The 72,089-nt window shown below is 44.5% G+C and overlaps 1 protein-coding gene across 1 annotated transcript; it reads right to left on the bottom strand.

Annotated features, from left to right (window-relative positions):
* Positions 1 to 13,232: 13,232 nt before the first annotated feature.
* On the bottom strand, positions 13,233 to 38,573 carry EEF1E1 (eukaryotic translation elongation factor 1 epsilon 1). Its single transcript, XM_088471773.1, has 4 exons — positions 38,408 to 38,573; positions 29,555 to 29,755; positions 16,851 to 16,946; positions 13,233 to 13,786 (listed from the first exon to the last, which is right to left on the bottom strand). Exons 1-4 carry the CDS (start codon positions 38,492 to 38,494, stop codon positions 13,646 to 13,648), a joined length of 525 nt encoding a protein of 174 aa, XP_088327899.1. The 5' UTR covers positions 38,495 to 38,573; the 3' UTR covers positions 13,233 to 13,645.
* Positions 38,574 to 72,089: the final 33,516 nt, after the last annotated feature.

Below are 72,089 nucleotides of genomic sequence, written 5' to 3'. Positions count from 1 at the left end.
TGTGTAGGTGTGTACACTGTCCCGATTCAGGAGCGTTAGCCGATAAATGGTTTATAACGCTCCTTCAATGGCCGGGATCGGGTGGTCGAATCTCATGTGCTGTGTAATATTTATCGGGTCGACCACCCGATCCCATAAAGGCACGTACACACTGTGCTATGTATGCACAGTATGTACGTGGCTCACAGGCAGCTGACGGGGTCCCGTTGGGGACATATTGCACGTCTGATCAGGAGAGTTTTACCCGATCACCCGCTGATTGTACAGGTGTGTACCCAGCTTAAGCAAGTGCCCGTGTTTATCTTTCCTACAGAAAAACAACTTTATCCATTCTTTCTCACTAAAATATATAACAATAATTACTGTATTTTCATAACATTATTTCATTTTGTTTTTTTAAATAAGCATATAGAAGTGTCTAATGATCAATCAGTAATATTGAGGCCAATTTTTAAAACTAGTGTACGGGAAAAATAATAATTACTTTTTTTTTTTTTTTTTTTGAAGTGAAGGTCATATTCTCTTTCAGACATAAGCATAAACCCGGGGCACAGCGAGTCCTATTTATGTCTGAAAGGGTCTGACATGGGTCAGTGCCCAAGCTTATGTCTGAAAGGCATTACCCAGGTCTAAATGAACCGAGTCATGCCTAAAAGGACCTGATTCCCCCAATCAGTAGTGCTTAGAGATTACATCTCCAAGTGTCCGCTGTTAGACAGAAGACCAGGGTAATTGGACCACCTGGGAATAACCCAGGTCCACGGGCGCCGAGAGTGGGGGGAGTGGGTACAAATTACCCGGGCCCATGCTTGCTGCAGGGGCCCGGGTCTGCTCCCCCTCCCTCTTAAGTCACAGCAGCCAGAGCAGTCTCCTATGCCTATGGGGGAGCGATCATGCTGATTGCGCCCCCATTGGCTGTGCATCGGGCTGAGCGGCACAAAGCACCCCCTCCCCAGCACACAGCACTGTAAAAAGTATTTTTTTTCTAACGGGGCGTGGTCACGCCGCCTGCGATTAGGTCTCGACCCCTGTCACCTGGGCCCGGCGCGGCTCTCATCGGCCATGCCCAGGTCCATCACCCAGGTGTGAAAGGGGGTAAGCACTGAAACCCCGGTTTCAACCCATATTGAAGGGTCTGAGCAGGGTTAAAGCTGCGTTTTTTTTCTGAAAGGGCTATATGTTGATATTTGTTGGTTTGATCACTGACCCATGGACTGATGCAACTCTCCAAAAGCACCTTTTTGTGTTTGGGCCCCAGCTTTGAAAAAAGCTCAATATAACCTGTTAAACTTAAGTGCCAATTTGAATGGAGTCTGGTTCACATATATATACGTAACAGAAATGTTGCACATTCATGAAAATCCACTGGCAGGCTTGACTGAACTGATAACATCTCGTACATACCTCTGTATTATTAAACATGAGCAAAACTTATGTTCTCAGCTTGTAGTATTTGTTTTACAAGTGGGCTGTGGATGTGAGCAAAATGACAAAAACAGTTCTTAAATGAACACATAGCAGGCAATTCAATTGCAGGTAATGTGCTGCTGAAGGTCACCGTGATGTTCGGCTGCGCACATTTCTGTCTATCACGTTAGCTCTACATTGCTAATTTTCCTGTGCACCTTTATGGGGTATGAGAAAAAACTAGCGATGTTGCTGGACCGTGCAATGTGCCATTCTGGAAGGGAATATTGTTGCTGTGCCACTGATTGAATCGGCTCCATAAAGTCTTACAAGGTAAAACTACTCTAAAATAAAAAAAAAACAAAAAACAAACCTCAATGTAATTAATTGTCATATGCTGCAGATAATGCCAAAATGGTGTACTTCCTCTTGTAACAGGTCTTTCAGGCGGGTTAGGTACAGGATGCTGGCGGTCAGGATCCCGGAAGTTAGAATTCCAACACTGGCATACCAACTGGGTCATAATACCTACAGATGAGGTAAGTACTGTATATTGCCCTTCCCCTACCCGTTACTCCCCGCCACAGCCTAAACCTAACCCTCGGGGGCTTGGCCTGGAGTAGTTAGAAGGGTGTGTGTAGCTGGCTCTCCTGCCTATATCCTGTAAAAATCCTGTTATTTACGGCTTATTCCTTTCCAAGCTGACAGCTGTGGTGGGGTACCTTCTCCTACATGCCGGGGTCTCGGAGGTGGAATCATGCTGGGTGCCTATGGTGATATATCCCCGGTGTTTTCGGAGGTCGGGCTCTCTGCTTGTAGCATGTGCTGTCCCTGATTCCGGCTCTGGAGGCTGTATCGTGTATTGTACTTACCGTACCTGAGGTCTCTGTCCTGCTTCCCGGCCGCATCGTTTGTGCTCCTGTTGCGAATCCCTGACGTCCATCTCATCTTCGGATCCCATCCGTCTATTGTGACGTTCGGGGAGTGCTGATTGCCGCCATCTTGGTTCTCCTCGGCTGGTGTGCGGATCCTTCTGCTGTTCTGTGCTCCTTACACAGTGTATTGGACTCTCTCTACTTGGTTGTCATCGCTGATGCTGTGCTGCTCCATTGTGTTTTTGATCCAGCGGTCATCTTGTCTGGTGCTTTCTCCACAGTTGCTGCCTCCTGTTCATCTGTGGGTGTGCTCTGGTGGTGTGCTAGTCGTCCCAATCTTGCAGCTGGTTACCTTCCGGCCTGGTATTTCATTATCCCTGCTGTACAGGACTCCCAGCATTTTGAAGGTTGGTAGCCTTTATACCACGCTCCATTAATTGCACCTATCATCCTGTTATTATTCCTGCTGGAAATTAGTAAAGATGGCTGCCTCTCTGTTACCACAACTTCTCCAGGCTACTAATATTAATACCTCTACTCAGAGGCCTCTTAATAAGTTGGATGACATGATGGATGGACGTCAGTGTTCTGTAGCGGCTGTCTGCACACCTTCTATGATGGAACACTCTCTGGATTTATCCTGTTCTATGGCAGTGGTCACTTCTGGATTGATTACCCTTTTAGCTCCTGAGTACCAAGACTCTGTCCTACTTTACCTGAAGATCAGTCCAATTGGGTTGAAGCTACTGAATTCAGTCAGGAATTTTTTGCTCTATCCTACACGTCCTCAGGATTTCTAGTTAATGTCCTACGAGTATTTTTTTATTTTTTTTTGGTGAGCCGGGGACGGGTCTGTTCATATATTATCGCAGGAAGCTGAGACTTGGCCAGACTAGTACATTTCATATTTTTGAAATCCATTGCTCTGCATTATTGTTTAGTCATTTTCTCTGAGAAATTGTATGTTTTTTTGTTAGTTTGATACCAAATATTTTATTTGAAAGGAACGCCATTTTCTGTTTATAAGGTGGGAGAGCTGGGCTATCCTAGCTTAGGGTTATTAGTATATTACCTCTATTAGCTATTCTTTTTTTTCCTCACTATCCTTCAATAAGGGGGGGCAGGGGGAGATGTTAATGGTAGTTTAGTGTAGTTAGTGTGAATGGGGGGTATTTAGCGATCCAAGTATGCCTGAGTTGGGGTTAGGTTATACAGGGTGGGGGGGTCAAGGGGAGTGGTTTTATTTATTTTATTATTTAGGGATAGAAGTTTTATTTTGATATTTGGGTAGATGTGGATGTTTTATTGTATTGATATGTAATTTTTATATCTAAGCTCCTGTAGTTGCGGCAGATTGGGAGTATCACTTATTTATGAGTACTGTACTTTTCTTATCTCAGGATTTATGTGCTCGAATGGCGCCTTCAAGTCCTTTTTGTTTTTAATATATATAATGAGTACCCAATATATCCTGTTATTTCTGTACCATAATATACTTTTATGTACAATACTATATATTTGCACACTGTATGCTATATTTGTTTTCCATATTTAATTCTGCTCAATTGTTATATATGCTGATTTTTTTTGTTCTGTATAGTATATTTCTGTATTGATATATATGATCTGTATTGAAATTTTTTTGCTAATAAAAAATGTCAATAAAAATGAGTGCCTAACCCTCCCCTTAACCAAAAAACTTACTGTCGGGATGCTGGCACCGGATTCTGACCCGTGTTGCTATTCCGGTGCCGACATCCCGACAGCTGGGATTAGAACTACATCTCTTTCAGGCAACTACAGCTTTCATCAGCATTAAGCATAAAGAGTTTGTATCCATACATTAGTTCCCTATTATTGAAAAATATGATATTAATATGAACAAATATGCAAACTGATGATCAATCACTTTGTAATATACAAAAAAAAGAATCAGCGTTTGCCCGAGTACATGAGCATATGCCATCATTGTGCATTTACCTTTCATGGTATGTTTAACAGTTTTTGACACTTTTTTGTTGCTTGACCCGAGAGATTCACTGTGCCACGTGCTATTAGTTATTTACTATGCACTGCACGGTTGTATTTCAGCCTTTGTTACTGAACCATGTCATTTTCCCACAGGCTGCTACCAATGGTAATCCACTGCAGCACAACTTCTTGTAATTGGCAAAGATCCAAGTGAAATGCTTGCAACGGGCAGGGAGACCCAAACCTGTTGAGGCATCTTTGTCCAGGCAACAGGAGATTAACCTGACAGTTACTACAATAAATAAATGTGGGAGGAGAGATACACAACTTGTGTGAGTAAAATAAGTCCATGGGCTGCATTTGTGAAGGGAGATCAGGGCTGCTTTAGTCATGATAGCGAGAAGTTGTTGGGATGTTATGCTGATCTTGGTCAAAGCCAGCCCCAGGCTGCTGTGTTTGGAATGGTGCCTTTTCCGATTATCCGTATGGCTACAGTGCTTGATGCTCAACCTGGACAGACAGGCCTGGCAGGCAGAAACTGCTCAGGCAGATGATGTCAGGGAATCTAGTGCAAGTCCAAGAAGACAGATGACACCCAGCAGGAGCAGCAAGCCAAGTCTGTGGAATCCACAGTACAGCTGGCTAGCCCCAGGGGGGTGTCTTTTTGAAGTGGAAGAGACATCACCAATGAGCTGTCAAATTAGTTCATAGGGCTGGAAATGCTGCAGAGATTGAGTCCCTCCTATGAAGAAGAGCATGTTTAATAGATAAAGATTATACTAAATAGCTATGGTGTACAGAAAACGGAAAATCCTGACAATAAAATCTGCTAAAAATATATGTTGCCCCTTAATCTTTATTTTTTTTATTATTTTTTTATCATGCATGGAGAGAGACAGACACACCAAGCCTTTAGGACAGTAAGCAACAAGTAATGCTTTCATAACCATCCTTAATCTAATCTGCTATATGCTTTTGTACAACCCTAGAGCTTGACTTTAATTGCAATAGGTTGGTATAATAAATCCAACTTGTGAGATCAGAATTAGAAGTTACCTGTCTGTCCAAAGGCTCAGTGCCATACACAGATATATAGTCACATAATCACATCATCGCTTGTGCTATAAAACTCACATTCTGCCTGAAGAAAGGTGTAATTCAGTTTTAATAAATCAACAACATTAATAATGGCAAATATAAAGGAATGTTCCCCTGTAGTTGTCAGCTTTAGAATTTAGAGCTATATAATAGAGAGCAGTCAGACGGTCTAATAGCAAAAGCTGTGAAAAATAGTCATAGGGAAAAAAGTTAAACCACAACCTGCTACACAAGTTAGAATGTGTATGTACTTAACAGACAAAAGCACAGATAAATATTTAAGTGGCTAGATAATAGAAATTGGTCTGTATTACTAAAGCGACCTCTCAAAGCTAACTTTACATATGGAAAAGAGGCAATAAAACTTCAAAAAGTTCATAAAAAAATGCTGTTATGCTATATTACTATAGGTGTAAGTAATGCGATTTCTGCTTGTTATAGATAATTGGTAAGTGGAACGATATTAGACAATACAGAATTAACAGTATTTTTATCTAGCTGGTAGTAACAATGGTAGAACAGTGCCATTTTAGCCTCATTATCAAGAAAAGTTTACCATATTTAATGTGTGTGAAAATTAACACATGGGATATATAAATTCCTATATGGATTCTGGATAGATTTTAGAAGTTTCCTTAATGTTGGGCATACACTCTACAATTATCTGTCAAATCTGTTTGGTGGGAAGGAAAATCTGGACTGTTTCCTAGCATTTGGGAGCAAATTTCTAATGTCATTTGCTCCCATACATTACCAGGTTTTCATTCCAACCAGCCAGATTGGACACATATCTGACAGATAATAGTGTATGCCCAGCATTAGATGTTATCTTCTGCATTTGGCATATGCCTCAAACATGAACAAAATATTTGAAAGACAAAAAAATCCAAGTCTATGTACCACCTGTTGCAAAACGGAGGCGGTGTGAAAGATGTCCCACAAGTCAATAGCCAATGAACTTTTGCAAAAAAAAAAAAAAGTAGGTTGTATGACTTTAATTTCATATTGACGCGTATGTTGTACACTAAATATTCCTGCAATTGCGTGCTAGGACCCTCACATAACTGCATGGTCAGAAAACACTGATCTTCACTACTGATCGCACTCTGTATACATTCATAAGTGTGCAGATCATAACATCACACTAGTCCGCTGTGGTGAACATTGTGATGGTTGACTGGCACAATTGAAAATAAGATAAATATTTTAAAAAAGAAAGCAAAAAGATATATTTAGGAGGTGTGCACCCCAAAAAAAGGAAGATAAAAAGGTAATCTTTATTAGTTAATTTAAAATTTGGGGAACTAGCACTATCTTAACATGGTTTGCGTATGAGCGGAGTCAAACAGAATGTAAATTAAATTTACAATATATATAAAAATATAGAAAGCAATGAGAAACAGTTAAAAGAAGAAAGTGAGAAAATTGTGTAGATGGTAGTGATAATGTGTACTCTGTGGGTAAAGTGAGGTGAAAATATACAATACAAGTGATAACAGATTTTTATTTTTTTTTTAAAAATCACCACGGCCCATTGAATGTCCATACAGTTATATCCGAAAAAAGTAATTCACTGAGGCGTCCCTTAGAACTGGGAATGTTGGGAGCGTAGTAATACTCGCTATTCGTATAGAGATAGGTGGATCAATAGTACACCTGTGAGCTTAGACAGGGATCTAATTTCCCTAGTTATACCTAAGCATTGAACTGGTGATGAGAGTCCCTGTATAGTGGCACAGTGAAATACAATAGGGCTGTCTCTGCTGTCAACGCTGGTCTCTAGCTACCCCCTGATGAAATGCACCCGGCGAAACGCGTATCAGTCACCGCTCAGAGGGGGGCTTCTGTGCACATGAAAGACCTCTACACCACAGACCCTATCCCAACTAGGAATAATTTCTCTATCACCTCAGGTACCTATTCTGCATTCAGCTGTCCTCTCATCGGCTGCGGCTCTCGGATATCTCCCGGCACTGCATTGCATCAAGGGGAAGATTAATTTTATTTATACCAAATTCTGTTCCTACTATATACATGTTGCAGCAGAAATTGAGATTTGCCAGACCAGGTGATGTTTTTCCGGTCTTCAGCTGTCCAGTTTTCTGAGCCGGTGTCCACTGCAGTCTCAGTTTCCTGTTCTTATCTGACAAGAGTGAAACTTGTCAGATAAGAACGAGTGAGGCACAATCTATTGGGCGGTCTGTACACACTGCACGATCTGGTGTACAACTGTCTGATATATCGCTCCCTCGCCGCAGCCGGGGGTATGTTGTCAGCCGCCAAATGTTTTGAACTGCTATGCATACACAGATCAAAAGATGCAACCGACGCTCATAAATACGACAGTGCGTACACGCAATGTGGGAGATAATATGAGATATGGTAAGAACTTACCTTTGTTATCTCTATTTCTACGAAGTCCATAGGGTTCCACAGGATACCTTGGGGGTATAGGTGTGACGTCAGTCATCGGGCACCATAGAGTTAAGCTTTCAGCCTCCCAGGATGCACTAGGGTCCCCCTCCTATACCCTGCCTCCGAGCCAAGGCACCTCAGTTAGTTACCAAGCCATAGGCCGGATGAGGAGAAGGAAGAGAGAGAAAGAAGATCTGGATACACACAAGAATCACACTCTCACCAGAGGGAGACGGAAAAACTGGTGACCAGAACAAAGCCCATCTGCAGCACAGGTGCGACAGGGCGGGAGTCCTGTGGAACCCTATGGACTTCGTAGACCGCCATCGCCATGACCGCCATCACCTTGGTGAACACACGCTGTGCTGTCGCCAGGCCAAAAGGCAACGCCCGAAACTGAAAGTGGTCGCTGCGGATTGCAAACCTGAGGAACTGTTGATGGCGCAAAAGAATAGGGACATGTAGGTAAGCGTCCTGTATGTCCAATGACACCATGTAGTCCCCAGGTTCCAGCGCCAGAATGATGGACCGTAGGGTCTCCATCCGAAACTTCGGCACCCGCAAAGACTTGTTGAGAGCTTTGAGGTTGAGAATCGGACGATACGACCCATTGGGTTTCTGCACCAAAAAGAGATTGGAATAGAAACCCTGGCCCCTCTGGGAGAATGGAACAGGCACTATAACTCCAGCCTGGAGCATAGTGTGCAAGACCTTCCGCAGCTCCGTGGCCTTGTTCCGGTCTGATGGTAGACCCGTGGTGAAAAATCGAGCCGGGGGTCTGCGCCGGAAAGAGAGGGCGTACCCGTGGGAGATCACCTCGAGAACCCAAGTGTCTGTCGTGGTGACCAACCAACACCGGGCGAACTGCAGCAGGCAGCCTCCCACTTTGGGATCCCCCAAAGGGAGGCCCGGACGTCAGGCCGCAGGCTTGTCATCTGGCTTAGGGGCCGGACGTCTAGTACTCCATGCCTGCTTCCGGGGCTTGGCCGATTTCTTGGGACCAGCCTGTCGGGGAAAAGACTGTGGTTTGGGCCTGCCCTGGGCCCTATAAGACCGAAAGGACGATGGTCCTGAACCAGAAGGAACAGCGGCCGACGGGAGACATGCCGATTTGGCAGCCGCCAGCGTGGCCACAATCTTGTCCAGATCTGGACCGAAGAGAACTTCTCCGTTAAAGAGCAACGCCTCCAAACCCTTTTTGGAATCAGCGTCCACCTTCCAGGATCGCAACCACAAGGTGCGACGAGCAGCCACCGCTGCTGAAGAAATTCAAGACACCAGGGTACTAATGTCTAAGGCCGCCTCGTTGATATAAGTGGCCGAATCACGGAGATTACCAATCAACTCCGCCTGTTCAGCCGGAATCGAAGGACGCCTCCAACGAATCCGCCCAGCGCTCCATAGCTCTGGCAAAACAGCAAATGGCCATAGCCGCGCTGCCCCCCCCCCCGCAAGGGAATAAGCGGACTTCAGGCAGATCTCCACCTTGCGGTCCGTAGCATCCTTAAGGGAGGACATGGATGGCATTGGTAATGTGGCACTACGGACAAGACGTGTCACATGAGAATCCACCTGTGGAGGGGATTCCCACTTAGCAAAATAATTATCCGCGAACGGATAAGCCACCGCCAGGCGCCTCTGCGGCTGGTATCGCTTGCCAGGCTGTTTCCACGCCTCCTCTAAATGGTCCACCAACTGACCCGAAAGAGGAAAGACTGTGGCGTCACCCTTCACATCCTTAAAAAAGGCATACTTGGATTTAGCCGAAGGGGGAACTTCATCCTCAATCACCAAGGCTGTGCGGACTGCCCGAATAAGTCCAGGAATATACAACTTGGACCTAGCGTCTGCGTCCTTAGTATGGAGAGGTTCCTGATCGTAAGGATCCAGAATCTCCCCATCATCAGACGTCCCTTCGTCATCCTCATAAGGAGCCGACAGAGACGCCACTGGCCGTTTATGTGGCCGCATCACAGCCTCCCCCTGCAACACATCCGACAAGTGCTGTACAGAACTCGTCAGGGAGTTAACCCACGCCGGCTCCTGAGAAACCGGGAGAGGGGAAATAGGGAGACTGCGGGGTACCACCAATTGTCTTGGGAAACCCTGCATGGGTGACGACACCACTGATTGCTGGGACAAACCCATCTGCGTAAACGCGGGCTGCGGAGCTAACTGGCCCACTAAGGTTGTAAGCGCCTGAGCGAAACAAGCCCAGGGCGGCTCCTGTACCGGTGCTGTAACCGTAATAGGCCGCGCCATTGACAAACACTGCCGGCAGAGGCCCTCCGCGCTACCCTCCCCCTCCACTAAAGGTACTTTACACGTAGTACACTGTAGCAGGAGAGGAAAGTCACTTTCAGACATGCTGGTACAAAGTATGTGACCCCTCTCACCAATTGTTTTTAAAAAGGCGAGAGACCACCCTGCAGCACCGCACCGCAAGGGCTTTAGCAGAAAGAACAGGGACAGTAATAAGGCTGACAGTCAGAAATGGAAAGTACAGGCAGCAGCGCTAGCACAGTCACATACAATGCAAAGAAACTCAATTCCTGCACTAACCAGCGCTGATAAATCAACTACACAGACACAGAGTCTGGTAGGACACAGCGCTGCATACACAGACCTGACCACAGCGGAGGAGAGGTATGCGGGGGGACCCAGACCACGATGCCTCCGTCCAGACTTCCAGCAGCGTTCACCATGCGTTCTTGAAGATGGCCGCCGAGGAGCAGAGAGGAGGCTGGCCTGGGGAAGGAGTGCTGCCACAGGGCCAGTCGGCGTGTTGCAGAGAGGGCTGTGTGCAGCGGGGGAGGCGCCGGCTGTGAGACAGGGAAGGCGCGCTCCCCTGGCATGCATTTAACCCCCGGGACGCCGCAGCGCTACCGCTCTGCTGCGGTTCGCTGTCCCAGGGGGGTAGTGGAAGCGCAGGTTATATACCTGGCTCCACGCTGCAGCCAGTCCCCAGGGAGCCCCCTGCCTGGGGACTCTGGACCATGTAACAGCGGGGACCCACCGCGGGACCCCACTGCTTACCTTGCTGTCCCCCTTGATTCCGGCCATGGTCCGGAACATCTGGGGCCACCGCTAGCTGTGACCCCAGATGCTCACCAGCATCCCCGGATCGGTACCGGCAGGGGTGTAGGGAAGAAAGCATGGACGTCAGGACTGACTGTCCATGCTGTACATCCAGATGTGCAGCCACAGCTGCATGCAGAAAACTTCAGGGGCTCTTCTTAGCCCCCACTCCAACAGGTGCACCCGACTCCGGCCGGGCACCAAACTAAACTGAGGTGCCTTGGCTCGGGGGCGGGGTATAGGAGGGGGACCCTAGTGCATCCTGGGAGACTGAAAGCTTAACTCTATGGTGCCCGATGACTGATGTCACACCTATACCCCCAAGGTATCCTGTGAATACCCTATGGACCCTGAAGTAGAAATATCATTCCGATCCGCATCGGAACGGTATAACGCTTAGTGTGTACCCAGCTTTAGAGGATTGCGTGCTATTTAAAGATGTTCTTCTGCGTAAAACGGTCATAACCCATGATTATTTTAGTTACTGCTACCTTCCTGTCAGCTTAAACCGATCTGGCCATTCTCATCTGACCTCTATCATTAACAAGGCATGTTCATCACAAATCTTTCAAGCCAATATAGTATTATATTGCCTAGAAAGATGTGCGATTTCTATTATTGCTTTTAGAATATTACATTTCTCCAAATTCTTTTGATCTTCTTACAGACTTGCGTTTTAAAATAGTTGGAATTCAGCAGTATCTGGTATTCAAACCACCCTACACCTTCTCTATTCTGAGATTTGGTCTGATCAACAACTGAACCACTTTACCACATCTGTATGTTTTATTCAATGAGTTGCTGCTGCATGACTGGAAGATTAGGGGGTCTATTAACTAAGCAGTGTTAGGAGACAGAGTGAAAAGTGATAAGGTGCCAGCCAATCAGCTCCCAACTGTCATCTCTCAGGCTGTGTTTGAAAAATGACAGTTGGGAGCCGATTGGCTGGCACCTTATCACTTCCTTATCACTCTGTCTCCTAACACTGCTTAGTAAATAGACCCCTAGATGTTTGTATTCATGAGCAGATGTAACTAATAATGAAATTACCACTGAGTGGTATTTCTTATTGGTCCTTGGGGGTTAGGTACAGGATTCCGGCAGTCGGGATGCCGGCGGTCAGAAAACTGACAGAATTAGGTTAAATATCCTAACTCCAATCTTTAATAGTTAATTTAAAATGGTGTATGGTATGTGGAATCATGTTTACCTATCATACAGTAGGTTCACTAATTCCAAGGACTGTTTAAATGCCATTGTTGAATAATGTAACTGACCATGTGCATCTCTTTATGACCATTCTACCCATCTTCTACTGGTTACTTCAAGCAGATAATGCACCATGCCACAAAGCATGTCAAGCTGGTACCACAAACATGACAAGAAGTTTAGTGTATTTCTAAAGCCTGCACATCCATCAGAGCTCAATTCAAAAGGACACCTTTGGGATGTGGTGGAACAGGATATTTGCAGCCAAGAAATCTTCAGAAACATAACTAATCACATTCCACATCAGTAGGCATTATAATTTTTCTTACTGTACCAGTTACCACCTGAGACAGCCAGGGACATTATCAAGAAGATTACATTCTAAAAACTTCAACTATTTTGAGTCATAGCCGTAACTCGAAAAGGGTTGAGAACATAATTCACACTGACCAATGAATTACTTTTGTTTTAAATATATACCGATGAGCCAAAGATAAAATCTGAATACAATTAGGTACACAGACGATACAAACATAATGCTGGATTTGGGTTACTTATATCTGCAGTGGATAAAAAGATTTGGCCTTTCATTATGTACTGTTTCATGTCAAGAAGTTAGCCAGCTCTCTACTAGACGAAATGTTGGGAACACATTATAATTTACAGTACAGAAAGATACAGTGAAACACTAGTTATCATATAGGAGGTATGCAGTCAATTTTGGCATTCAGCATGTTTCGACATTCACAATGCTGACATCATTCATGTTGACACCTGCAAAATGTCAACATTGTCAGAATGTCAACCTGGTAAACTCAACATTTCCAGAAGGCTAAAGGTTAGCGCTAGGGTTCCCATTAGGGTCAGAATCTGAAGAAAACCATGATGTTGATATGCTGAATGTCGATATAATGAAAAAATGTTGACATGTTCAATATTAACATTATGATTGTCGAACATATATACAAGGCCTGTATAGGAGAATGGCCATTGCAAAGATTAGGTATGTATCACACAATTTTCCCCTTTAAAGAAAATTTGTTTCATTTTGTTTATTTCTAACACATTTGTAGACAAATATATGCAGTACTAGGTAAATGATTGATCTGCAATGCTGCATCTTGTTACTTTATTTACAAATATAACTAATCCATTGAGGCAATAATGCTTATAAGTCCATATTGAAATGAAATTTTATTTTCAAACCTAAAATTCACATTTCATCTGGTTTTGTCAATCATTGTTTCTGACCAAATGTTACTTTACTGTGTTAATACAGTATTATCTTTTACGTCTTCATTGGCACAGTGTGTAAAAACAGACATGGCAAAAACTGGAGCAGAGAAACACACTTGAGATATTGTAGATTTAACAACATTTAAAAAAATATGCTGCATTGGGTTGACTTTTTATAATTTAAACTAATTAAAATAAATAAGAAAATAGAATTGGGCTTTTAAATGCTTTGAGAGCATCTCAGACAGCTGCTGTAACTGATGTATGGTCATATATGGTCAGAATGTAACAGTAAATATGTCGGGATATGTTATGCCTGAAACTGAGGGAATGCACCAAAGCATCATTACTCTCATCTAATGGAGATTAGTGTAGATTCTGTTCTTAATGAAAACCAAGCTTGGGAGATGCTGCCGAACCCCAGGGTAATGCTGAATATGACTGAACCAACGGGATACATTGATGTAGGTCTCCTTTTCCTGGACCGAAAGGTCAGCCTGGGAAGAAAATAAAAACTATGAGTGGAAATTTTCTATAATCTGCTCATTTGTTTATTTAATCAAGAACATAGCACATTTTAAAGCACATTGCTGAAATCAATTGCTTAATTCTTAAGACACCACTCATTGCTAGTTACTATAGTCATGTAGTAATCTCTTCCTTTAGTAGCTTATTGGCCATATTTTTCTGCATGCTGTGAGTCTGGAGCTAAAGACTTCCCTGTTCTGAGCAAGGGGTCAATTCAATTAGGCTTGATGTTCTGCCAAGCATCACCGGCTGATGTTTAGTTGTGCACATTTTTGGCAGATACGGTAGCCACTACATTTCCAGCGCACCTCTATAGGTACGAGGCAAAAATTGTTGATGTAGGGTTTTTGCAAGGTGCAGTTTGTTCTGCACGGAATCAGTATGATTTACCGCCGGCGGTTGTAATCCCGACAGCGGCATCCCGGCAGAGGAGGAAATCCCAATCGTCGAAGGTAATTATTGTCTAACCTAATTCTACCCCCTAACCCTCCCCTTCCCCCCAGTGCCTAACCCTAATCCCCCCCTTCCCCGCCGCCTAAACCCAAGTCCCCCCCGGGGGTGAATAACGCTACCCCTCCCTTCCCCTACCCTAATCCTAACCTCCCGGGGGGGGTGCCTAACCCTAAATCCCTTCCGTGAACCCTAACCCTTCCCCCCCTGCGGCCATCCGCGCTCGGTGTCCCTTCGATCGGGATGCCGGGCGTCGGTAAAATGACAGACGTCTAGATTTAGACGCCTGTCATACTACCCTCGACGGGATTAAGCAGTCGGGAAGCCGGCTGTCGGGATTAGGTCCGCCGGCTTCCCGACTGCATACCGTTCTGCACAGCATCAACACACTTAATAGCATTGACTCCTTAATGCCTATAATTATTAGGGATGTACTGAACTCTGAATTTGGTTCAGTATTGTGGCCAAATCCAGCTGTGCTAATCCATTACCAATGAGCAAAGTCTGAAGTGCTGCGAGCGGTGACGTCAAACATCAATGAAATCCCACAAATGTTATGGTACATCCACCCATATACATGACAAAATGTCAGTACCTCCTGTTTAACAAGTCTATTCAGTTAGGACAGCGGTTTTCAACCGGTGTGCCGCGGCACACTAGTGTGCCGTGGCCGGTTGTGAAGTGTGCCGCGGAGCTGTCATTTTACTGTACTTCAGCATCCCGGGCCGCTGAGCTCTTCTGGGAGACTCAGGCGCGACCGGGTAGTGACCTGCAAAGATGCGGCGGCGTGACATCACAGATCACGCACGCCGCGTTGTCCACTGCCCTCCAGCCCGCTCTGCCAGCCAACGCCAATCAGCCAGCCCGCGCTCTGTCCAGGCAGGCTCTGCAGCCTGCCTGGAAGCCCGCCCGCACGCGATCCTGCTGCAGTGTGAGTGAAGGGGGGAAGAAATGTGGGTTTTGTGGGGACCAGACATTTTTTTCTTCTTCGTGGGTACCAGCCATAGTTTATTTTTTTGAGGGAACCAGTCATGTCATTTTTTTTAGTGAGAACCAGCCATATGTTATCCAGCCATATATTTGCCTATTTAGTGGGGAACAATGTGTTTTGTTTTGTTTTTTGTTTCTGTGGGGCCAGCCATAGGTTTCTTTTTCTGTGGGGAGCAATTCTGTGGGGCGCAATGTGGCATGGTTGTTTTTTTTGTGGGGAGCAATGTGGTTTTTTTTTTCTGTTAGGCCAGCCAATGGGATTGTTTTATTCTTGTGGGGGCCAATGTAGTGTGTTTTTTATTCTTGTGGGGGCCAATGTAGTGTGTTTTGTTCCTGTGGGAACTAATGTAGTGTGTTTTGTTCCTGTGGGAACTAATGTAGTGTATTTTTTCATAGTCCGCGCACACCGCATCGCCGGATAGTGTGCCTTGGCAATTTTAAAATCTTGTGTAGTGTGCCGCGAGTTGAAAATCACTGAGTTAGGAGGTACTTATGTGGTGATGTACATAGCATAGGATTAGTGGAGTGTAGATCTTGTAAAATTTACTTTGGTCCAGTCATGTAGAGGATCAGTTACAGAGATAACACCAGCAAGAGAATGAAAAAGGTGGCTACAGTACATTTATAATGTTAAAGTTGAAGATGACTAAAGGTACGTACACACTGGGCGATATTACTGAGTTACTGCACGACTACGACATCGTAATCGTGCAATCGCTCAGTAATCGTGCACTTTTATGTCAGAAACGACCAGCGATGCGCACTCCCGCTGGTCGTTTCCGACATTGTCCATCGCCTGAACATGTAGCACAATCTGCCGATAACGACAGATTGGCATGTTCAGGAATGATGGACAGTGCCTGCACTGAACGACTGATCGTTCAGTGCAGACACTACAGGGGGATCAGGAACGACGGTAAGATTACGATGTCGTAATCGTACTGTCTTTCCTGATTGCCTAGTGTGTATATGCACCTTTAGACAGAAGCAGAGAAACAAATAGTGACAACACTACAAAGAGAAAAAAAAAAATTGGGATGGATAAATTCTGATAAGGAGTTTACTCAAATGCTATTTTTGCAGGAGACACCACAAGAGACTATTAAAAGCACACATTCCTGACGATTGGCAAGTGCATACAAACTTACCAATTATCTGCCCGATGTGCCGGTGCTTGATGCCACAACTGAACAGGCATTTAAATTTGCCCACCCAGTTGAGCAGTCATTCATCGGCTGGTCCCTGCAGTATGTATATGGGCAATCAGTGGGTACCCGAACACACCAGCAGATGACAGATATATCTTTCAGATACACTAACCATCTACTGTGCTGCAGGGCCGATCAGATATGTCTGAACGGAGTTGTTCATAGACATATCGGGTGTACACACCCGCCAATGTACTATATATCTATCAGTGTGTACATAACTTAAGAAAGTGCATTCCAGCCAAGTTTGTATCACTAAGCTGTACCTAAATAAGGCAATCTTAACATATATGTTTGAACTAATCATGGAGAAACCATATGAATTTCAGCTATGATTTTTTTCCAGCACTTTATTCACGAATCTCAGTTTTACTGTTACACTTACGATTGCTGGATGCAGCCCATAATAAATTAAGATATCGGCCAATGTGATTTTGTTTCCAGCCATGTATACTTTATCCTCCAGATACAAGTTAAGATCCTAGAGAGAAATTAATGTAAAAAAATACACACAATTAATTTGGATGCTGCTGCAACAACCTTGTTCTAGCACATATTCTGTAATTTGGAAACCAGACTCAAGAAATGCCATGATCAAACAAATTTCATATAGACACATATGCATTTATTTGTCTGTGAGTTGTACATTATCAAACCAAAGATGATATGACACGTAAAAGCAACTCCACTTTAACTTATGAATGGACCCAAATACTACTCTGCAAAATATGTCGGACTCCAAAAGAAGAAGGAGGAATTACGTTTTATTGAGAGAGAAAAAAGAAGGTTTAAATTACATTTACATTTTAAAGCAGCAGATTTACAGGGAGATTTATCAAATCTTGGAGAGAGAAAGTACCAACCAATCAGCTTCTGTCATTTTACAGGCGGTGCTAGAAAAATGACAGTTAGAACTTAGAAGCTGATTAGGTGGTATTTTAGCTCTCTCCAAGATTTAATAAATCCCCCCCTTAATCTCTTAACCCGTTACTGATTGCTGTAGATACAATTAAGTTGGCTTCATGCCCCATTAACTTGAGCTGGATAGTGTGGTGTGGGGGATCAATGTGGCCAGGACCTGTAACTTAACCTCTTGATTATATGAGCACTGTAAACATTGTTCAGAGTGTATGTAGGAAAGCATGAACTACTCAATGTTCCACTTGGTGCCAATGTGAAAGCAAGTCAGTTGCTGTTAGCTGTCAGTAGACTGTAACTGCAGGTTACACTGAAGACAGAAAATAAAATAAGAGATACGGTAAGAACTTGCCGTTGTTATCTCTATTTCTATGAAGTCCGTAGGGTTCCACAGGATACATTGGGGTATAGGTGATGACGTCAGGCATCGGGCACCACAGAGTTAAGTTTCTTCATCCTTCCAGGATGCACTGGGGTGCCTCTCCTATACCCCGCCCCCGAGCCTCAGGCACCTCAGTTACGTTACAAGCCATAGGAGGAGAAAGAGAGGGAAGAAAGTCTGGAACACACAAAGAATCACATTCTCACCAGAAGGAGACGGAAAAACTGGTGACCAGAGCAAAGCCCATCTGCAGTACAGGTGCGACAGGGCGCGAGTCCTGTGGACTTCTTAGAATTAGAGATAACAAAAGGTAAGTTCTTACCATCTCTCTTATTTTCTACTGCAGGGTCCATAGGGTATCCACAGGATACCTTGGGGATGTCCCAAAGCAGTATCCCTTAAGGGTGGGGACGCTCCTGTGCTTTAAGGAGAATGCGCCGCCCGAAGGAAGCATCCTGAGAGGCGTAGGTATCAAAAGCATAATACCGTACGAATGTATGGACAGATGACCACGTGGCTGCCTTGCAAAGCTGAACCGCTGAGGTGCCACGTCGAGCTGCCCACGAAGGACCCACAGACCTAGTGGAATGAGGCCTGACAGAAGATGGAACGGGAAAACCGTCATGAGCATAAGCTTCAGAAATAGCCAGGCGAATCCATCCTGCCAACGTTTGCTTAGTGGCAGGCCAACCCTTCTTCTGGAGGCCATAAAGGACAAACGAGTCCGACATCTGAAAAGAAGCGGTGCGGTCAACAGAGTCTTAAGGCCCGCACCACATCCAATGTGGCCTCACCAACCGAAAGGTCCGGTGAATTAAAGGCCAGTACAATAATTTCCTCGTTGATATGGAAACTAGGTACCACCTTCAGAAGAAATCCAGGACAGGTACGAAGCACAGCCCTCTTCCTATGAAAAATAAAAAGCTCTGGGAGCTCTGCATGACAGAGCTCCCAATTCTGAAACCCTTCTGGCCGAGGCAATGGCCAGAAGGAAAACTGTCTTAAGCGTAAGCCATTTCAAATCCAGAGCCCAGTGGTTCAAATGGCGGTCCTTGAAGAGCCCTTAGAACCACAGTCAGATCCCAAGGTGCCACAGGTGGAACAAAGGGAGGCTGAACACGCAGTACACCTTGCATAAAGGTGCGGATATCAGGGAGCGTAGCAATCCTACGATGAAACCAGACTGACAGGGCAGATACCTGCACCTTCAGAGAGGGAAGGTGAAGACCATGATCTAAGCCTGCCTGTAGGAAAGCCAATACTCTGGATAGCCGAAACACCCGAGGAGCATAGCCTCTAGGGCGACACCAATGAAAGGAAATATGCGCCACACGATGGTAAATTCTTGCAGATGATGGTTTCCGAGCTCTTAGCATAGTTTGCACTACAGAGCCGGAAAACCCCCTGGACCTCAAGAGAACAGTCTCAATAGCCAAGCTGTCAAAGACAGCCGATCCAGGTCTGGATAAAGACAAGGGCCCTGAGATAACAGGTCCGGACGTTGAGGCAACAGCATCGGAGTGTACACTGAGAGACTCCGAAGGTCTGAGTACCAGTGCCGTCTGAGCCACGCTGGAGCTATCAGCAGGAGCATGCCACCTTCTTGCTTGAATTTTCATAGCACTCAAGGAAGAAGGGAAAACGGAGGGAAGAGGTACGCATACTGGAAGGTCCACTTGACCGACAGAGCGTCCACTAGACAAGCCTTTGAGCCTCTGCTGGCGTCCACCTTCCCTGGAAGAAGTGAGGACCAGTCACTGTTCCCCAGTCTCGGAGACTTGCGTCCGTCGTCAGAAGGACCCAGTCCGCAATCCAAAAGGGGCGCCCCCGATTCAGGTGAGCAGTCTGTAGCCACCAGGCCAGAGACCGACATACCTCCAGTGACAGCACCATTGTTTGCGATTGTATCCGTTGGGGCAACCACTTGGAGAGAATTAACCTCTGCAGAGGCCTGGAGTGGAACTGGTCAAACTCCACCATGTCGAAAATTGACACCATGGAAACCAGTAACCTCATCACCGAGTGAATAGACACCCGGCGACTCTGCAGGCAAATGCAAATCTTTGCTTGTAACGCAGAGATCTTGTCCTCTGTCACAAAAATCCTCTGATGTTGCGAGTCCAACAGAGCTCCGAGATGGATCATCCTCTGTGATGGAACCTGGTAGGATTTCTTCCAATTTATCAGCCAGCCGTGAGTCTGCAACACCGAGACCGTCAGTTGCAGATGGCGCTGAAGTATCTCTGGAGACTCTGCCAACAGCAGGTGGTCGTCCAGATAGGGTAACAAGTGAAGCCCCTGCATCCGCAGGTGAGCTGCCATAACTTTGGTAAACACACGAGGTGCCATGGCCAGACCAAAAGGCAGCGCTTGAAACTGGAAATGGTCGTTCACCACTGCAAACCTGAGGAAGCGCTGGTGCGCTGAGGCAATGGGGATATGCAGGTAAGCATCCTGAATATCCAGCGATACCATGAAATCCCCAGGCTCCATCACTAAAAATGATGGAACGCAGGGTCTCCATCCTGAATCGAGGAACCCTCAAAAATTTGTTGAGGGATTTGAGATTGAGTATTGGCCGGGAGGACCCATTGGGTTTCTGTACCAGAAAAAGATTGGAGTAATACCCCCAATCCCCTCTGAGAGAAAGGAACCAGCACTATGACCCCAGCCTGGAGCATAGTGTGCAATACCTTCCAGAACTCCAGGGCCTTGTCCTGATTGGACTGAAGACCCGTGGTGAAAAACCGGCTGGGAGGCCTCCGCCGGAAGGAGAGGGCGAACCCCTGTGAGAAACTACTTCTCTTACCCAAGTGTCTAAGTGCTCAGACGCCAGCATTGGGCGAATCGAAGAAGTCGGCCTCCCACTTTGGGGTCCCCCAAAGAGAGGCCCGTCCCGTCAGGCCAAAGGCTTCTCCTGCCTGTCTCGGAAAGGACTGTACCTTGGACTTACCCTGGGCTCTATAAGGCCGAAGAACCCGACCCTGATGGGACCGTAGCCAATGGCAGACACGCAGACTTCGCTGCCGCCAGAGTGGCCACAAATTTGTCCAGATCAGGTCCAAATAGGATTTGTCCATTAAAAGGAAAGCATTCCAAACCCCGCTTTGAACCTGCATCCGCCTTCCAAGACCGCAACCATAAGGTGCTGCGAGCTGCCACTGCTGCAGAGGAGATCCTGGAAGCAAGGAGACAGATATCTAATACAAGTGGCCGAATCTCTTAAGTTACCCACTAACTCCACCTGTTCAGGTGACGAGTCAGTGTCCAGAGACGCCTCCAAGCTATCAGCCCAGCGCTCATTGGCTTTAGCCACCCAGCACACAGCTGGCCTGGACGCCCCCAAGCAAGGGAATAAATGGACTTCAGGCATATTTCCACCTTACGATCCGTGGCATCCTTTAAGGAAGACATGGATGGCATGGGCAGTGTAGCACTCTTCACAAGGCGTGTGATATGAGAATCCACCTGAGTAGGGGTTTCCCCATTTTGAGAAATAATTGTCTGCAAAAGGGTATGCAACAGCCAAACGTCTTTGAGGTTGGTAACGCTTACCCGGATTTTTCCACGCCTCCTCTAAATGGTCCAATAGCTGACCAGATAGGGGAAAAACAGTGGCATCACCCTTAATATCCTTAAAGAAGGCATATTTTGATTTAGTCACGGGAGGATCGTCTTCATCAATAACTAGGGCCGTACGAATTGCACGTATAAGGCCCGGTAATTAACCTTAGACCTGGGCAGAAAGGTCTAACATCTCACCGTCATCAGTGGTCACATCATCTTGATCATATTGTGTGGTCTGAGACGGCAAAGTTCGCTTATGCGGCCGCAATGAAGACTCCCCCTGTAAAATGTCTGACAGGTGTTACACCGTATTGGACAGAGAGCTGACCCATGCAGGTTCAGGTGTGACCTGAGGGGGTGAGAGCGGGAGACTCTGGGGTACAACCAATTGCCTGGGGAACCCCTGTATGGGAGATGACACCATTGAGTGCTGTGAGAAGCCCATCTGCGGTAACCCAGGGGGTGTCACCAGCTGGCCCACCAGGGTAGTAAGTGCCTTAGCAAAACAGGCCCATGGTGGCTCCTGCACAGGTGCAGTGACAGAAATCGGGCGTGACATTAAAAAGCACTCCTTACATAGCCCCTCCGCATTTCCATCACCCTCCGACAATTGTACCTGACATATGGTACACTTTGGCCTCAGAAGAAAATCGCGCTCACTGTAAGACATTCTGGAGTAGTGAACAGCGCTGTATGTGACACACCTCACCAAACAATCTGTACAGTGAGGTAATAACGCCCTGCAACACCGCAACCCAAGGGCTTTTAGCAGAGAAGACAGGGATAGGTAAAATGGCTGACAGTAGAAAGTGAAAGTACAAACGGCAGTACCAGCATTAAGTCACATACAATGCAGAATAACCCTGCACTATTAGCGCTGTGATCAACTATACAGGACAGAGAGCCTGGTAGGAAACAGCGCAGCATACACAGACCTGTGCCACCGGAGGAGAGGTATGCAGGGGGGACCTGGACCGCTTGCCACCACTCACCGCATCCAGCAACTTTGCCATGCGCTAGATAAAATGGCCGCCGAGGAGCAGAAGGAGGCCGGTGAAGGAGCAGCTGCACTGGCTCAGACCGCTGTGGAGAGGGCGTGTGCAGCAGGGGAGGCGCCGGCTGCTATGCAGGAAAGGCACGCTCCCCTGGCCTGCATTTAACCCCCAGGACGCCGAAGCGTTTTCTCACCGCCGCCGCCCGCTGTCCCAGGGGCTAAGTGGAAGCACAGGATCAGTACCTGGCTCCACGCTGCGACCAGTCCCCAGGGAGCCCCCTGCCTGGGGACTTAGGACTGTGTTACCAGCAGGGGACCCCGCCGCTTACCTGCATCCCCGTAGATCCGGCCACAGTCCATGGTAACCGGGGTCACCGCTAGCTGTGACCCCTGTTACCAACCAGCATCCCCGGATTGGTACTGGCGTTTTGGTACCGGCGGGGTGGAGGAGTGACAGCATGGACGTCAGTACAGACTATCCATGCTGTACACTCAAGTGTGCAGCCACAGCTGCCCAAGGAAAAAACTTCAGGGGCCTTGACAGACCCCCCTCTGTAGAGGTGCATCCGAATCCGTGCCGGGCACCAACGAAAATTGAGGTGCCTGAGGCTCGGGGGCAGGGTATAGGAGAGGGACCCCAGTGCATCCTGGAAGGATGAAGAAACTTAACTCTGTGGTGCCCGATGCCTGACGTCATCACCTATACCCCAAGGTATCCTGTGGATACCCTATGGACCCTGCAGTAGAAAGCCCAATAACTGTCATACCTTGGTATTTGGGTGACTATACTTTGAGGAATTAACACATCTTCTTATTGCATGTACAATACTTTTAGCAATAATTAAAACAAATACTTCAAATAAAAAAACATTCTAGGCTTCACCTTCAAATAGCTAGAAATGTATAAGATCTATAAAATACCCCCAGTCGAAGGGATTAAGGTGAACTCAATCACTGCATGCTTCTATATTTCAATGCCCCTGCCACATTCTTAGATGTTAATTTTAATCTATTAACTGCTTTGCAAACATCAGTACATTGCTGCCGAACTTTACTCGCTGTGTTGTTTGCATATGACACTTTTAGATACACTGACAACTGTTGAAAAGCTTTCTGCTTGGTTACAGAATGGTTTATGGCACTGTTCACTGTTCATACAGCTCCCAGGCAGGTATATTTTCAAAATAAATACATTTTTTACATTTATTATGATGCATTATCATTCGATGATAATCCAACATATACAGAAAAAAAATATAAAATGAATTCTAGCATTTCCTCATGTATAGAGAGAGACCACCTGCAAAGAGATTGACATCGTAATTTTTAAATATATATTTGACACAGAACCTTTTTGAATTTCTAATTTTATTTCCATGCTCATCTTGCTATTTGCCAGTGCTGAAACGTGCAGGGAGAAAACAACATGAAGCCAATCTGATCAGCCAAATATTCACCATCACCAGAACCGTCTACAATGCACAGTCTTCACTGCTCTTCTCCTGTCAGGATGCTCTTTGCGCCATCCTGAGAAGGCAACATTTTTTTGAGGAAACTATATTTACACTAATCAGGTGCATTGCTGGAGAAATCTGAGACTTCTTCATAGTAACCCCTTCTCTGAATAGGATGAAGACATGAAAAGCCCTGTTATCTCTGATAAAGGGCTTTTCACTGCTACATAATTAGTCCCATTGTGTTACTGTAGGGCGGATCGTGCAGTGTGTACGCCAACACAATATATTGGCGTATTGTATCGGGCAGTCGGTAGGTCATTTCAAATGTGTACCCCAGTTTAAGTCTGTAGTGACTGGTTTTGTATTTTCAGTTTATCAGAGTTTATATAATTAGCCAGTTGCTGGCCATTCCTCTTGTACATTGAATTACCTACGATGATGTCACAACGTCCATGCCTACCTCACAAAGACCTGACAAGTATAAATATACGGGGATATATTTACTAAATTTGAGAGTTTTTAGAAGTGGAGATGTTGCCCATAGCAACCAGATTCTGGCTATTATCTCCTAGAAGGTACAAATTAATGTTAAGTTGAATCTGATAGGTTGCTATGGGCAACATCTCTAAAAACTCTCACTTTAGTAAATATACCCCATGGACTCTAGAACTAATTGCTTAGTCTACTGCAGCCACTGCTTGACCCAAAATTACGTGCTGATTAATTTCAATCAAGGCAAGTAAGTTGTGCCAAATAGCCCACAGTCATCTAAAGTGTGAATAATAAGAGGGTTTTTTTTTTTTTTTGGTATGGCACTGCAAAATGCTGATAGCTGCTATTAGACCTAAATCACCCTAGTCTAGATGAAAATATCCCCATGGCCATAAAAAAAAAATACTAATTTTTTTTTTTTTGCAGTTTGCTACATGCATTCTATCAGATGTTTGCTAATGCTGACAAAGCCTGGCTATCCGCCCATCATCAGGTACTAGCCCCTAGACTATACATTTAGAAATGCCGAATTCCTTTCTGTATAATAGGTTGATAAAGTGGGATCAATTAAGTATGCAAGTGGAAACAGATCCTATTCATTGACCATTGTAAAGAGCTTACTTTTTCCTTTATTTGGGGATTTGTGCCTCTCAAATACCCTTTCCCGCTGGTCATTTTTGACATCCATCATCACCCGAACATGCTAGTCAATCTGCCGATAATGACAGATTGGCCTTGTTCAGGGATGAGGGAGGGTGCCTGCACTGAACAACTTATCGTTCAGTGTAGGCACAGCACAGACTGTGAAACGACTGCACGATTACAATGTTGTAATCGTGCAGTCGTTTCACAGTCTGCTAGTGGATGTGCCCCTTAAGCTTGGCTCAGTTTGTGTAACATGGTCATATAGATTTATTGCCTCCAATCAACAGCCTTTTTAACACATTGATGAGCCCACAGTTCACCCAAAAGTAGATAATGTCATGTTTAGTCAAGAGCACAATACAAAATAAAACAAAAATAGAAAATTTAATTTAACATTTTTAGGCAGTAAAGACTTGTTTTTGTGTGCCTCAGGTTTTTTGCCCCTCAATTGTCGTATGCGAATGTATAATTTCTGCTTGCACCCTCCTAAAGTGGCGAGCAGAAATAGTCGATAACTCCCTGTTTTGGCCACCCAAACTGCCACTTGGGCGCTTTATGTGGCTAAACTCGGTCTATTTGGGAGCGACATGCGCGAATACCTGGAATTGAACATCGCCCTGTCGGTTTAGACGGGAGATCGGGCACGCAAAAACTTTTGATATCCCCCCTCGGAGTCTTAGAGACAGTCGGGAAGCCAGCGGACCTAAACCTCGACAGCCGGCTTCCCGACTGCTTAATCCCGGCGAGGGACGCCTGTCATTTAGACGCCTGTCATTTTACAAAAGCCGGGCATCCCGATCGAAGTGATGCCGAGCACCCACAGCCGCAGGGGGGTAGGGAGGGTTAGGTTAGGGGCTCCCAGGGGGGACTTAGGCACTGGGGGAGGGGAAGGTTAGGGTTAGACACCCCAAAGGGAGGGTTAGGGGGTTGAATAGGTTAGTATATACTTACCTGGGGTCGATCGGGATTTCCATAATTGTCGGGCTGCCGCTGTCGGAATTTGAATCCACCGCCACGGGTCCGGCGGCAATTCATACAGATTCCATTCTCTGCATTGCAATCAAACTTTCATTGCCCAATGTGTACACGTAAAACAATCTAACATGCTCCAGAAAGACATTACTTAACTATGAATATTCAATCTATTCACTGATAGTAATACTATTGCTTTCAAAAGCTGATCAATTCAACTTCAAGAAACATATGTGAAATTACATTGCATAAATTAAAGACTTGTGCCACATATGGATATTGCATTAAATATGATCGAATTGCAAGAAAAAAATAAATAAATCATTGTGTATGCGCTTGTAGACCTTTAGGCTTAAATGATGGGTTAGAAGTCTCTTGTCCTAGTACGGCATGGAGGACTAAAGTTTTGGGCATTTTTTTGTTGTTGTATTTTTTTTTATGGCCTCACCCGTCCAGGATTTAATACTAGGATCTTTAATGGTCACAATAACTGAACATTAAATATCCTGTATTTATTACTGTAAATCTGATGACATCAGAAGCGACTGAAGTGTTACATAGGTCACCCCCCTTCAATAGAAGAATGCTAGCTGATGTACCCAGTTTCACCTGGGTAGACCTTAGATATTTACAGCTTCCATCTCACCACTCCAGTAACACATTAATCCTTCACCTTTATAGTAATGCAGATCTTGGTGGTAGTAGAAAATATTTGGATATTTCCAGGGTTGGAAAAAAAAACAACACATTTTAAAAAAAAAAAAAAAACCCCTGGTCTTTTTGGTTTAAACCAATTTTTTTGCATTAATGTTTAAATGAAAAAAAAATTAATCTTGCTATGTATTAGAAACCTTGATCAAACACGTTTTAAGGAGTTAAGCATTAGAACTGGTAGTGTCACTGGCATTAAACATTTTGAATAAAAACACTAGTTTAGAGGCCTTTTCAGTTCCCAGTCTGTTTCAAAGCTTCGAATTAACTAAACCGAAAGAAAAAAATCTTTCTACACTAGCTAAAGATACTTGAGCAGTCAGAAGTTGTTAAATAATGGGAAATACATTGGGGTTAATTTTGTTTTGCTCGTCCACCATTCATAAGATGATACTTGTGACACCACAGAGACTAAGGGCTCGATCCAATTAGGTGTGATATACTCACCTGTGCGAGTCATCGCGACAGTGGCCATACTTGACGGCCTGCTGGATTCGCCTGAAAGTTCTCGCTGTCCCATAGAGCAGCGAGCAAAGACAGTCGAATTCAGTGGAGAGTCGGGCTACGAAGGGTACGATGTGTCGGGCCGTTGCCAACGTTTTAACGCCGTTGCAACGGCACATCGCACCTAATTGGTTCGAGCCCAAAAGGTGCATACACACAACGATTATCGTTAAACGATATCGTTTGTAAAAATCGTTCACTTTCTGAGTCAAACGATGAACGATTTTCGTTCATGCGCGTTCACGTTTGTAGTTCAGTCAGACTTGTCAACTCAACGATTTTCAGTAAGGGAATATGCAAAAATCATTTGTAGTTCTAAAAAATCGTTCATTACATTTAAATGAACATAGTAAATGAACAACTTTAGTAAACGATTTTAGTTCATTTTTTCAAGGGAGAAAATAGTTTACTAAAATCGTTCATTAACTAAATCGTTGTGTGTGTATGCAGCTTAAGTCTTTGTTTCTATAACTCGTCTCAATAGGACTGAACATTTTGAATTGAAATACAAAGGTAAACATGGAGAATTAACCAAGAGGTGTTTCTCTGTATATTGCCTGTTTTATGCGTTTGAGTTTACTCTTTAAGATTGAGAATGTTATGCTGGCCACACACATGGCGATCTGCACACGATCAGCCGATGTGTATGATTTGTGTACGATTTCCCTTGAAACTCTCCCCGGCAGCTCTGCACACGATCTCCACACAATTTGGTGTCCAATCTTCATACGATCTCTCCTGCATCCAGACTTTCACAGTGCATCGCCTCCTAGATTGTCAGATCTGCCCTACTGCACGGCAGATCTGACTATGCGATGTGCGACCAGCGGGGACTCACGATTTACTCAGGATTTGCCCATATTTTAAACGATCTGACGTTCCAATTTGTCGGCCAGATCGGGTAAAATATCGCTATGGGTGTGGCCAGCTTTAGCTGTGGTATTTTTTCCTACCCTATGGGATCGATTGGGGAGAAGTCTAATGCTGGCTACACACATAGCTATATTTTACCAGATCTGGCCGATTCCGACACCAAATTGTGTGGAGATCGTGTGCAGAGCTGCCGGGGAGAGTTTCAAGGGAAATCGTACACAAATCATACACATCGGCTGATCGTGTACAGATCGCCATGTGTGTGGCCAGCTTTAGCTTGATGCAATGCAGATTTAGCACCTCTCTTATCTGGTTCATACTCCCTATATCTTTGTAGTGTGTGTGATTTACTGCATTGGTAAAGCTTACTCAGATAAAGACCACAAGCAACAAGAAAGTGGAATAATACCAGTCACGGTGTTGTGCCTGTAGTCACAGCATAATAAATAAAAAATAAAAAAACATTTGGTTTAAACCAGCCAACCCTAATCCTCTCCCTCACTGCTACAGTAATACATTATTATTTATTTATTACCAGTTATTTATATAGCGCTCACATTTTCCGCAGCGCTTTACAGAGAGAATATTTGGCCATTCACATCAGTCCCTGCCCCAGTGGAGCTTACACTCTATATTCCCTATCACCTACACACACAGGTTTTTTTGTTTTTTGTTGTGGGGAACCAATTAACCTACCAGTATATTTTTGGAGAGTGGGAGGAAACCAGAGTACCCGAAGGAAACCCACGCAAGCACAGGGAGAATATACAAACTCCACACATTTAGGGCCATGGTGGGAACTGAACCCATGACCTCATTGCTGTGAGTCAGTAACGCTAACCATTACACCATCTGTGCTTCCCTCCCTTACCTGTGTAATAACATTTTCCACTCCCTCACCTCTGTAGTAACACACTATCCTCACTCAACTCTGTAGTAACACATTTCCCTTCCTCGCCTGTGTAGGAATACAATCCCTCCCTCACATATGTAGTAATTTATTCCCCTCCCTCACCTCTGGACTAACACATTCCCCTCTCTCACCTCTGTAGTAGCATTACCCTCGCACACCCCTGTAGGAACACATTCCCCTCCCTCACCTGTGTAGAAACACATTCCCCTCTCACTGACAGTTTCCTCTCTGACCTCTGGAGTAACACATTCCTTCCCTCGCATCTGTACTAACAATTCCCCTCCCATACATGTGCTCTACCATCCCCATAATAATGATTTATATATAGCCCGCATTTATGCAACAAAGACTGGCACTAACCCGGCACACTGGACTTTTCAAGCATTCATTTGCATTTTTTTATTTATTTTTTTAAACCAGACACTTACAAGCCCTACATACAATGTGAAACTACAGCAGACAATACAATAATGCTAATGTTTAATAAAGTCACAATGAGAGATGGAGGGATTGCAGCCCTGCAGAACCTTGCTTTCCCAATATCAGCTTCAGTGAAAGATGGCATGTGCAGCCATCTGGCCAGGATCTGTATGCAAACAGCATTGAAAACTGGATACTAGGCCATTATAGGAGTATAATGTCTTAAAAAAAGAACACTGACCTTCAGTATGTTTCGGATTTCTTCCTTATTGGCTGATCTGTCTATGTGTGTAACTCGGTATTCCAGCCATTGCTGCACAACTGCCTTTTCTTCTACAGAAGCACCTAGAAGTTCATCTTTTTTGGCTTCAGTAACTAAATGAGAAGCAATAGTGGCAAGGCCCGCCAAACTGGGCCCTCTATTGGGTTGAAGCACCGGAATCTGTAAAGGAAAAGATCAGAAATAAACATATGACCAAAGGTAAACATCAGTCAATCAGTTAGGAACAGAATTTTAAGGTGATTTTGTCATCCAATTTGAGCAATTCAAACTAAGCTAGCTCAAATATGTTGTTAATGACCAGTGACAATTGGTGTGCAATGATATGTTTCTTCATTTCCCTCTTTCTCCTTAACCAACACTGCTGTGTGACAGGATTATATAGCGCTACCAAGCACTTTTCTAGCTAGGCCAATATGTATTATGTGCGACTTGTCCTCATTAATCAAAACGCTCATTTAACTATGTAAACTTGCAAGCAACACCTTCTTAGCATTTTCGGTATGTTAATACCCTGTCTGATATTATTAATGTATTTGTTCCCTGCAGAATATGTTGGCACTGTAAGATTATACATATGCAGCCTTAAGGCCCCCACACGATTTGGCCGTTTCCGACTGATTGGAACGACCAATCGTTTAAAAAGTTACGTGTGTGGGGGTGATCACAATTGATGCGCGCTCCTGCATATCGTTGATTGTGGTTGCTTATCTTTCCGAAATGCAGAAAGATCAGCGACCTATCGTGCATGATTTGAATGACACTGTGCCGTATGTATGCACACTGAACAACGTCATGCACGATACAGATGCATGTAGCATGGAACAGGGAGATCCGTGCTACATGCATCTGTGTCATTGACACAGAAGCACGTACGGGAACAGTGAAACCCATCGGTGCTGCTGTGGTTAAAAAAAACAATGAAACCTGTGTAAAAATAAAGAAAAAAACTTTAATAAAACATACAAGCACACTATCTCACATAGGGGCAGATGTATGAAGCTGTGGAAAGTGATAAAGTGCAGAGTGATAAATGACCAACCAATCCGCTCCCACCTGTCATTTTTCAAACACAGCCTGTAACATGACAGTTGTGAGCTGATTGGTTGATCGTTTATCACTCTGCACTTTATCACTTTCCAGAGCTTCATACATCTGCCCCATAGTCACCTATGTATCCCTGAGGACGTCATGTTCCCTTGTCCAGTAGAATATCCATAGGGTACCTGTAAACAAACAAAAAAATACTCACCTTCTCCTATGCGTGGATCACGTCCTCTTCAGCCCATGTAAGCAATCCCTGGGCGTGGTAAAAAAAACAAGCAAATACACGAGCCACCGGACACAGTACCGTCCTCTATGGACGGTACTACCCGAATGAGAGCTCAAACTTTCTGCTGACACCTCCTGAGGTCACGAGCAGAAATCAATGTAAATAAACTGAAAAAGTCCTGTTTCAGGTTGCAGTCATTGCCTGCAATTTGTCTGACTGAATTTCTCCCCTAAAGCTGGGTACACCCTGTAGGATATGACCCAGCAATGGTGCTATGTAACGATACATTACACACACTACATGACCCTGCGTACGACAACACGATTTCTCATTACATGCTGCACGTAATTTCACCACTTTGTTCATTGCATCATCACATCTGCTGTGCAGAACAGATGGAGTGTTACGGTAAACGAAGGATCAGATGCGCACACATACTATAGGAGCGTACCCGCTAGACGATATGCTCCCTGAGCGATATCGTCTAGTGTGTCCCCGGCAGGGTGTGCTCAATGTCGTTCATGACATTGAGCACACCAGCTGAACGATATCATTAACGATATCGTTCAGCGCTCGGCTGTCTCCCCCATTCCCCAACATGCAGCAACCTGACGATAACGTCAGGGTGGCCTGCATGTTTGCCCGATGAACGACAATGACGAACGACCTGCGGGAATGCGCAACGTCGTTATCGTTCATCGTTTTGGTGTAAAAAATGGACGATATAGTGAACGACTCAACGATAACCACTTTATCGCCCAGTGTGTATGCACCTTATGTGTACAATATATAGTTCCGATCAGCAACTAAACAATATATAGAATATTGTGTATCTATCATAAGTCTGTTTGCTCCAATATGGCAGGAACTGATGTGAATGGATACATTCTCTGTAGGGAACTGCATAACATTGTTGTACTATATATACACAATAATAAACATGCATTTAAAGGGTAGCTTTAGCAAAGACTGCTTTTTCATCAGGCTAACAATATAAACTAAAGATAGACACATATATGCCCATGGTGAAGATTATTTAAAATTCACAATACATGTGTGCTATATGGAAATAATTCTATACTGACTCCACATAGCTGAATCTACTTGTGGACCCTGCACACACAAAACTGGAGGCATGCTAACATTCCTTAAACAGCCATAAAATATGAGATATGGTAAGAACTTACCCTTGTTATCTCTATTTCTACGAAGTCCATAGGGTTCCACAGGATACCTTGGGGTATAGGTGTGACGTCAGTCGCAGGGCACCAAAGAGTTAAGCTTTCAGCCTCCCAGGATGCACTAGGTCCCCCTCCTATACCCCGCCCCCGGGCCAAGGCACCTCAGTTAGTTACCAAGCCATAGGCCGGAGGAGGAGAAGGAAGAGAGAGAACAAAGATCTGGACACATACAAGAATCACATTCTCACCAGAGGGAGACGGAAAACCGGTGACCAGAGCAAAGCCCATCTGCAGCACAGGTGCGACAGGGCGGGAGTCCTGTGGAACCCTATGGACTTCGTAGAAATAGAGATAACAAGGGTAAGTTCTTACCATATCTCATATTTTCTACTTCAGGGTCCATAGGGTATCCACAGGATACCTTGGGGATGTCCCAAAGCAGTATCCTTTAAGGGTGGGGACGCTCCTGTGCAGAAAGGAGAATCCGCCGCCCGAAGGAAGCATCCTGAGAGGCGAAGGTGTCAAACCTGTAATACCTCACGAAGGTATGGACAGAAGACCACGTAGCAGCCTTGCAGATCTGAACTGCCGAGGCACCACGTCGAGCTGCCCACGAAGGACCCACAGACCTAGTGGAATGAGCCTTCAGAGAAGGAGGGACCGGTAGGCCTTCATGAAGATAAGCTTCAGAAATAGCCATACGGATCCAGGCTGCCAAAGTTTGCTTTGAAGCAGGCCAACCCTTTTTACGGAAGCCAAAGAGGACAAACAAAGCGTCCGACTTCCTAAACGAAGAAGTGCGGTCAACATAAGTCCTTAAGGCCCGCACAACATCCAAAGAGGCCTCACCCACGGAAAGACCCGGTGAGTTAAAGGCCGGAACAACTATTTCCTCGTTAATATGAAACTGGGAAATAACTTTGGGAAGAAACTCGGGCCGAGTGCGGAGCACTGCCCTGTTCCCATAAAAAACCAAGAAAGGGGGTCTACAAGAAAGAGCCCCTAACTCAGAAACACGTCTGGCCGAAGCAATGGCCAGAAGGAAAACAGTCTTAGCTGTTAGCCATTTAAGATCCACTGAGCCCAGTGGTTCAAACGGCGGTCCTTGGAGAGCCCTCAGGACCACAGCCAAATCCCAAGGCGCCACAGGTGGAACAAAGGGCGGCTGAATGCGGAGAACACCCTGCATAAAGGTGCGCACATCCGGGATTGTAGCAATCCTACGGTGAAACCAGACAGATAGGGCCGAAACCTGTACCTTCAAAGAAGCAAGGCGAAGCCCATGATCTAGTCCCGCTTGCAGGAAGGCGAGAATCCGAGACAGACGAAACTCCCGCGGTGCATAACCTCTCGGTCGACACCACTGGAAGAACGTATGCCACACGCGATGGTATATCCTCGCGGAAGACGGTTTCCGAGCTCGTAACATGGTACGCACCACAGAGCTGGAAAACCCCCGGGACCTCAGCATGGCCGTCTCAACAGCCACGCCGTCAAAGACAGCCGAGTCAGGTCCGGGTGAAGGCAAGGACCCTGAGACAGAAGGTCCGGTCGTAGCGGCAACCGCAGAGGAATGTCCACGGACAGACCCTGAAGGTCTGAGAACCAGTGCCGTCTGGGCCACGCGGGAGCTATCAACAGGAGCGTCCCTCCTTCCTGTTTGAATTTCCGGATTACCCGTGGAAGAAGGGAGACCGGAGGGAACAGGTATGCGAACCGGAACGTCCACCGGACGGACAGAGCATCCACCAGAGACGCCCCTTCGTCTCTTGTGCGAGACCCGTACACCGGCAACTTGTTGTTGTGCCGGGACGCCATGAGGTCGATTTCTGGAAGACCCCACCTGTCCACCAGTAGTTGAAAAACGTCCGGGTGCAGGGACCATTCCCCCGGATGAACGTCCTGGCGACTTAGAAAGTCCGCCTCCCAATTGAGCACTCCCGGGATGAAGACCGCTGATATGGCCGGAAGATTGCGCTCCGCCCAAACCAGGATCCGAGAGACCTCTACGAGAGCCGCCCGACTGCGAGTTCCTCCTTGCCTGTTTATGTAGGCCACGGTGGTAGCGTTGTCCGACTGGACCTGCACCGGGCGACCCTGGAGAAACCGCTGTGCCTGCTGGAGAGCATTGAAGACCGCACGGAGTTCCAAGATATTTATTGGAAGCTCCGCTTCTGTCGGCGTCCACCTGCCCTGGAACAAGTGTGGACCCGAAACTGCTCCCCAGCCCCGAAGACTGGCGTCCGTTGTCAACAGGACCCAATTTGGAACCCAGAACGGACGTCCCTTGTTGAGGTGGGTCGTCTGTAACCACCACGTAAGGGACAGGCGAACCTCCTGGGTGAGCACAATCGTCTGGGACTTCAGAGACTGAGTCAGCCCGTTCCACTTGGACAGGATCAGGTGCTGCAGAGGTCTGGAGTGAAACTGGGCGTATTCCACCATGTCGAACACCGACACCATGGAGCCCAGTAACCTCATCGCCGAGTGTAAGGACACCCGGCGGCTGTGCAGACAACTGCGCACCCTTGACTGTAAAGCAGAGATCTTGTCCTCCGTCACGAAGATCCTTTGCTGTCCCGAGTCCAATAAGGCTCCAAGATGCAGAATCCTCCGAGACGGGATTAGAGTGGACTTCTGCCAGTTGATTAGCCAGCCGTGCCGTTGCAGCAGTGCAATGGTCAGGTCCAAGTGGCGTAACAGGAGCTCTGGAGATCCTGCCACCAATAACAGGTCGTCCAAATACGGCAACATGCGGACTCCCTGCAGCCGCAGAGAAGCCGCCATGACCGCCATCACCTTGGTGAAAACACGTGGTGCTGTTGCCAGGCCAAAAGGTAACGCCCGAAACTGGAAGTGGTCGCTGCTGATTGCAAACCTGAGGAACTGTTGATGGCGCCAAAGAATAGGGACATGCAGGTAAGCGTCCTGTATGTCCAATGACACCAAGTAGTCCCCAGGTTCCAGCGCCAGAATGATGGACCGTAGGGTCTCCATCCGAAACTTCGGGACCCGCAAAGACTTGTTGAGTGCTTTGAGGTTGAGAATCGGACGATATGACCCATTGGGTTTCTGTACCAAAAATAGATTTGAATAGAAACCCTGGCCCCTCTGGGAGAATGGAACCGCCACTATAACTCCAGCCTGGAGCATAGTGTGCAATACCTTCCGCAGCTCCGTAGCCTTGTTCCGGTCTGATGGGAGACCCGTGGTGAAGAAGCGAGCCGGGGGTCTGTGCCGGAAGGAGAGGGCGTATCCGTGGGAAACCACCTCCAGAACCCAAGTGTCTGTCGTAGTGGTCGACCAACACTGGGCGAACTGTAGCAGGCGGCCTCCCACCCTGGGATCCCCCAAAGGGAGGCCCGGACCGTCAGGCCGCAGGCTTGCCATCTGGCTTGGGGGCCGGACGTCTGGTACTCCATGCCTGCTTCCGGGGCTTGACCGATTTCTTAGGGCCAGCCTGTCGAGGAAACGACTGTGGTTTGGGCCTGCCCTGGGCCCTAGATGACCGAAAGGACGATGGTCCCGAACCAGAAGGAGCAGCGGCCGACGGGAGACAGGCAGATTTGGCTGCCGCCAGCGTGGCCACAATCTTATCCAGATCCGGACCGAAGAGAACTTCTCCGGTAAACGGCAACGCTTCCAGACCTTTCTTGGAATCTGCGTCCGCCTTCCAGGATCGCAGCCACAAGGTGCGACGAGCAGCTACCGCTGCTGAAGAAATTCTAGACACCAGAGTACTAATGTCTAGAGCCGCCTCGTTGATGTAGGTGGCCGAATCACGGAGATTGCCAATCAACTCCGCCTGATCGGCCGGACAGTCGGATTCAAAAGAAGCCTCTAATGAATCCGCCCAGCGCTCCATCGCTCTGGCAACCCAGCAAATGGCCATAGCCGGCCGTGCTGCCCCCCCAGCAAGGGAATAAGCGGACTTCAGGCAGATTTCTACCTTGCGGTCCGTAGCATCCTTAAGGGAGGACATGGATGGCATCGGCAATGTGGCACTACGGACAAGACGGGTCACGTGAGAATCCACCTGTGGAGGGGATTCCCACTTCGCAAAATAATTATCCGCGAACGGATAAGCCACCGCCAGGCGTCTCTGCGGCTGGTATCTTTTGCCAGGTTGTTTCCACGCCTCCTCTAAATGGTCCACCAACTGACCCGAAAGAGGAAAGACTGTGGCATCGCCCTTCACATCTTTGAAAAAGGCATACTTAGATTTAGCCGCTGGGGGAACTTCGTCCTCAATCACCAAGGCTGTGCGGACCGCCCGAATAAGTCCAGGAATATATACTTTGGACTTAGCATCAGCGTCCTTAGTATGGAGAGGTTCCTGATCGTAAGGATCTAGAATCTCCCCATCATCAGACGTCCCTTCGTCATCCTCATAAGGAGCGGACAGAGACGCCACCGGCCTTTTATGAGACCGCATCACAGACTCCCCTTGCAACACATCCGACAAGTGCTGTACAGAACTCGTCAGGGAGTTAACCCACGCTGGCTCCTGAGAACCCGGGAGCGGGGAAATAGGGAGACTGTGGGGTACCACCAATTGTCGTGGGAACCCCTGCATGGGTGACGACACCACAGACTGCTGGGACAAACCCATCGGAGTAAACGCGGGCTGCGGAGCTAACTGGCCCACTAAAGCTGTTAACGCCTGAGCGAAACAAGCCCAGGGCGGCTCCTGTACCGGTGCTGTAACCGTAATAGGCCGCGCCATGGACAAACACTGCCGGCAAAGGCCCTCCGCGCTACCCTCCCCCTCCGCTAACGGTACTTTGCACGTGGTACACTGTAGCCGGAGGGGAAAATCACTTTCAGACATGATGGCACCACGTATGTGACCTCTCTCACCAATTAAGTATTAAATAGGCGAGAGACCACCCTGCAGCACCGCACCGCAAGGGCTTTAGCAGAAAGAACAGGGACAGTAATAAAGCTGACAGTTTAGAGAAGAAAAGATTACAGGCAGCAGCGCTAGCACAGTCACATACAATGCAGAAAAATAACAATTCCTGCACTAACAGCGCTGATCACTCAACTACACAGACACAGGGCCTGGTAGGACACAGCGCTGCATACACAGACCTGACCACAGCGGAGGAGAGGTATGCGGGGGGACCCAGACCACGATGCTTCCGTCCAGCGCTTCCAGCAGCGTTCACCATGCGTTCTGGAGAAGATGGCCGCCGAGGAGCAGAGAGGAGGCTGGCCTGGGGGAGGAGCGCTGCCACAGGACCAGTCGGCAGCATGCAGAGAGGGCTGTGTGCAGCGGGGGAGGCGCCGGCTGTGAGACAGGGAAGGCGCGCTCCCCTGGCATGCATTTAACCCCTGGGACGCCGCAGCGCTACCGCTCTGCTGCGGTCCGCTGTCCCAGGGGGTAGTGGAAGCGCAGGTTGGTCGCCTGGCTCCACGCTGCAGCCAGTCCCCAGGGAGCCCCCTGCCTGGGGACTTAGGACCATGTGATCAGCGGGGACCCACCGCGGGACCCCGCTGCTTACCTCTGTCCCCCTTGAATCCGGCCATGGTCCGGAGCATCTGGGGTCACCGCTAGCTGTGACCCCAGACGCCCACCAGCATCCCCGGATCAGTACCGGCGTTCTGGTACCGGCGGGGTGTAGGGAAGACAGCATGGACGTCAGGACTGACTGTCCATGCTGTACATCCAGATGTGCAGCCACAGCTGCATGAAGAATAAGCTTCAGGGGCTCTTCTAGCCCCCACTCCAACAGGTGCACCCGACTCCGGCCGGGCACCAAACTAAACTGAGGTGCCTTGGCCCGGGGGCGGGGTATAGGAGGGGGACCTAGTGCATCCTGGGAGGCTGAAAGCTTAACTCTTTGGTGCCCTGCGACTGACGTCACACCTATACCCCAAGGTATCCTGTGGATACCCTATGGACCCTGAAGTAGAAATAGTAATTTTACAATAAGACAACATTGGTCAGTGGAATACTTGACCAAGTAATATGTTAGATGTGAGCATATAAAGGCAAGAGATTGCCGGGTCACTGATTCATCCAGTGCATGGCTAATGCCTACCCTCCAACATGACACGTTCCATTAGGTACAAAATGCCCTGCTAATGGACTTCCCACCTAATGTATGATTGCAGTCACCTGTGTTGAACTAGGTAATTGATAAGACAGGTGTTTCAGCACAGGTGGCTACAATCATACATTAGGTGGGAAGTCCAGTAGCAGAGCATTTTGTACCTAATGGAACGGGTCATGTTGGAGGGTCTGCTCACATTTCAATGACAGGCTATTTACTAAGGTGCACGACTTACAAACCATCGAGAACCAGACAATCTTTTAGCAGCCCTTAAGGAGGTCCCTATAATACACCCTCTCACCTGACTGTTACCGTGTGCCCGGCTGCTGTATTTCCCTGCCTTCAGCCCCAAACATCTTTCCAACGCGGTCAGATCTTCCACCGCCATCTTGGTTGGCAGGTCACAAAGCCAGCAGCACGTACTGCCAACCACACATGCCCGACCCGCATTCCCGCCTCTTCCGGGAAATGTCTCCGTCCTATTGGTCACAACGAGGGCAATAGCTCTAGCCTGGCATAGCATACAACTAACGAAGCCGGACCCGGTTGGTGGTAGTACATAATGGGGCGTTGTCAGCTTTGCAGTGGGAACCATAGAGTTGGATGTACGGGCTGGATGTAACAATACGTTACTGTAGTTTTGTGACTGTATCACTCACACACTCACTATAACTTCTTGGTTGGAGTGGTTGTGGAGCGCCGTCATACAGAACCTGGCCACACACTATAATCACACTCACTGGCTCTCTTATCTGTTCATTTTCCTTTCCTGCATCTTTTGCAGCTTATTTGTTTAATGCTGTATGGTGTTTGCAAACTTTATTGGTTGGTCATGCAGCTAGATCCTCTTCAGCTACAGGACCCTGACGTCACTAGTTACTGTCCACGTGGATATAGAGTGGGAATAGGGAAAGGTATATTTTCGGTAGTGGATAGATTCTCTTCGCGGAGAGGACCCTGACGTCATCAGCTACTGTCCAATGTCATTCCCTACCATCCATGTGGTCATAGAGGGGGAATATAACCTTGTGACGAGCGGACAACTTTCTTTAGATGGCCTTTATGGGCCTAGAACCGCACCTCCGTCACTTCCCTGCGTCCTCACTCATGTCACTTCCTGGTCCCTAGCGGGAAAGGGAAATAAGCTCTCCCGTATATTTTCCCTTCAGTTTCTGTACCTGGAAGTGATGTGCAGTGAGGGCGGAAATGCTGTTCCCTGCCCATACAGTCCACAAAAAAAAAAAAGTTGTCCCTTCGCGGGCATGCTACTCTCGCCACAACATTAAATCCCCGTCAATGCCCATGTGGATGGTAGGGAATGACGTTGGACAGTGGCTGATGATGTCGGGGTACAAAAACTGAAGTGGATATATCCACTTCCGTGAGAATAGTATCCTGTGGTGAGCCACCGTGCCCGAAGCGTAGCAAGCGTACTCATTTCTACTAATGGTGGGCAGATGCTACAGTTGAGACAAAATAACAGCAATGTCAGGGCATGTAACCGCACTTCGACCCTTACCCCACGTCACATCCTGGTCATTTAGCTGAAGGGATACTAGGCATACTTGCCAACTCTTCCTGATGTCAGAAAGACTCCATGAAATAGTAGTAATCTCCCTTATTTCACCTTATCCCCATTATGAAGCTGTTATAGATAACAAATTGGATCATCAGTGCCAGTTCCCGACATTGGTTATTTATTATTTACCAGTTATTTATATAGCGCATACATATTCTGCAGCGCTTTACAGAGAATATTTTGTCCATTCACATCAGTCCCTGCCCCAATGGACCTTACAATCTATATTCCCTACCATTAGGGTTAGTTTTTTTTACCCCAGTGAGGATACACAAACTCCACACAGAGCCATAGGGCCGCATTCAATTAGTTTCGCACACCCGCAATACTGTTTCGCCTACCAGACTTTTTGCCTACATTGCAAATTTTATGTGCGGAAACTTATCGGGCGCGTACCCATGATTTGCACTATTCAATTCCAAAACACGTGAAAACGGAGATCCGCGATGTCAGTACAGGTGAAAAGTGGTGTCAGAATTGGGGAAATCAGCCTGAACCCCCCAAACAGATGTGGAAACTTTGTGGATCAATGTAGTAGTGCCTGATTAGCCCTAAGGAAACAGTTTGGGGTACTTAAGTTCGCACTATTGCCACTAATTAGCGTCTTTACACAAGTGGTGAAGAATGGCATAAAGCGTTTTTTTTTTTGCTGAAAATAAGTAGTCCTGTCAAATTTGGGGTACTTGAAAATGGGTGCAAGCATATTTAAAAGTTGCTAAAGTGAAGTTATTAGAAACGTAAAAAACGCACCTTCAGCAAACACCTGCAATCAAAAAAACACCACCCATACTTGCAGATCCCCCTGAAGTTAATTTTGCTACTTTTTATGTTTGTACCCTCACCTTTCAACTTTTTCACCCCCTTTTTCAGAGTGCTTTTTTGAGGTGTTCCTCACTTTTTTTTTTGACGCAGTTATTCTTTGGGTGCCTGTCCCAAGGTGCAGAGTGATTTCCCCACCTTTGCACCCCAAAATAGCGAATTTGCACTTTTTCTCCACCTATTCATAGTAAATCTTTTTCGCCTATTACGTTGCGTTTTCGCGTACGTGAAAAGTATTTGTAGTTGAATACGGAGATAAGTTTCCGCCTGGTGAAAAGTCGCAATCGGCGATACTTTTTCGCAGGAAACGGCTTTTCGCTTGTAATTGAATATGGCCCATAGTGGAAATCAAACTCATGACCTCAGAGCTGTGAGGTTATAATAAGACACTATATACCCTACTGCTACATGCATTTTCAAAGAACGGGCCGTATTCAATTATCGGCGAAAACGGACGTTTTTGACAAAAAAAGGTGATGTAGCAGTACATGCCACTTTACCGCCACACTCATAGCTGTTTTTACACAATCTCCTGAAATGCTTTTTCAAAAGTAGGCAAGTATGGAACTAGTATCAACCATTAGCAGCCCATATGTGCAAGCCATTATATAAGGTGAGAGGTATCAAACCTACGAGAGAGCTAAAGTGGAGAAGTTGCCTATATCAACCAATCAGCTTCTAGCTATTATATATATATATATATATATATATATACACAGTGCCTTGCAAAAGTGTTCACCCCCCTTTGCAATTTTCATGTTTTGTTGCCTCACAACCTGGAATTAAAATGGATTGTTTGAAGGTGTGCATCATTTCATTCACAGAACATGCCTATAACTGTGTAGTTGTGTTTTTTTTTTTTTATTGTGAATCAAACAACATTTAGGACAACACAACAAAAAACGTCAGCGTGCATAACCATTCACCCCCCTAAAGTCAGTACTTTGTCGAGCCACCTTTTGCAGCAATTACAGCTGCAAGTCGCTTTGGATAAGTCTCTATGAGCTTGCCACATCTTGCCCCTGGGATTTTTGCCCATTCCTCAAGGCAAAACTGCTCCAGCTCCTTCATGTTGGATGGTTTCCGCTTGTGAACAGCAATATTCAAGTCTGACCACAGTACTCAATTGGATTGAGATCTGGGCTTTGACTAGGCCATACCAACACATTTAAATGTTTCCCCTTAAACCACTCGAGTGTTGCTTTAGCAGTATGCTTCGGGTCATTGTCCTGCTGGAAGGTGAACCTCCGTCCCAGTCTCTAATCACAGGCAGACTGAAACTGGTTTTGCTCAAGAATATCCCTGTATTTAGCACCATCCATCTTTCCCTTGACTCAAATCAGTTTACCAGTCCCTGCTGCTGAAAAACATCCCCCCAGCATGATGCTGCCACCACCATGTTTCACTGTGGGGATGGTGTTCTTGGGGTGATGGGATGTGTTGGGTTTGCGCCAGACATAGGCCCGTAATCAATTTGTCCCTTTTCGCCTCCTTCGCCTGTTTTCCAGGCGGAAAAGTATCGCGCGCGTGCCAGGCGCTATTCCCCGTATTCAATTCCAAAGTAGGCGAAATCGGGAACAGGCGAAACTTGGATCAGCGAAAAAATGCGTGAATTTTTGGGAAATGATTGTAGGACCCCCCTAAAGATGTCCAGACCTCGGGGATCACTATGGGTACCCCCATTTTTGCCTGCAGAAGAAAGTTGGCTTTTTAAATAGATGCGGCAAGTGGTTATTGTTCCCGACATTGAAGAAGTGATGCTGAAGAGCACTTAGGTTTTTGTTTTTTTTAAAGTGGTTTCATCAAATTTGGGGTACATGAAAATGTAAGTAAGCATATTTTTAAGTCCCTAAAGGTAATTTTAGAAATTCTTCAAAAATACAGTTGCCGCTACTCTGCGCAATGAAATAAACACCTGCCAAATACTTGGGGACCCCACCAGAATTAATTTAGTTTGGCATTTTGTTTCCCTTGTTTTTTTTTTCATCCCAAAATTTAGAAAAAATTTTTTGGGGTGTCCCGATTTTTTTTTTACATTATTTTTTTACATTTCGTTTTAAGGGGGCATTCCCAGGGGAGCAGGCTATTTTTTTTTAAGCCTGCACCTCTAAACCCCAAATCTGCACTTTTTTCACCTGCTATAGGTAATTGAAAAGTTATCCCTGTTTTTTAAAAATGACCCTTCACCACATTTATGAAAAAAAACAGGAATTTTTGGGAAATATGTCTGGGACCCCTCTAAAGATGTCCAGACATGGGGGATCACTATGGGTACCCCCATTTTTGCCTGCTGAAGGAAGTCGGGGTTTGTAATAGCCGCGCAATGTGCAATTTTGAGGCTATGAAGAAGTGGTAAAGAATATCACTTAGATTTTTTTTGGGGGGAAAATAACTATTCCTATCAATTTGGGGTACATGAAAATGGGAATAAGCATTTTTTTAAGTCCCTAAAGTTATTTTTTAAAATCTGCAAAATTGCACCTGCCACTTGTCCCTGCAATGAAGAAAACATCTGCCACATACATGGGGACCCGACCTGAATTAATTTAGATAGTTTGGCACTTTGCTCCCCTATTTTTTATTTTTTTACCCCCAAAATTAAACATAATTTTTTTGGAGTGTCCCGAATATTTTTAAACTTTTTTTGATGCAATTTACCTTTCGGGGACTGTCTTAAGGCTGCACGAGGGTTCCCACAATGTTGTACCCCAAAACCGCAGTTCTGCACTTTTTTCCGCCTGCTATTCATAGGCGAAACTTTTTCGCCTATTACATTGCATTGACTTTCTGCCTAGGCGAAAAGTCTTCCAAATTGAATACGGAGAAAACTCAAAACAGTCGAAAATTATGTCATTGGCGCAAAAGTATCGCGGATCCGGACTTTCCGCCTCAAATTGAATACGGGCCATAGTGTTTTCCTTGGTGGCTGAAAAGTTAAATTTTAGTCTCATCTGACCAGAGCACCTTCCTCCATACATTTGGGGAGTCGCACACATGCCTTTTGGCAAACTCAAATCGTATCTTCTTATTTTAATCACTAAGTAATGGCTTTTTTCTGGCAACTCTTCCATAAAGCCCAGCTCTATAGAGTGTACGGCTTATTGTGGTCATCTGCGCAGATACACCAGTCTCTGCTGTGGAACTTTGCAGCTCCTTCAGGGTTACCTTTGGTCTCTGTGCTGCCTCTCTGATTAATGCCCTCCTTGCCCGGTCTGTGAGTTTTGGTGGGCGGCCCTCTCTTGGCAGGTTTGTTGTGGTACCATGTTCTTTCCATTTGATGATGATGGATTTGATGGTGCTCCAGGGGATCATCAAAGATTTGGATATTTTTTTATAACCCAACACCAGAACTTTTGAGGGGCTTCATAGCAATGGGGGTGATTACATATGCACATGCCAATTTTCAGCATTTTATTTATAAAGATTCTTTTTTATATATATATTTCTCATTTCACTTCACCAAATTAAACAATTTTGTGCAGATCCATCACCTAAAATTCAGATTAAAAAAAATAAATAAATTACAAGTTGTAATGTAACAAATAAGGTAAAAAGCCAAGGGGGGGAAGAATACTTTTGCAAGGCACTGTGTATATATGTATATATATATATATATATTTATGAACCTGACTGTATATATATATATATATATATATATACAGTCAGGTGCATAAATATTGGGACATTGACAGAATTTTCATATTTTGACCTCTATTCACCACCACAATGGCTTTGAAATGAAACCAAAAAGATGTGCTTTAACTGCAGACTTTCAGATATAATTTGAGGGTAATTACATCCAAATCAGGTGAGCGGTGTAGGAATTAAAACGGTTTCTATATGTGCCTCCCACTTTTTAAGGGGCCAAAAGTAATGGGACTATCAACGCAAAAGCTATTTCATAGACAGGTGTGGGCTATTCCCTTGTTATTTAATTATCAATTAAGCAGGTAAAAGGTCTGGAGTTAATTCTAGGTGTGACATTTGCATTTGGAATCAGTTGCTGTCAACTCTCATTATGAGATCCAAAGAGCTGTCACTATCAGTGAAGCAAGCCATCATTAGGCTTAAAAATCAAAACAAACCCATCAGAGAGATAGCAAAAACATTAGGTGTGGCCAAATCAACTGGAACATTCTTAAAAAGAAAACGCACCGGAGAGCTCAGCAACACCAAAAGACACGGAAGACAACTGTGGTGGATGACAGAAGAATTATTTCCCTGGTGAAGAAAAACCCCTTCACAACAGTTGGCCAAATCAAGAACACTCTCCAGGAGGTAGGTGTATATGTGTCAAAGTCAACAATCAAGAGAAGACTTCACAAGAGTGAATATAGAGGGTTCACCACAAGATGTACACAATTGGTGAGCCTCAAAAACAGGAAGACCAAATTAGAGTTTGCCAAACAACATCTAAAAAAGCCATTACAATTCTGGAACAACATCCTATGGACAGATGAGACAAAGATCAACTTGTACCAGAGTGATGGGAAGAGAAGAGTATGGAGAAGGAAAGGAGCTGCTCATGATCCAAAACATACCACCTCATCAGTGAAGCATGGTGGTGGTAGTGTCATGGCGTGGGCATGTATGGCTGCCAATGGAACTGGTTCCCTTGTATTTATTGATGATGTGACTGCTGACAAAAGCAGCAGAATGAATTCTGAAGTGTTTCGGGCAATATTATATGCTCATATTCAGTCAAATGCTTCAGAACTCATTGGACGGCGCTTCACAGTGTAGATGGACAATGAACCGAAGCATACTGCAAAAGCAACCAAAGAGTTTTTTAAGGCTAAAAAGTGGAATGTTATGCAATGGCCAAGTCAATCCCCTGACCTGAATCCGATTGAGCATGCATTTCACTTGATGAAGACAAAACTGAAGGGAAAATGCCCCAAGAACAAGCAGGAACTGAAGACATTTGCAGTAGAGGCCTGGCAGAGCATCACCAGGGATGAAACCCAGCGTCTGGTGATGTCTATGCGTTCCAGACTTCAGGCTGTAATTGCCTGCAAAGGATTTGCAACAAAGTATTAAAAAGTGAAAGTTAGATTTAGGATTGTTTAGTTTGTCCCATTACTTTTGGCCCCTTAAAAAGTGGGAGGCACATATAGAAACAGTTGTAATTCCTACACCATTCACCTGTTTTGGATGTAATTACCCTCAAATATATATATATATATATATATATATATATACAGTGCATCCGGAAAGTATTCACCGCGCTTCACTTTTTCTACATTTTGTTATTTTACAGCCTTATTTTAAAATGGAATAAATTAATTTTTGTCCTCAAAATTCTACACACAATACCCCATAATGACAACGTGTAAAAAGTTTTTTTGAGATTTTTGCAAATTTAATAAAAAAAAACACTAAGAAATCACATGTACATAAGTATTCACAGCCTTTGCCATGAAGCTCAAAATTGAGCTCAGGTGCATCCTGTTTCCACTAATCATCCTTGAGATGTTCCTACAGCTTAATTGGAGTCTGGTCTTAGAGATACGAGCGCTTCAACTATATATAAAAGAATATTAAAATAAACAGTGGTCTTCCTTGATTTGGAAATTTTTGTCAGTGAAGGAAAATTGAAAACAAGAACACATATCAAAGAAGTAGATGGGAACAACTTTCTTGATAATAGGAGTTACCACCACAGAAAATGGGTAGAAAACATACCAGAGGTTCAGATGAAAAGAATACGCAGAAACTGTACAGACCAAGAAGACTTCCTACAACAAATGAAAGAACTGAAACAGAAATTTGTTGAAAAAGGTTACAAGGAAGAGAAATTGGAATATCATATCAAAAAAAGTTTCTAGTATCAAAAGGGAAGAACTCATACAGTATAAGGAAAAAGATAAAAACCATCCTGAAGTTACCATGATCACATAATATAATGGAAACCATAAAATTATAGAAAATATCTATCGCAAGCATTGGCATATCTTACAACTAGACCAGGACCTCAAAGGAATGGTTGGAGCAAGACCGAAAATAGTTTATAATAGAGCTAAAAACCTGAAACAGGAACTTACTTTAAGCTTTGTACTCATTGAAAAAGATGGGGGAAACAAGCTCAATACAGGTTTCTACCATTGCCTAAAGTGCAAAGCATGTAAGAATTATAACTACAACAACACAACAAAAATTGAAGAATTCAAATCAAATATTACAGAACAATGTTTTAAAATGAAAGAACATATCACATGTGAAATGGAAGGGGTCGTATACCTTTTGGAATACCCATGTGGCAAACAGTACGTTGGACAGACCAAAAGAAAATTGAAAATAAGAATCATGGAACACATTAATAATATAAAGAAAGGATTAGAATCACATAGTGTATCCCATCACTTCTTAGAAAAACATGAGAAAAATCTAAGGGGACTTAAGGTTATGGGTATCCAAAATATCAATATGATGTGGAGAGGAGGGAATATCAGTACAACCCTAAATAAATGTGAAACAAAATGGATTTATACATTGAGAACCCTAACCCCAAGGTGATTAAACATTGACATAGAACTAAATGCTTTTTTAGAAGAACCCTAAAAAAAATTACTGTTTAATTATTTTTATTAAAAATACTTTTTTATTCAAAATACTTTTTATTATCTTCCAAATTAATAATATATAGTATTATGTCCGTTTATTCATTTTCACATATTGTTTTACAAGCACAACATTGTTTTATATAAACATTACATATTTTACATATTAGCACGAGAGCACTTTTCAAATAGGAACATGAGGTTACCACTTTTTTAATACCAACTTCCTGCTCTAATTTTAAAGGAACAATAATGTTTTTTGTGAAAGATTTTAATTAGAATCTGTATAAAAGAGCAAAGTTCAGGAACACCTTATCCTTGAAAAAGTACCAGATGAGGTATGAAACGCGTTGGGGAAGGTGGAGAGAAAACTGGAGTCCATTGAACAAATACTATAGGAGCCGCACTGTGCACGGAAGCGGGTGATGTCACACAACCCGTCCCGGCTGACGTACATCGCAAGCCGCTCTCTTCCTGCACCCGGTCACAGCAGCAGCAAGGAGAAGAACTGCCGTACCACGGAAGAAGCCTAGGAGGTAAGGTAAGGACAGTTTAGTGTGCCACACTACCTCCATTGTTCTGGCCTCACTGCGAGGTGCGGCATCCAATCAGTGGCACGCAGACCGCATACAGACTGACGGACTCTCCTAACATTATCTCAAAAGAGCTATAAACATTGTTGTACTTTAAGTAAAGAGCATTTATTTATTTTTACCCTTATGTTCCAATTTTGTTTTTAAGTGCTCTATTCTCACATATAACTCACTGCTACATTATTCACACAGATGTTACTGATATTCTTTGACACAATCATCTACATTTTTTAGATACAGTCCTGCAGAACCCATATCTTCAATGATACATAGTTACTGTTTAATAACATGTTATATATTCACTGTTGACACAATTAGGCATACAGTTATTATTACTACAATTTAATATTTTTTTATATATATATATATAATTGAACCGCTCGTATCTCTAAGACCATATTCATAATTTACTATACTGAGCTGCTTAATATCTACAAGCGCAGAATATTTTTTACTTCTTTAGCTTAATTGGAGTCTACCTGTGATAAATTCAGTTGTTTGGACATGATTTTGAAAGGCATACACCTGTCTATATAAGGTCCCACACTTGACAGTGCATGTCAGAGCACAAACCAAGCATGAAGTCCAAGGAATTGTCTGTAGACCTCCGAGACAGGATTGTCTCAAGGCACAAATCTGGGGAAGGGTACAGAAAAATATCTGCTGCTTTGAACGTCTAAATGAGCACAGTGGCCTCCATCATCCGTAAATGTTCATAACCACCGGGACTCTTCCTAGAGTTGGCCAGCCGTCTAAACTAAACGATCATGGGAGAAGGGCCCTAGTCAGGGAAGTGACAAAGAACCCGATGGTTGCTCTGTCAAAGCTACAGCATTCCTCTGTGGAGAGAGGAGAACATTCTAGAAAGACAACTATCTCTGCAGCAATCCAACAATCAGGCTTGTATGGTAGTGGCCAGACGGAAGCCACTCCTTAGTAAAAAGCACATTGCAGGCTGTCTGGAGTTTGCCAAAATGCACCTGAAGGACTCTCAGACCATGAGAAACAAAAGATTGAACTCATTGGCGTCAATGCCAGGCATTATGTTTGGAGGAAACCAGCCACCACTCACCACCAGGCCAATACCATCCCTACAGTGAAGCATGGTGGTGGCAGCATCATGCTGTGGGGATGTTTTTCAGTGGCAGGAACTGGGAGACTAGTCAGGATAGAGGGAAAAATGAATGCAGCAATGTACAGAGACATCCTGGATGAAAACCTGCTCCAGAGCGCTCTTGACCTCAGACTGCGGCAATGGTTCATCATTCAGCAGGACAACGACCCTAAGAACGCAGCCAAGATATCAAAGGAGTGGCTTCAGGACAACTCTGTGAATGTCTTTGAGTGGCCCAGCCAGAGCCCAGACTTGAATCCGATTGAACATCTCTGGAGAGATCTGAAAATGGCTATGCACCGACGCTTCCCATCCAACCTGATGGAGCTTAAGAGGTGCTGCAAAGAGGAATGGGCGAAACTGCCCAAAGATAGGTGTGCCAAGCTTGTGGCATCATATTCAAAAAGACTTGAGGCTGTAATTGCTGCCAAAGGTGCATCAACAAAGTATTGAGCAAAGGCTGTGAATACTTATGTACATGTGATCTCTTAGTTGTTGTTTTTTTTATTAAATTATCAAAAATCGCAAAAAAACGTTTTATACGTTGTCATTATGGGGTATTGTGTGTAGAATTTTGCGGACAATAATTAATTTATTCCATTTTGGAATAAGGCTGTTACATATCAAAATGTGGAAAAAGTGAAGCGCTGTGAATACTTTCCGGATGCACTGTGTATGTATATGTATATATATATATATATATTTATATTACTCACTGACTCTCCAACGCCCAGCCCAAACTCCTGGACCTAGAGACATGAAAATCAGAGAGTATATGCATTCCATGACACAGGTAACCAATAAGAAGGGCTTTTTGGAAATTTGACTCCTAAGTGGGTGAAAAGGGCTAAAATGTTTCCTCCCCCTGTGCAATGTACTTACTGACTAACTCAGTGTGGCTGCAGCACAGTGCAGTATTCAAATAAGGGAGCCACACCATCTGTCACCTCAACTGCTTCCAAACATCACTGGCAGTTGGTGTGGCTCCCCTATTTGAATATTGCACTGTGCTGCAGCCACACCTCTGGAGCAAGTATGTATCCTCATGTGGCTTATGAAGAAGACAGTACTGCATAGGGGTAAAATGTTTTCACAGATTCCTAAATAGCTACAGGTGAGGGAGGGTAATGTGTTAGTACAAGGGTGAGGGAAGGAATGTGTTATTACAAAGGTGAGGGAGGGAAATGTAACAACAGCAGTAAAAGGGTAATGTGTTACTATAAAGATGAGGGAGAGGAATGTGTTACTACACAGGTGAGGGAGGGATATGTAAAATGGGTTACTACGGGGTGAAGGAAGGGAATGTGTTACTACAGGGGTGAGCAGGGGTAATGTGTTACTACAGAGGTGAGGGAAGGGAATGTCTTACTACAGCGGTGAGGGAGGGAAATGTGTTATTACAGAGTGTGCATTGCTGCTGCTAGCCCCCCCATCCGCTCCCTTCAGGGTTGTGTTTGTATCACCTTACCTGCGGGCTGTGGCTATTTGGAGTCGCGACCATTGAAAAAGTACGTAACCGGTAGGCCAGCTCTCATAGTCCCATGGGAACTGCCCAGGAGGGGCTGGCTGCAGCACCCCCTAGATTCAGTCAGAGCAGTGAGGAGGTAGCGGCTGCAAGCTATGGGGGGAACAGGGAGACGGGCAGCCCGGTCCTTTAAAATTGTGGGGCATGTCGAAGTTAAATAATTGGTTATGATCGTTTGTAATTATTAGATGACGATCTAGTCGTTTATGGGTTGATAAAGAGTAAAATCGGAATCTACTCTGCGTCGGAAGCAAACCGATGCGCACAAATGCGTACATATATATATATATATATATATATCATTCAAGGTTTAGCCAAGTGTATGAGAAGCAGGAATATGTCTGTGACAAGTAATTAAAAATACACAAGATACTGTGAGTGTTTGCATATATATTTAGAAGCTCAGCATACAGTATGTCTGTGGCAATTGAAATGTAACACAGACACTGATATACTCAATTGAAGTGTTCTGAATGTAGAGTTAGAAACAATTGTCAGAAGTTTGACTATCGATAGCAATTGTATGCCTTGTGTCCAAAGCCTTTGTTAAAGTTATCAGACTTCTTGCCAAGGCTTGCTCCACCTGTGAGCAGGGCAAACTTCATTTTATATGACCTTTTGTAATTAGATTCAGAAGGATATAATATTAAAAATACTAGCTACTGGATAAAGATATATATAAGCATATTTCTGCCTGAGTCCGGTTGTTGATTTCTGAGTGCCGCCTTCCAGTTTCTGTATATATATATATATATATATATATATATATATATATATATACACACACATGTATTAATCCATGACACAAACACTAATGCTCATTTGCACATACATGCATACACATAGACAATCGCATGTATATCCACAATGTGAACACATAGACGCTCTTATGTTTACGCACAGACCCACGAACATACCCTGTAACTATTTTAATATGAAGACGTACAATGCACACTGATGAATTCCTGTAAATATCTCACATTCATTTATGCAAGCACACATATAAAAGGTTCCCTAGCATTGAGCGTAATAATAGAGGTTTTTGTTAGCTAATTATTATGGTGTAAAATGTACATATATGATATGTAAGGTATAGAACTTAGTAGACATGTCATGTTTGGTATCATACTGATACCCTGTTTAATTCCAGATATCTGAATATATAGGCGAAGGAGTCACATCTTGCGTTAGGTGGTTATGGATTATAGGGAATTATTGGTTAGAATATGTACTTTGCATGTAGTGTTATCTCGTCTGGAGGGATGGACCATATCCCTGTTGTCACCGTATGAACTGTCCTATGACCTGCATCATACCAGAATGACAAGAACAAGAACCAAGCATCGCGAGATCCCGTGTGCAGCCCCTGGAGCCGACAGCGATGTCCCTTCTGTGGGGATAGGGTGACGCCAGCTGTAGCTGTTGACATCGATAGCTGCAGCTGGCAGAATGGTCAGGTGAACTTACCGTTCATACATTGCCCAGCACATCGATGCTGCTATCTTGATTGCCCAGCACATCGATCCTGCTCATGCCGATGAGATGTTAATACATCTCATTGTTAGTGCTTCCTGCTTCGTCTTGGTAAAGAGGTGAAGCAGAAAGCATTATAGCGGCACGATAAGTGCCACTATAATACATTTCCCGTGAGTGTCTTTTACACAAACTGAAGTAACAGCCCAATTCATTATCTCAGTATTGCAGGAGATTTTACTGACAGACCAAAAGAGGAATACAGTCCTCATACACTAGTAAGAAGACTTACTAATTTTGAAATTCAACAAGCTCCTAAAATTCATAATTTTTGGAATTTGTCAGATTAGTTAAACTCCATCTCAGGATCCTCTTGTAAATCGCTTTTTTAGCCATCAAATGAAATGACAGTTAAAGGAAAACTTTAACTTTTATGCTCTGGTAATGATGTGTCCCACGGGAATTGGTATGAAATACCGCCGGTTCGATTCCCGTCAGCAGCAGCCCGACAGGAGCAAAGTTCGAAGCAGCAGAAGCCCGACAGCGCTGGAAATCCCGATCGTGGATAGGTAAGTATTTACTAACCTAACCCTACTAACCCTCCTTAGGGGTGCCTAACCCTAACTTCCCCCCAAGTGCCTAACCCTAATCCCCCCTCTAAGTGCCTAACCCTAACCACCCCCTTCCCCGCTGCCTAAACCTAAGTCCCCTGGGGGGGTGCCTAACCCTAAGTCCCCCCCGGGGGTGCCTAACCCTCCCTCCCCCGGGAGCCCTAAACCTAACCCTCCCCCCCCGTGGCTGTCCACTCGCGACGCCCGGCATCCCTACGATCGGGATGCCGGGCGCTGGTCTCCCGGGGTCGGGGAAATGCAGGTGTCTACATCTAGACACCCGGCATTTCACCCTTGAAAGTCGGGAAGCCGGCTGCCGGTATTTAGGCAGTCGGCTTCCCGATTGCCTCCCGTCCCAGGTTAGTCCTATAAAAAGTTGGTCACGAGCGATGTGTTCAACTTCCATGGCCTGTCTGTTTGTCTATCTACAAGGACTGATTAAAAAGTAACGAGACTGATATTTGTATTCAGAATCAGATAACTCCACAGGATGTGAACATTTTTCTTTTTCAAAGTAGTGCCCTTCACGTTCGATAAATTTTTTGTAGCGATTCAACAATGACTCAAAGACATGCAGTAGACTGTTTTGTGACATCACTTTTAGTGTTGCAGATGTAGCATTTTTCACTTCATCATCTGTTGAGAACTTCTTTCCATCCAGTTGTTTTTTCAGGGTTGGGAATGCCCAGAAATCACAGGGCGCTAAGTCCGGGCTATATGGAGGGTGTTCTAGTGCTGTCCCATTAATTTCAGTCAGTGCTGCCAAAGCAACAGCAACAACAGTTGGTTTGGCATTGTCTTGGAGCAAAAAAAACACTGCTTCTTCAGCAAATGTGGTCTTTTCTTCCTCATGGCTCCATGCAAATGGGTTTCAGGATGTTTGCATAGTAGTCACCATTAATTCTCTGTCAACGGGGAACCCAGTGCTGTAGGATCATACTGTGCACATCAAAGAACAACAGAAGCATGACTTTACACACCGAAGGAATTACAAAAATTTTTAGGCGGAGGCGAATTCAAATGTCTCCATACACTGGACTGTTGTTTGGATTCCTGATCGTAATGACATATTGACGATTTGTCGCACGTCACAATCGATGTCAGGAAAACGGATATCCTCTCTGACATTCGAACGGTGTTCTTGCACGATTCAGCTCGTCGTCGCATCGGATTTTCTGTGAGATTTCTGGGTACCCACCTGGCACATATGCGATGCATTATCAGTTCCTTTGTCACAATATGCTGAACCCATTCGAATGAGATGCCAACTGAAGCCAAAAGTTTGCGGAAAGTTAACCTTCTGTCATTTTGCAACATCTCCACAGCTTTGGCAATGTTGACATCTATAGCCGCGTTGGATGGTCTCCCAGAACACGCGTCGTCAGTCACACGTGTATTACCCTCTTTTAGTGCACGGCTAATTGTTTCTCCACCATTTGCTTGCTGTAACATTTCATGAGTTTCATTTCCGCTTTTTACAAGTTTAACCCAAAATTCAATCACTTTTCTGACGTAAACTCACAAACAAGTCTTCCTCATCTGCCAACATACGAAGATCTTCCACTGGCTGTGACCATACAAAGAAGACTACTGCAGTCCAACCGCAGGTTCAGACACATCGATGTATGCGCGTCACAACAGCCAGCATAGCATTGCCACATCTACATATGGGACAGAAAAACAGAGGCAGTCTCATTACTTTTCAATCAGCCCTCTTATATATATATTTCATGTGTCTCTGGTTAGTTATCTAAATCCACTCAATGGAATCCCTTTCTTATATGCTGTTTGCACCTCAAAGCATCACCATATATGGAACAAAAAATGCATAAATGGTAGGAGATTGCTTCACTAAAGTCTACACCAAACTGCACTTTTTTAGTTGTAGAAGTAAACAACAGAAAGTCTTGATTGTGCATGGCCATCTTCAGGGCCATTACAGGGTTTCCTAGATGGGTCTTACTACCACCCTCTTAGTTGTGTGGAGCAGCATCTTCTGCTCCAAAGGCTGGGAGTATGCTATTAGGTTAGACATCCACAGTCCAACACCACACTCTTAGCATATCACTGACACACATGCTTTCAATGGGGAAACCTTTGCTATAGAGACCAGTTGACAGCCACCACTGTCCAGGAGTCTTCAGTTGATAGGGACAAGTGAGATTTCTACCTTTAGTAAATTGACTAGTGTGAGACTTAAGCATGTCTTTCCTGCACAAACTCCTAAGGGGCGATAAAATTGTTGCTGTAATTAATGGGCCCCAAAATAGCAGTTAGAATCCTGGGTTCAGAATCCTGATGGTAAGTATTAGGGTTAGGGGGAGGGTTAGGGTTAGACACTAGGGGCATGGATAGTGTTAAGCTGTGTGGGGGGAGGGTTAGGCTGTGGGAAAGGTGTGTTAGGGGGAGGGTTAGGGATAGAATACTTACCTAATCCTGTCAAGATTCTGATGGTCGGGATGACAATGTCAGTATTCTGACTGAATCCCGACTGCCGGGATCCCATACCCAACCCGCCTGAACGGAGCAACAATTGAATTGCTCCGTCGGGCAACCATCACTGACATCTGCTGGTGGAAACAATTGAATTTCTTCCCAAGATTCAAGCCTTTTATCAACATAGGAAAAGCAAAACTGTAGTTTACTAAGACCCATATTTCCAAATTGGTGGTCTGTTGGCATTGAGTAAAGTAACTTAAATGGGGGTGACCTTAAGAAAGAACATATCATCTATTTAGACGAAGGCACTTAGAGGGGTTCCAGCTCACCATAATTCAGTACCTATCAGGATGCTGCTATGCTTAGTAGAATACTTGACTGGTCCAGTGTAAATTTTGTCAAACAGTAGGTGCCTATTGAGGGCTCCTTTTTACAATCGCCCCTGACTGCTGTGCCCTGGTTACCACGTTTACCTAACATTTTACATCGAACCATAGGACCTACATTAGAAACTTGGAAAAGGCTTAGAGGCTTAGACTGTATCACCACGATTCCATTTCCTCTAACTCCGATATTTGACAATCAAACATTTCCCCCAAAGTTTTCCAAATTGGCTTTCAAGTGTTGGTCACAGGCAGGGATATCTAGAGTTGGTGAGTTGATGGGTGCCTCCAGAGTTCTATCTTTTCATGATATTCAAACTCAGTGGCAGTTACCCAACGACGAGATCTGGCGATACTTCCAGGTTAAACATTTTCTCCATTGTCAGGATCTCTCCTCCTCAGGGACTCATACTCTGTTGCCAATTGGTTCTGTCTTCAACTGATCCCAACCACGTAGTTTCTACTATATATGCACTCCTGATTGAAAGTCGTTTTTGTTCATTGCCAAACTTTACTAAAAAATGGGAGAGAGATCTTGGTATGGAAATTAATGATCCTCAATTGACATCTATTTTTAAAAAATCCTGGAGTAGCTCTACCAACATACTACCTATTGAGACCCATTTTAAAGTAATCTTTCGCTGGTACCGATGTCCATTCGTCCTATCCAAAATGTATCATGGGGTGTCGGCGAATTGTTAGAGATGTGGTAAAGACTTGGGTAACCCCCTCCACATATGGTGGTCATGTCCGGTTCTGAGGTCCTTCTGGGATTGGGTTGTCTCGGTTGGATGGGAAATTGTGGGCTCGGATGGGCCTGAATTTTTTAATTTTATTACCATACCCTTATCTTATTACTTTGTATTTGTTGTTTTAGATTGTTCTTATATTTTTTATTATCTTTAATTTTGTATTTTGCTATGTCATGATTTACGCAAGGCTATGTTATTTGGTTGTGGATTTGATTAGTCCATATAGCCTGTAAATTGTAATATTCTAATTACTTTGTAAGTAATATCCAAAATGTATCATGGGGTGTCGGCGAATTGTTAGAGATGTGGTAAAGACTTGGGTAACCCCCTCCACATATGGTGGTCATGTCCGGTTCTGAGGTCCTTCTGGGATTGGGTTGTCTCGGTTGGACGGGAAATTGTGGGCTTGGATGTTCCGGATGGGCCTGAATTTTTTTATTTAATTACCATACCCTTATCTGCATATGAGAAATCCCTTTTGAAATACCTTATTAGTGCGGCCAAGGGCGTTATACCCGTGCGATGGAAGTCCACTTCCCCCGACTCTAGTTGATTGTTTTTGCAGGATCGAAATATATTGTTCAATGGATGATATCATACTGTATTCTGCTGATTAGTCCAAATTTAATTTGAAGGTATGGTTTTATTGGTTAGAATTTTGTGCGTCTGCTCGCTATAGATTCTCAATGGGAATTTTATGACTCTGATTCTCGCATGCCCTTGAGCATTTATCATCTGTCTCGTGGTCCTTAGGTTCCCGATGGATATCCTCTCTCACCCCACCCACCCCCATGTTGTTCTCTTTTTTTATCTGTTCTTTTCTTTCCTTTGCTTTCTATCTTATTACTTTGTATTTGTTGTTTTAGATTGTTCTTATATTTTTTATTATCTTTAATTTTGTATTTTGCTATGTCATGATTTATGCAAGGCTATGTTATTTGGTTGTGGATTTGATTAGTCCATATAGCCTTTAAATTGTAATATTCTAATTACTTACTTTGTATCCTTTTATGAATATTGAGCAATATGACATGCTATTTATTGTGCTTCCATATTTGTATTTCAAATTTTCAATAAACTTTACTTGCAAAAAAACTCGAAAGAACCTATAAGATCAACTGTAAGTCATGGTTGAGATGCTGCAATGGTTTGTGGCTGCAGGAAAGCAAATAGAAATGAGAGCCTAGATTTATTGATATTGAGGGCAAAAGAAGTATACTAAAATATGTTGGAAATAATTCTGAATGATAAGACACATTTTACACCTACCAGTTGTACTTCTTTGGGGATATAGCTTTCTTTTTGCTCTCTGTAATTAACCTTTCTTAAGAGCAAGTGTATACTTTGTAGATTTTCACCTTAGTAAACAATTCCCAATGCACTCAAGCACATGTCACATTTTTGTAAGGAAATATTTGAAATGTCATCTCCCTTCAATAATCAGTGCGCCAATTGGCCCTCCTGATGCCTGGATTGTAATCCCATTGAGCAATTGTGAAATATTGAAATAAATGTATGAAACCAACAATTTCTATTGTGGCTGAATTAAAAACATATTTGCATGCCTCCTCTTCTACCTCTACTCCTTTTCCTTTTATCCCTCCTTCTTTACCCTTACATTGTTATATCTTTGTTGGTTTAATGTGTTCTTATTTTTGCCATGCTGACAATATGCCTAGATTACTTGTATACTACCTGCATACCTTTCTGATTAACTATGATTCATGTCTCCTGATTTTTGTTTTTGTACCACACTATTCATTTATTTGTCTGTATGTATGCTACTTGTGTTATCTTTGTTAACCAACATTATCTTGTATTTTAACAAATATTATCTTGTATTTTTGGATTGGTTGAAAACTTAAATACATTTGTTTAAAAAAACAAAAATCATTTTGTATGAAGTGTAGAGAGTGACCAATTATTATTCCTTATACAATGGCTACTATTAAGAACAAAAGTGGGGTATCCATGTACTGATGCTTCAGTATTGTAACATATTTGTTAATTAATTGTTACAAAAATGCTACATTTGTATAAACATTGATATTGTTTTGGTAAAATCAGCTACTAAGTTTTCTTTAGAATTTTACAAACATTAGTGTAAATATCAATAAGTTTTCATGTGCACAAAATTACAAATAACTGTTAATTAACAATATTAAGATGGCACCTTACTCTATACGGCCATCATATTGCATATTTACAGTGAGATATTTATTGCTATGCACTTTTCATTTATATTTACTTTCTCTGTTGATTATACAGTTTAATACAATATGATTTTACAATAGGCATTTTTTTAATACAACCTAATTATAAAGCGATGATTCCTTTCCATCGCAATTTAATTTTGTTTTAGTTTTTTTCATTCTTTCAGGAACTATATTATCAAGCATAGAAAAGGACAATTCATTTTGGAAGATTTAAGTTAAACTTTGCACTGAAAATTTACTTAGTTACCACTGTAGAGGTTACTGCACCAGGTAAACTAAAGTTTAAAGAGATTAACACATTTCTCAATTAAACCTAGTAGAAGTGTGGAGAGAGAGACTAAAAGGGCCTATCCATTCCGCGACCTGAAAAACTGAACGTCTAGCGTTCAGTACTTCAGGTCGCCGGGTGCGGTGCCGCACTGAACGGCGTTCACTGAACTATAGTCCTCCGTGAGAAGCCCAGTGATGAGTCACATTTGGGGGTGGGGTCCTGGTTCCTATGTCATTAGGCCCAGCCCTATCACATCAAACTGCCGCAAATTGCAGGATCGCGGAGAGGGGGAGGGGCTAAATTACGTAGATTTGCATCCTTTAGTCTCGTCCCCTCCATACAGAGCCGCGATTTCCGGCAATTATCTACTCATCCTGCCCACTTCACTAGGAGGTGGGTGGGATGTGGAAGATCAGGACATTCTTCTGGGGGTGCGGAGGGCTACCTGAAAATTCAGGAGCCTCCCACAAATGTCGGGAGAGTAGGTAAGTATGCTGTCCTTCCTAATTTTGGTCTTTAGAAGCTTGTTAAATATGTCTCTTAAGATGATTTTCTGTGAACTGCATCAGGGTAAGTGTGGGACAATGCAAGAGTCCCTTATTCTTGTTTTACTTTTCCTTAGCTATAGATTTCCTAGCTATGGCCATATGCAAAAGTAATGATATTGGGAGTAAATGTTATTCGGATGCAATACAAATTCAGCTTGTTCAGCCTATGGCATCGGGGCCATAGGCTGATGGTGCAGTTCCTTAGTACAATGAGTGGCAAAAGCCACAGGCTAATGTTGCAGCACTGAGGTGATATGTGCAGCAAGGCCGCAGGCTTATGTCGCTACACTGAAGTGATATGAGCGGCAGGGCCATAGGCTGAAGTCTCTGCTCCAAGAGTACTGTGAATCTGGTAGCAACTGCAGTGATGCAGCCAGAAGACAAAGTGTCCCAGTTGCTTGGCAACAGCTGGGACCCAGGAAGGAAACAAGCTATGGAGGCGGCTTGTTACAGTACCCCTCCCTTGAGGAGGGGTTAACAAACCCCTAGAGCCGGGCTTATCCGGGAATTCCCCGAAGAAAGATCTTTTAAATTCTGGTGCATGCAGAAACCTTTCAGGAACCCATGTTCTTTCTTCCGGACTGTAGCCCTTCCAATGGTTCAAAAACTGTACCTGCCCCTGTACAAATTTAGAGTCCAAGATTTTTTAATGACATATTCTGGATGGCCTTGAACTACAACTGGAGAAGGTCTACTGGGACATCAGAATCTGATTTTCCAGGAAAAGAATGCTAGTTTCAAAAGAGAACAATGAAAGGTATTATTGATCTTGAGAGTCTTGGGTAACTTAAGACAGAAGGCGACATAATTGATGTGTCTGATAATCCGGAACAAACCAATATACTTTGGACAAAACTTCTGTGAAGGCTGACACAACTTGATGGTCGAAAGCCATACCAAATTGCCCACTTTACAATTACAAGGTTTCCGATGTTTGTCAGAAGAATTCTTACAGTGAAAGGAAGCTGACTGAAGAGCATGATGCACCTTTTTCCAAATGACCTTGAGACGGGAGACTGTGTTAAATGTATCTGAGACTCCTTGCACAGGCTCCGTACACAGGAGTTCTGACTGGCAGAGATTCTAAACGACCTCAAACAAGGACCAGGGTCTTACATGCAAGGCATAAGCTATAACCAGCAGGGAGTAGCTGGCCTGGCTGCCTTATAACAGAAAGCTAAACCAATCAGTAGCAGCCTGAGAAAGAGAGCATCCGATTACTTACTAAAGAGCAGCTGCAGCACTGCATATCCACCTGGCAGGCTAACTGAGGGAAGCAACCCCAGAAGTCTCCGTGGCCGTCCGGCATCCTGGTTTCCCAGCAACTGCAGGCGCCAGTCCAGCCTGATGACAGGCGGGACCATCGGACTCTGCGGCCAGAAGACACAATGTCCAGGTTGCTTGGCAACAGCCAGGACCTGCAAAGGAAACATGCCGTGGCTGCTTGTTACAGGGTGTCGGGCGGCCCAGGCTCATTGATGTCAGAGGTCAATGAAGGCTATGCCGTCTGGTACTAACCAACAAAAGGGCTACTGGGGCACAGATCGCAGAAAAATTAAATCAATGGTAGGTAGTATGCAGGTTCTCTAGCACCACACCTACGAGTTTTGACTAAAAAAGTATTTCTCAAGGCAGTGGTGTCCATCCATCCAGAACTTATATTTATACTGAATGCAGTCCCGCCACCTTCTCTGGTGAGGGAACACTGGAAAAACTATTGCACAACTTCAAGAGTATACTAAAAACATAAGGTATCCAAATATAGCAAGTAATAGATTAGAATGAATTAAAAACATACAAATTCATACATTATAAACCAATAAAAACATAAATGTACTTATACATCGATGTTCTTCCTGTTCCGGATGGTTCAGCATCCAACCAATCCGACCGCTCTTGGAATTATTCACACTAGGTTCTACGTCATTCGGCTCTAGTGTGTGCATAGCCCCCGGTCTACATTTCAGCGTCAGATCAAACCGGAAGTTGCACAGACATCGGGTGTGCGTGTCTCCTAGCCAGAAGTGGTAACTCCACTATCTATGTGCGATCTTAAAGGTAGTTTTTACATATGGGATAAACTCACCTTCGGTGGTATTATGTTTATACAAGGGCATTCAAGTCCCCAAAAAACTCCATCTCTGTGTCAAATTAAAAGCTATTTTATAGGTAAATTTATATAATTCCCAGACGGATTTCACAAATATAAAAGTCATCCTATAAAAATAATAAAATAAATCTAAGAACATAATTAAAAATAGAATATAAATATCATATCTGAAATAGAAAAATGCATCAAAACATCTACTGTATTCATATTAAAAAGATATATATACAGTAGGTAGGTAGTAGACCAAGATCTGGATAAATTCATAGAAACCACTTGATGTCAAATTCTGCATTTAGTCCATATGGTAGGATCATGTATATATCTCATCTCACTCTGGGCTAATAAACCTTCTGTATCCTTTTTGCATCAATTTCCTATTATATTTTTTATTCCAATTACATGTTTAATTGAATCAAATGCATGCATTTGCTTAAATGGTTAGATAGATGGTGTTTATCAAAACCTTTTTTTATATTCCTAGCATGTTCTGCCCATCTCTCCTGAAAGGTGCGTGACGTTTTGCCTATAGAGATTGCATTTGCATTCTGTCAAGTAAATGCAATTTTTACTATTACAGGTCATGAAATCTGTGATCTTAAATTTCTGACCATTTGAATTAGAAGTGAATTCCTCAACTTTTTTAGGTGTATTTTTTTCTGACATTCTCCACATCTCTGGAAACCGGCAGTCTTAATGCGGCCTGTCGTTTCTCGAAATTGTGCTTTTTACTAGTCGGTTTTTAAATTATTGTCACGTCTGTATACAAAACAAGGTTTATCTGGGATTATTTCCTTGAGAATGGGGTCTATGTAAGGATGTACCAATATTGACTAATTATTTTTTCAAATTCTTTGTATTGGCCATTAAACTTAGTGACAAAAGGAATTTTTTGTTTTATATTAATTTATTTCTTTTTCTCTTCATATACTATCAAGTCAGCTCTTTCAATTTCCATAATTTCTTTGACTTTATCATCAACGATGGTCTTATTGTAACCCTTTTCTACAAAATTATTCCTCATACAGTGTTCGCAAAATACGTGCTATAGTGGCTTTTTACTCGCTACAGAGAGTGAGGGATCCAGTTTTTAAATATGTCTGGGTCCTGCAATACGCGGCCGCGCTGGGACTCACAAAGACACAAACCTGTGGCAATCCTCAGTGTCTCCTCTGCCGGCAGCATCTCCCCTGAACGGCTCCCAATTGGCCCAAAAAGTCTAGCCACTCCCCCATTGTTGCGGTACAGCAGCAGCCGCGTTCTCCACTCTGACCTGCAACCATGTGGAACTTTGCTGTGAACGGGAGTTTTGCTGTTGCTCTTCCCAGGGCCGGATTATCAATGGGGCGGATGGAGCTACAGCTCCAGGCCACCCATGAAAATAGGCCCATAGGATGACTACAGTACAGTGCTAACAGGAAAAAAAAATCCTGTAATCACCTGAGTCCCGGCCGCCTGAAGAATTGCCTATTTACTCTACCCAACCACTGTCAGTGTCTGAAGCCCTGCCGCCCGCGGGCAGCCCGTAGCTCCGCCCCCTCCGACATGAAGCCCCGCCTACATACTGGCTGATCCTCTGTCTCTAGACATGTTTAGCTCCGCCCCATCCGGCATGAAGCCCTGCCTACATACTGGCCGATGCTCTGCCTCCAGACATGTTTAGCTCCGCCCCCTGGATCATCCACAGGTAGCTGTCCATGTGTTCCCCGGTCATCTGAAGCTCCGTTTCCTGTTTTATCTTCTGAAGCCCCGGCCAGTGCACACTCAATCACCCCTCTCTTAGCTGTTGGCAGCCGGGCACTGAAATCATAACAAGAGTCAGTGCTGCGAGTGCAGATGCTGAGCTGCCTAGGAAAGGAGGTAAGGTATGTGTATAAATGTAAATATATATATATATATATATATATATAAAATAGTCCAAAGTCACCGGCACTCCTTTACCCAAACAACTGCTCTGGTGCCTGACCTATGAAAATCCATAAATAACAGCAAAATGGACGGCACTCAAGAGACTAATGATGAAAGCAAAAATATGACCATGACACCAGTCGGCATATAATCAACGTTTCAGGGACCTCTCCCTTTTATCAAGTGTCATGGTCATATTTTTGCTTTCATCATTAGTCTCTTGAGTGCCGTCCATTTTATATATATATATATATATATATATATATATATATATATATATATATAATTTCCAAGTAATAGCTATGCATACATTCACATGTTAACACAATTCCATATTTGATAGCTTATTTGCAGACTTTGGGGCATATTCAAACAGGTGCGAAAAGTCAGTTTCTGCTGAAAAGTTTTCGCCGGTTACATCATTTCGCCATGTGAAAACTTTTCCCCGTATTCAATTCCAGAGACTTTTCGCCGGTGCGGGAAGTCAATGCAATGGACCAGGCGAAAAAGTTTCACCTATGAATAGGTGTCGAAAAAAAGTGCAGAATTGGGGTTTTGGGTTGCAAATGTCTGGAAACCATCCAGCACCCTTGTGACAGCCCCCCAAAAGTAAACTGCATCAAAAAAAGTTTAAAAAATACTTAACACCCCAAAAAAGCACTTTCATTTTGGGGGCGAAAAAGACCAAAGTTGGGGGACAAACTTAAAAACTAGCGAAATAGACTCTAGAGGGGGCCCCAGGTATGGGGCAGGTGTTTTTAAGTTTGCAAGTGCTTGGTGCTTTAACTTCACTTTAGCAACTTCAAAATATGCTAGCACCCATTTTCATGTATACCCCAAATTTGCTGGGACTACTTATTTTCTGCAAAAAAACTGCTAAATGCTATTCTTCACCACTTCTGCAAAGACGCTAAATAGCAGCTATTGAGAGCATTTAAGTACCCCAAATAGTTTCAGCAGGCCTATTCGGGTGCATCTTTTGGGGGTGTCAGGCTGATTTTGGGGTGTGTCAGCACTTTTCGCCAGGTCCGAATTCGCCGGGTACGTTTTAGCCGATTTCTAATTGAATACGGGCATGGAAAACCAGCGATGTTGGCGAAAAGTCCGGCATGCGAAAAGTACGGGACTTTTCGCACCTAACTGAATAAAATGGAGGTTATGATGTCACTTCTGGTATGCATTCCACGCTAAAACGCAATTTGTTTGGAGCGATTTTTGTCTACATCTTCACGGGTATAAATATAGGGCCCAGGGTAAGTGTTGTAATCTCTGCCTGATATGCTGTGTATTTGTTAAGTGCTTCACCTGTAGAGTCTCAACAAAAGTTCTTGAAGGTCCAAAACATTGACGACCAGAGATAGTATGGATTTGGTCTAATAAATACTGATGTACTGATTTATTTCAGGTCTGGTGAGGGCTTTCCATCCTCATTTTGGAACTATTACTATATGTATGGGTTATCTTTCAATACACCTTAGAGGAGTACCTCAGCTTTTGTCCCGGAACTGAGATGGGAGTACAGAACTTGGAAAGATATATAGATAGGATAGACGATAGATAGTGGTACGGGTAGTTTCAATTTATTAGTTGCACCCTGTGCGTGTGGCGAAGGTGCGTGCACAAAAAATGGGCTTGGCCACACATCATGAGGGGTGGGGCCACTCAAAACATAGCTGTGTCCGCACGATATGCCCCTGTTTCTCTGGGGGCATGTCCAGCACTCTGGGATCTGGTGGGCTGCACCTTGTCACTGATTGCCTAGGGTCCGTCTCACTGCAGAGTGCTGTGACTCACTCAGCAGCGCAGCTGATGGTGCCGGCGGTAAGGTTGTAGGGGGTACCACATACCGGCTGCTTATCTCTAAATGGTACGCCATACCACCTTACTTGCACCACTACATGCTGTGACAAATATTAGAATAGTACATGTGCTGGAGTTTTGGCCGTGCAGAATGGATGTGGGAACTGAGAAGCAAGAGCCATGTTTCTTGGGTACAGGATTGCAGGTGCAGGATGTGACACGCCACCGAAATGGTCGCGCACTCCTGTGGTATTTGCCTCAACTCCCCATTATCTCCCCCAAACACTCCCCGACTGTTAATCACACTGCCAGTAAAAAGTTGCTGCATGTAACTATGGTAATATACTGTGATGCATACGCAGCTTACCAATAATCTCTCAACTGCAAAAATATTGGCATTCTGTATTACTCTGAATCAGGCCCATAGCTCCACTATAAAGGTGTTGAAGGTAGGTGCTAGCTATGTCCTACATGCAGATAGCCACATCAATGGCACAGGACCCCCCCTAGGTAGACTACACCCACACCACACTGGCCAGGCCTCCCACATCACTAATCCCATCGTCTCAGCACTTGTCACACCACCTGGAATGGCACACAATGGGCCCTTCATGAATTTCAGCTCCAGGCCCATGTAGACATTAATCTGGCACTGGCTCTTCCCGGTTCTCAGTCTCACCACCAGCTGCATCACCTCCCAGCTGTGAGGCACAAGGCTGTCAGTGTGCACACGGCACGGTGTGGTGTGGGATTCACCCACCCATGACCTCCCCAGGCTGTCAGCATGCACACAGCATGATAGTGTGGGATTCTCCTGCCCATGACCTCACCAGCTGCTCCGTCCAGCATGATAATGCTGTCAGTGTCAGCATGATAATGCTGTCAGTGTCACAGGCTATCTAGACAGCTAAACAAGTCTAATATACTGTGGCCAGGTCACTATTAATCACAGCACACATGCTGCTGCAAGTACAGTATTTCTACTGCCTTATCTACCCAGGCTGGAACACATTGATTCCGGGCATTGAAGGGTTAAACAGCTGGGAGTACTACTAGGACAGCTGACCTGTGAGTGGAATAGGTGAGAGAGCAAACAGCTCACAGTTCACATTATGTTATTTTATGAACACATATTTTTCTCTTTCACTGCATGCAGCTATCACTAACCTACAGTGGGAATTCATCAGCATCACAATATATATTTCAACAGTAGTGGACCTTAGTGCATTAACTTTAAGACTAACCTATACTAATATCAATGGGCTAAACAATTGTGTGGACCCAATTTAATCCATGTGAATATGCTCATATTGGAACGGCGATGGAGCCTGATTCAGAGATGGATGCTAATGTGATCGCGGCTGCAATTTTGCACAGACCGCAGCTGCATAAATATGCTAACATAGGGATGCCCACTGCTGTCTTCTCATCTGCATCCTACTTTGTTTGCCAGCATAAATACCATTAGCATGGACCAGCCATGCAGCCCTTGTGGAAGGTCTGACCTTCAGACATGCTGCATAGGAAATAGCAATGTCTAATTTATGCACACCAAGGTAACAACTTTTATACATTCACACACCTGCATTTTTCTAACCACCCCCCATTACCTCCCCCAAAAGCTGACTACCTGTCACTCACTATGCGAATGGGTTCTCTGCAGTGGCGTAACTCCCGGAGACAATGGAGTCATTTGCTGCCGGGCGTCAGCCCTGAAGGGGGCACCTGGCTCCATTGTCCCCGGGAGCTGCATGGAGAAGGAGCGCCGCTGATCGGCGCTCCACCTCCATTGGCGTATCTACGGAGGGTGCAAGGGGTGCGGTCGCACCTCCTGCACCCTCCATTTGCCGGGCGCCTGCTGAGTGTGTTACCAGCGGGCGCCCGGCTCCTATTCAAACCCCCGGCGGTAGCCGGAGGACGGAGCTCCCTCCGTCTTCCGGGTCCCGCAGTGTACTATGGGAGTGACGTCATAACGTCACTCCCATAGTGCCGAGGAGCGGACGCCGGGGACGGAGCTCAGGAGTGAACTCCGTCTTCCGGGTCCCGCAGTGCACTATGGGAGTGACGTAATGACGTCACTCCAATAGTGCTGAGAAGCGGACGCCAGGGATGGACGGCAGCAGCACTGGAGCGGGGATAAAGGTAAGTGTTTGTTTGTTTTTTTTGTGTGTGTGCGCGTGCGCGCGGTGGGGGCCATCACTACTGGGGGTAACTACAGGGGCCTACTACTGAGGGCAACTACAGGGGCCTCACTACTGGGGGCAACTACAGGGGCCTCACTAATGGGGGCAACTACAGGGGCCTACTACTGGGGGCAACTACAGGGGCCTCACTACTGGGGGCAACTACAGGGGCCTCACTAATGGGGGCAACTACAGGGGTCTCACTACTGGGGGCAACTACAGGGGGCTCACTACTGGGGGCAACTACTGGAGGTTCTGCATAGGGAGACCATTACTGGGGAGCACTACATAAGCGGGCACTGCTTAGGGGGATCACTACTGGGGGCATTATATAAAAGGAACTGCATAAGGGGGGCAGCTGGGGCTGGGGGGTGGTACATTTTAGTTTTGGGGGGGGCACCAACATTTATCTTGCCTCCGGGCACCTGGGATGAAGTTACGCCACTGGTTCTCTGTGTGTGCAGAATCACAAGACAATCGCTGCACTGCGCAGTGCGGCTTATATGCATACGCAATAGCAAAAGAATCGATTGATTTGCGTGAAAATTATTTCATACATCTTTGTATCAGGCCCTTAAATACAGAGTCATTAATTAGCAGTTGGAAACCCCTTGCTTCAGCGTACTAACCCACATAGACATCAGCACAGCATTACATAGCTGCTATAATTGTGTTTTTTATATTTATTGAGATTTCCACACTATTATTATTGACCCACATAATTTTATTTTGGCGGTTGATATTTGTGGATTTATCTAATTTAGACAATTTTATGTGATTAGTGCCCAACTGCCCCCACCACCGGCACTGTCCCAACTGCTGCCTGCCCTTAGCTCCCTGTCTGCCCCCAACACTGCACCTGTTGGCTATGTGTACAGTATGTATAAGGCATGTTGGGGGGTCTGATGGCATATGGGAAGATCAAAAGCAGAAATTGTGATGGGACCCAGAAAATGTGGAGTAGGACCCCAATTTTTTTAAGTGAGTAGTCCCTGGGACCCACATTTTTTTTTTGTTCACCGCGATTATTGTCATATCACCAGCTTCGTTTTAAATAGTTCAAGTTCTGAGCAGTTTCTCTTTACTCTTTGGATTTGACTCTTGGGGACACTTTTCAACCATACTGGATGGTGATTACTGGAAGTCGGAATATAATTATTATCCTTTGGTTTTATATAGTTTTCTGCTTCAACTCTACAGTATTTTCATTGACATATATGCATAAATCTAAAAAATGGACTTCCTTTCAGCTTATCTCATATGTTAAGACTATATTATATGGATTTATTGATTTGTATTTAAAATTTCACAGAATTTATATAGATCAGTCTCACTTCCGTTCCAGACATACAGAATGTCATCTATATAACGTATCCATTTCTTATGGTATATATTATTTTCCCAAATATACTTGTCCTCCCAAAATTCCATAAACATATTTGCATAAGCTGGGGCAAAACGTGAGCCCTTAGTTTGTTGATAAAATCTTTTTTTCAACCAGAAGAAATTTTTCTTAATATAAAATGTACAGCTTCATTAAAAAATTAAAACTTTGGTTGTTGTATACCTTCTTTCTCCAAATGGTACCTAACAATGGAGGGAGTGTAATATTTTGGGCAATGTTCTGCTGTAAAACTCTGGGTCTGGTCATTCATGTTGACATTAATTTGATGAGTACCACCTACCTAAACATTGTTGCAAACCAGGTCCATCCTGTCATAGCAACAGTATTCTCAGATGGAAGTGGCCTATTTCAGCAGGATAATTTGCCCTGGACATTCATGGATTGTTCAAGAATGGTTTGAGGAAGAAAGGGTTGTCTGGCCTCCAAATTCATTAGATCTCAGTCCAATCAAACATCTGTGATATGTGTTGGAACAACAAATCCATTGCATCCATGTGCGTTAAACAGCCCTTCTAGTCGTGCCAGTTAACTCGGTTGCGCCAAGTGTCTTTTTCTGCGACTTTTCCCCTTAAACTGCAAATACGATGCACAGGCAGCTGATTAAAATGTTATGCAGCATGCCTATGTTCGGTGTGCGACTGTGGGTGCATCTGCATATGAAAACCAACGTTAGTGTCACAGCCGCTGACACTGTAAAGTAGTATTTTGCATGCAGATACACTGGCAGTCGCACACAGAATATAGGCATGCTGTATATCATTTTAATCAACAGAAGCTGTTGTGCATCCTATTCACTGTGCGAATAAGACGCATTTGAAGGGAAAGATTTGCACAAAAAGACGCTTGGCTGCTCATGCATTATGTGTAATGTGACTTGTAGCGCACAAAGGATAGATGTATGTGGACACATACTGTATGTATTGTGGGATAAATCATCACCTTCACTCAGTGGCTTACATAAAGAAAAATGCTCCCCGATATTCTCCCATTAGATAAGAATGTTTTACAATATCGAAGTACACCAGGCTATTTTTCTGCATCTACTAATAGTCTATGACTTCCAAACCATCAGCTCTCACTGGGCTACCTTACATTACGCTACAATACAAGTGCTAGTTGGCTTAAATTTAGCATGCCCAATACACTCCTCTTTTTGAACATAAGACAATTGGGAAACAGTGTAAAAAATCTTGATCACAATCCACATATGTGGGAAATAAGGTACAACAATGGAAGGGCAAGTTCAACCCCTAGTTTTGCCTATATTCATGGTCAAGGTTGGATAATGGGGCCCATACATCAACAATCATTCAGCCCAATTTTGCGTTTTGCCGATGATTTTGTATAAAATTGGCAAAGGGGGCATGGCCTGACAGTGTGAGAGTGTGGACATGTCCTGGATGAGCTCCTGCATGTTCTCTGATTTTTCTAGCCTTTCTGGTGCTATGTGCTCTCAATATAGCCCGGAGTGCCTTTCTCTCACCCTTGTAACAACGGGGGCAAGTTTTCGTTCCACCGCTTTCACTCTAAAGGGCTGCTGCTGCAGAGGCCTACCAAGTTAGCCGAAGCTGAGGACTATCCTGAGGCGGTGGAGACTGACACTGCAGAGCAGTGGATGCTGTGGCTTGCGGCTCCCGGTGGACACTGCGGGGAGGGGCTGGTAATACTCACCTCATGACAACTGTTGTGCGAGTAACGGGGTCTGTTATTAGCTCTCTTGAGTGCTGTTGAAATCCAGATGGATCCTCTGCTATATCCAGCTAGTAATGGCTGCAATATTTGCAAAGTGGCTTTGCCTGCTACTCCCTTCTACCTTCTGGGGAGTTTGCTTGTGTGAAGCAGCTACAAATTTAAGTGCTGGATGAGTCTGAAGCCTGACTGTTGTGCCCTGCACTCATTTCTTATATTGCTACCAGGAGATTTATAGTTTATGCTTAAAGCACCTCTCTAGAAGTCCCTGAGACAGTACACATTCTCTGGTCAGTCACACTACACAATCCTTTACTGTGCGTTATATATGGAGATTGTTCTGGTAATTCCTGGTGCCTTATATATGGCGTACACCTGGTAATTCCTGGTGATTGGCGGTGTATATCGTCTCTGCCTTTGACCCTTGCTGCATCTGTGTGTGGTGGATTGAACTGTCCTTCATAACCTCTCATATGGCGTGTGCTTGATACTATGTGACTTTCTTCTACCACACCTGTGTGTTTTGACGCCACTTCCAGCTCATGGATCTGTGTATCTTACAACTTGATATTGTGATTTCAGTAATTCCTACTTCATGTTGTCTTTCCTTAATAATGGCCCCCAAATGTCAGTGAGCTCTTAATATGGTGCCAGCTGTTAGTTTCTGTTATGAAAACCCCTGGAGTACTGCAGAATCACAAGGTCATGAAATATAATAGTTAAACAAAATGTTTATTAAGGTTTGGAAAATGATGGCAGGGTTGTGCAGATGAACTTGAAATAAAATGACTAAGGGGCCCATTTATTAATGATCGCATTTTGCAATGCGATCATGGCATGCAGTACCGCCCATGATTGCATTGCAAAATGCGATCATAGCAGCCGAATGTATGATCCGGCACATGCAGGGTGACGGGCTCCAAAAGGAGCCTGTTCCTGTGATGTGGTCGGAGGCTGCTGCGCATGCTCAGTCCCGCGGACTGCACATGAGCGGTGCCCATTGCCGGCGGAGGGATCTGGGAGATCCCTCCGCCGGCTGACATTCGGTAAGTCCCCATAGGCTACAGCAGCTAACGCTATCTTCAGATGGCGTTAGCTGCTGGTGCCAATATCGGGAATGCCTAAGCAGTGATACACTGGAACAGTGCCAGAATGGAAACAAACTGACCATGGCTGGTTAGCAGGTACACTAGCTCTGAGATATGCAGAGGAATAAATTCCAAACTACTCAGTAAATACAAGTTCCTAAATCGTGATGAATTTTATGGTTCACATATACAAAAGTCCAGAAACATCCATGTGCTGGGAACATAGAATTAGCATGTATAGACAGCAGACTTAACTCTGAGTAATGCAGAGGAATAAGCAGCAGACTGGTAAGTAGATACAGGTTCCTAAATCTTGACTGATGTAATGGTTCACATGTGCAAAAGTCCAGAAACATCCATATGCTGGAAACACATAGAACTTGCAGGGATACCTTTATTTAGCAGACCGGGAGATTCCAATAACTTTAGAGAGGCAGAATTGGAACCCAGACCGAATTAAATGCAAGGATAACAATACCAGCACTCCATGCTGGTTCCAAGTGAAGCAGCCTATAAGGCTAGCAGACAGGTGTAGTTCATGATACTAATTAGCAGTGATTTAACAGGAAACTTGATCAAGAAATGCCAAAGAGCAACACCTCTGGCAGGGACCAGGACTGCAGTACATTTCTGAAGGGCCTGGTGACCCCTGCTGGTGAAAAAGCATACACAAGGATGATAACAAAAACAAACAATACTAGCAGTTTCTTTAAACAATGGGCCTGATTCAGAGCCAGACGCAATTAGCGCTCGCTCGTTCAGAAAATAGGGGTGGCTATTCAAATGAACCGTTCGCTCTTTGCGGTCTGTTCACGCCTCTAGGTCTGAACGAGCGAACAAAACTTGCGGTCATTTTTTGGAAAAATACGCCCCCTTGCGGCTCGCATCCTACGTCATGTCCGCTATTTATTAGATTAATC

The sequence above is a fragment of the Taudactylus pleione genome, unplaced genomic scaffold (genome assembly GCF_031769625.1).
Source record: "Taudactylus pleione unplaced genomic scaffold, aTauple2 ptg000116l, whole genome shotgun sequence".
Taxonomy (NCBI): Eukaryota; Metazoa; Chordata; class Amphibia; order Anura; family Myobatrachidae; genus Taudactylus; species Taudactylus pleione.
This window is presented reverse-complemented; position numbering and strand designations above follow the sequence as displayed.

Coding starts and splice junctions, on each gene's coding strand:
- EEF1E1 (XM_088471773.1), bottom strand. CDS start 38,494: ATGGCGGTGGAAGATCTGACCGCGTTGGAAAGATGTTTGGGGCTGAAG. Junction 16,947..29,554: donor AAATCCGAAACATACTGAAG/GTCAGTGTTCTT, acceptor ATTTCTCTCTAG/GATCTTAACTTGTATCTGGA. Junction 13,787..16,850: donor ATGGGCTGCATCCAGCAATC/GTAAGTGTAACA, acceptor TTTTCTTCCCAG/GCTGACCTTTCGGTCCAGGA.